Source organism: Rhinolophus sinicus, linkage group LG16 (assembly GCF_036562045.2).
Source record: "Rhinolophus sinicus isolate RSC01 linkage group LG16, ASM3656204v1, whole genome shotgun sequence".
Classification (NCBI taxonomy): Eukaryota; Metazoa; Chordata; class Mammalia; order Chiroptera; family Rhinolophidae; genus Rhinolophus; species Rhinolophus sinicus.
The window spans coordinates 15,025,545-15,092,283 of record NC_133765.1 but is presented as its reverse complement, the minus strand read 5'-3'; the positions used below and the strand labels follow the sequence as shown (position 1 = coordinate 15,092,283).

The 66,739-nt window shown below is 38.9% G+C and overlaps 4 protein-coding genes, 1 long non-coding RNA gene and 2 pseudogenes across 6 annotated transcripts in view; 2 read left to right on the top strand and 5 right to left on the bottom strand.

Annotated features, from left to right (window-relative positions):
• The window catches only part of LOC141569195 (uncharacterized), a 1,901-nt gene extending 224 nt beyond the window's left edge, over nt 1–1,677 (bottom strand). The window contains exons 1-2 of the long non-coding RNA XR_012492653.1: nt 1,494–1,677; nt 1–1,340 (exon numbers count right to left, since the gene is read on the bottom strand). The exon at nt 1–1,340 is cut by the window's left edge and continues 224 nt beyond it. This is a non-coding gene — a long non-coding RNA (uncharacterized LOC141569195). The remainder of the gene's footprint in view (nt 1,341–1,493) is intronic.
• A 12,061-nt stretch (nt 1,678–13,738) lies between these two features.
• LOC141569186 (olfactory receptor 8B3-like) lies at nt 13,739–14,680 on the top strand. The gene has a single exon (XM_074321438.1). It carries the CDS (start codon nt 13,739–13,741, stop codon nt 14,678–14,680), a length of 942 nt encoding a protein of 313 aa, XP_074177539.1.
• Nucleotides 14,681–15,062: 382 nt separating this feature from the next.
• Nucleotides 15,063–15,669, bottom strand: LOC141569265 (nascent polypeptide-associated complex subunit alpha pseudogene; annotated as a pseudogene).
• A 6,812-nt stretch (nt 15,670–22,481) lies between these two features.
• Nucleotides 22,482–26,267, top strand: LOC109433870 (nascent polypeptide-associated complex subunit alpha; annotated as a pseudogene).
• A 352-nt stretch (nt 26,268–26,619) lies between these two features.
• OR8B3 (olfactory receptor family 8 subfamily B member 3) lies at nt 26,620–27,571 on the bottom strand. Its single transcript, XM_074321405.1, has one exon. It carries the CDS (start codon nt 27,559–27,561, stop codon nt 26,620–26,622), a length of 942 nt encoding a protein of 313 aa, XP_074177506.1. The 5' UTR covers nt 27,562–27,571.
• Nucleotides 27,572–47,027: 19,456 nt separating this feature from the next.
• LOC109433886 (olfactory receptor 8B4) lies at nt 47,028–47,960 on the bottom strand. Its single transcript, XM_019710419.2, has one exon. The coding sequence runs from the start codon at nt 47,955–47,957 to the stop codon at nt 47,028–47,030; it is 930 nt and encodes a 309-aa protein (XP_019565978.2). The 5' UTR covers nt 47,958–47,960.
• An 18,474-nt stretch (nt 47,961–66,434) lies between these two features.
• LOC109433885 (olfactory receptor 8B8) overlaps nt 66,435–66,739 on the bottom strand; it is a 9,689-nt gene continuing 9,384 nt past the window's right edge. For both annotated transcript variants that reach the window (XM_074321436.1, XM_019710418.2), the window contains one exon: nt 66,435–66,739. This exon is cut by the window's right edge. In XM_074321436.1, coding sequence (XP_074177537.1) covers nt 66,435–66,739 — 305 coding nt within the window.

Sequence of the window (66,739 nt, the reverse complement as noted above, 5' to 3'; positions counted from 1 at the left end):
ATCGCGGCTTGCCACTCGCAGAAGACTCTGTCGGATTGCCCAGAGGAATGTCCTGGGGAATCATTCTGGAGTGTCTCTCTCAGAGCCTCGCAGGGGGTCTTAGCGGGCTCCCAGTCAGACCACTCACAGCATTGCTCTGGAGTTCTGCTTTTATCCTCTTTTCCTTGGACTTGTTTACTTCTTAGGTGATAGCCAGAAGTTATTTTGGTGAATGTGTTTATCACTCAATTTTGTTATCCTCAGTTTCACACAAAAACATGTTTTGTCTTCACTCTTCTCGGTCTCTCACTTGTGCGGCCATAGTCCTGTCCCTACTAGTAAACAATTTGTTTTGCAAACCTCAATCCACATATACAACATATTTTATATGCTCTATACACCCCTCCGGATCCCCGATTGTGAATGGGGATTTGGAAACATTTCTGAGAGGCACCTCCAAGGACTGGGGCCCTGCAGGACCGCCTGCGGTGGAGACACCTTTGTGTGCTGGTCGCTTCCCGGGCGCCACGCCAGCGAACCACTGGGGGAGTCGCTCTCGCGGAGCAGGACCGCCACCTGAACCATCCCGCCTTGGCTGATAGCCTCCCGGACTCTGCCGAGGACACCGGGCCTGAAAGGATCCCAAGCCCACATCCACCGAGTTAGCGGAGAAAGCTACATAACGGGGACGCCAGGTGGCGCAGCACCGCAGCGCGGACCGCACCGGGACCAGTCTGGGTCGCCCCGCCTGCGAGAGCGCACCGCTGTGCCCTGTGGGCCTGGCTTCGTCGCGGTCCCTCAGAACGAGACGATAGGAAGGAAGACGAGGAGGCTGGGCGAAACCCTCTTTTCGCATCCTCGTCATCGGCCATCCGCCAGGCCACAGCTCTGGGGAGGGTACTTGGGAATACTTGGGGAAGTTCTGACCACCTGATACCACCACACAGCCCCGCACTCTGGATGGACATCCTACACGGATTTACCCGTCCGGCCTGAGCTGGTTCCCACCTCCAGAGCGGGACTCGGGAAAATCGGTGGGAGAACAGTCCGACGACCAGGACCCTCGCAGGCCCGCGTTCCGCCCAGAGACGCCTTCCCGGACCATCCGGCGAGCAGGAGCCGGTCCGTGTCTCTGGAGTGGAACGTGGGAAAAGCTCAGAGGCGCCTCCGACGACCGGACTTAGCAGGGCCCTGTCCCTGTCCCCACAGACGGCTCATGCCTGTCCGCGACTACGAACGGGGACTTGAAAATAATTCCGGGAGGCATCTATGACAACTGGGATCCATGCGGCCAGCGGCTGAGACTATGATACGCTCTCAGATTCTCCACGTACCGCCCGGTCCCCACCTCCAGGGCCGGACTGAAAAAAATTGGGTGACATGGAAGGTCCGATGACTGGACCACGCACTGGATGGCGTTCAGGCGCGGGACACCCTTTCCCGTTACCCCTCGGTGACCCCAGGAGGTCCCACTGGGGAACGGTCACGGGGGTGGGGGGTGCTGGTCGACCCACCTCGGCGGCCCCATACACCAGCCCAGGAGAGCGGCGACGGACATCCCCCGTCTCCGCACATCCAATCTCGGCGAGTAGATGACATGCCGACGCCCCGGCACCACCGGGACGATCCTGCTAAAGCCGCCGGCCTCCTGGAACTCTGCTTCCTGCACTGCGGCCACATTCTATCCCTTCTTGCAGGTTTCGCTGGAGCTCGGGAGGGAAGATACTACATAAAAGTGGCCACCAGATGGCGCTCGATAACAGGCGTGTACGCCGAATCTCGTCCCGGCCCACCTCGAATCGCGTCTCCGGGCGTCCGGGGAGGCCCGGAGGCGTCCGCCCCAGAGCTCCCACTCGGCACGGCGTGACCCCGGCAGCACAAGGGGAACTTGAAAATGTTTTCAGGCAGCTGTCGTGAATGGGACAGGCTCCCCCGCACGCGACTTCCAGGCCGGCGCGGCCCATTTCTGGGGTCTGGAGAGGATTCCCCTAGGACCGGGGGAGGTGCGGGCTTCCCAGAGCTGTTACTGGCGCCCGAGTGGACTTCATCAGTTATTTGGGGCTCGGCTGGGCGGGACTGTAAAACTGAAACTTTGAAAGTACTCTAGAAACATGAATGAACCATTTTCATTTATAATTTCGGAATGGAGAAGGTCTTTCTAAAGCATCAAAGCCCAGAGCCATAAAGGAAATAATTGATAAACTTGACCAAACTTTACACAAAATTGATCTTTGCATATACCATAAGCAAAGTCAAATGGCAACAAACAGGTGTGGGGAACATTTGTGCAAATACATGTGTAATATTAAGCAAACAGAATCAGTCGGGAGGGTCTATGGGAAGAGCTAGGGCTTATGGAAATTCTCCCACTCTACGTAATCAGCAGAACACTACAGGAAGAACGCTATGTTTATAGTAAAGCTTTATGGTTCTAACGACCCCTTCAGTTAACTTCCATTTTCCCTTCTATAAGTACCCCTCCATCTTGGCATGCAAGTGAGAGTGTGAACATGTCTTGCCATGTCTGCATGCACTGGGTTGCAACCCTTTCTTTTTCTTGAATAAATCCTTAGTGGTGATGAAACACCTAGTCCATATTATTTTTCAGTCACCAAAAAGGACTAGATCACCAGACCAGAATCTACATTAACCTGCTGAACACCACTTTTCCAACCCTGGTGACTCCCGGAAACTTTTCCTCACCCAAATCGCATACCGCATGAGGCTCTACAACCAAAATACGGAAGCAACCCAAGTGCCTGTCAATAAAGAAAAGGTGGTACATACATATATACAATGGAATATTACTTGGCTATAAAAAAGAATGAAATCTTATCTTTTGTGACAACATGAATGGATGTAGAGGGTATTATGCTAAGTGAAATAAGTCAGACTGAGAAAGACAAATACCATATGATCTCACTTATGTATGTAGAATCTGAAGAACAAAATAAATGAACAAACAAAACAGAAACAGACTCATAGATACAAAGAACTGGTGGTTGCCAGAGGGGAGGGGTGTTGGGGAGCTGGGTAAAAATGGTGAAGGGATTAAGAAGTACAAATTGATAGCTATAAAATAGTCATGGAGATGTAAAGTACAGCATACAGAATATAATCAATAATGTTGCAACAACTATGTATAGTGCCAGGTGGGTACTAGACTAATTGGGAGGATCACTGCATAAATTATATAAATGTCTAACCACTATGCTGTACACCTGAAACTAATATAAAATATTAGTGTTGAATGTCAACTGTAACTGAAAAAAACTAATTTAAAAATAGTAAATTAATAAAATAAAATGAATACAATAGTAAATAGTTTAAAACAAAAATAAGTGTAGCAATAAAAGAATAGGGCTGTGGGTGGATATACGGATGCTGGCAAACGTGCCGTGGAAGAGCATTGGGAAAGGTAGTGTCAACATAAGAAAACGTCCAAACCTGTAGAGACCTTTTATGAGTTTATCTGAGCTAAACTGACTTCATGTGCCAGGGAGCAAGATCTCAAATGCTCTGGAGAGTAACAGCTTTGTAGCTTCTTTTGTGCATTTCCTTAGGAGGGAACTAAGGAAAATTGCATGGTGGGAGAAAGCAAGGTGAGGATTGGATTACAGAATAGTTAACAAGATTATGTGCTCTCTTGAGGATGCTGATGGCTTATTTCAAAGATGTGTTAACCTAGATGCACAGAAATAATGGACTGGGCTTGCTTAAGGGGCAAAGATAAACCTTTTATTCAAAAGTTATATGCTTGGAAACCAGCAGCCTCCATTCCTGCTTATGGGAATACAGCGGGTAGGCTCAGGAACCATGTCACAGAGCATGATGGGGAAATGGAAGGCAGCAGAGAGCCAGAGTCCTCATATACAATCCCAGCTCCGCCTTTTGCTAGTTGTGTGGCCTTGGGCAAGTCACTTCACCTTTTAAAGGCTAATACCAACTGGCTTGTTGAAGATTAAAGAGATAACGTCTGTAAAAGTGCTCAGCACATTGCCTACCCATTTCAAGGGCTCAATAAAGGATCTCTATAATCATTATTTTTGCAGCCTTAGAAAGAACACGGGTTTTGTAGGCAGATAGACTGCGTTTGAGTCCTGGCTTGGCCATTTACTGAACAGCATGGGATAGATTACTGAAGCTTTTTTAGTTTCATGTTCCTCAGCTGTAAAATGTGGCAGATAAATTACAGGGGGGAAAAAATCCTTCCTGCACTTTCTGCCCCTTCCAATGTATACTCATCAATGACAACACACCAGAAAAGGAAAAAGCAGAGAAAACTCCCATGGCTTAGTTTGTCCACAAGCTATGGTGGAAGCTGAGGGAAAGATGAGAGGAGAGGCAGCTACAGGGTCCGTGGGCCTGGGGAGTGGCGAGACAGTCATGGCCTGGTGTTCTAGTGAAAGTAGAAGCAAAAAAAAAAAAGTTATATGCTTGGGGTGTGGCTGCCCACCATGACCTGCCCAGTTAAAAACTTATGGTCAGATCACCCTGTGAGGTTACATTCCATAGAACTCCTTTTTTCATCCACAGTAAGAATGAAGACCCTATGCTGGTTTGTAGCAAATGATCTGTGTTGAGGAATTTTAATTATCATAGTAATGGAATAATTAAAAAAAATTAATTAACATGTAATACGAGGGCTTAATTTTGTGTAAACGAATATATTAATATTTAGATATGGCAATATTGCTGGAATAAATTAACTCACATTTGTTACTGTTGAATATACTATGAAAAACACATGCTTATGGAAAAGTGGCTCTAAACCAATATTTTTTTCCCTTTAAAAAATATTTCACATGCCCACACTCTTAGGCTTGGGCTCATACATCTTAACAGAGGGCCTTTGGGTATCTGCTGACTTGCAAACAAATGTTGCCTTACAATGAACGAGGTCAAAGTTGAGGCTCAGAAATTTGGTGTCAGATAACATCCACAAGGAGCAGAGAAAAGGTAAACACGGTGGAAGGTCCGTGCAGCAGCAGCAGCCAGAAACATGGATTTCAGGAGACAGCACTGGGAGACCCAGCACACAGGGCTCATGATGCTCTCTAGCCAGCGCCTTGCTGACTCCTCAGCCCACACGGTGCTCAAGAGCCGACTGTTTCCTATCCTGATGTCACCGTGCAGTGACTATTGATCACAACTGAGTGCAAGCTTGGGAAGACAACAGTAACCATCCGGAAGTATGTCCATCGAAACACCTGTTGGTGTCGTCTGATGTCATAGGTATAAAAGCTGCATGACGTCTGGGCTTTGTTCTTCAGTGCTGCAGCCCTTTCCAGCTTCTTCCAGTATCCACAGCATGATGTCGACACTGCCGATGTCAAGAATTTAGGCCCTGTAGACATTATTTAATCATATTGGAGAGGGAACCTTGGGAAAGAGAGGGAATGCTAGGGGAAAGAAAATGACTCAATCCACACGTGTCTAATGAGTACGTACTAGGTGGGAAGCTTTATATTTTCTATAGCACGTATCATTGTCAGGTATGCCATATGTTTTATGTATTTATGTGTATTTTGTTTCTGTCCCACTCCCAGACATCAGAATGTGAGCTCCCTGAAGGCAGGGATTTATGTCTGTTTTATTGACTGCTGTGTCCCCAGTGTCCCCAGTGTCCTGAGAGTGTCTGGCACAATGTAGGGATGCAGTAAATGTGTGTTGACTTAATGAATGGAAGCACTATGCTAATAGGTAACAATAGCTAATTACTAGGTACTGTGCAAAACAATCTGCATGGATTTTCCTTTTTACGTAGGCATCAGCATTATCCCATTTTACAGATGAGGAAACTGTAGGTAAGGGAGGTCACATAACTTCTCAGTCTTTCATTCAGATCAAACCTCCTGTACCTGGCTCTGGGAGGATTACAAAGACCACTGGGACACAGTTCCTGTTCTCCAAGCAGAGAGATGATCATTGGAGAGAAGGTTTGGAAACAAGTCAGAACCACCCCAGCAGCAAATGGTAAGAAATATGCTAAGGAAGCAGGCAATTATGGGTTTGCAGGAGTGAAAATGGGGCAGATAGAAAGAGATAACCACTAAGATAGTAGCTAACAGGACTATTGATGGATGGTGAGGTTATGAATATTTATACCTTTAGCTCCTATTCTATCTGCATTTTCTAACCTTGAAACAAACTCTATTACTAGTTTCTGGAATAACTTTTCAATGATAATCTGTGCACATACAGGCATATGAAAAAAACATTAAAAAATGTTCCAAACCGCATTAAGTTCAATCTTAACCTAAGCAATCAGGAAGAGCTGGCTGCTGAGGATGGAACAGTATCTCAGGTTACTTTTTAACCACCTCTGACAAGAGGGCCAAGACTAGGGTGAAGAGAGTGAGGCGGCATCAGAAAACTAAGCACCCAAGATAAATATTTTAGGAAATCTCAGAAAAATTAAAATTAATATGAGAAATCTGTGAAGAACAAAATGTAAAAATTTTAAGTAAAAGCAGGACTAGTATAAAAAAGGGGGTGGGGGTAGATCCTGGTCATATGAAGCTTAAAATTCATAAAATGGGAGGGGGCTTCTTTAAGGAAAACAATACAAAATTATAAGTACAAAATTAAATGAGAAAATGAATATTTAAAATGAGAAAATCAATAACAAAGTACAAACTTTAAAAAGTTGCCATATATCTCAAGCATCACAAAATTCAGAAATCATAGATTTTTTTTTTATTAATTCCCTGAAATGCCTCGATAATACATTTACCCCTAAAATTGTGTAGGAAAATTTTAGAAAACCTCCATCAAGTTTTATTTATATGTCAGATATAGAATATGTATTTGCTGTTTTTTTGGTTTTTTTTGTTTGTTTGTTTGTTTTGTTTTTATAGATTTGTGGCTACACACACAGGAATCCTACAAATTCTATTTCACAAACTTTCTATGAAAAATGTTCCTTTCCTCACAGGCCTCTCGAACAAGCATCTCACAACATGGCAATGGGCTTCATCAGAGGGAGTAAGCAAGAGGGCAAGAGAGAACGTGCTAGCAAAAAGATGCTAGCCACATCTCTTGTAACCTAATCACAGAAGTGACATGTCATCACTTACCGGTAGGAGGGAGCCCCTAGGCCCCACCTGACCAGAGGAGGAGATTACACAGGGCGGAAAACCAGGTGTAAGGGAACTTGGGAGCCCTGTGGGAACTGCCTGTCACAGCACCTAGGTCACCACATGCTGCAGTGGACTCTGGCCTTGTACCTTACTGTCACGCTGCTGGCTGAGTGGGGACAGTGCATCACAGGAGCATCCTGGAAGCCACTCCAATGCCATTCCAACATCTAACAGTGCCTTAGATATGCACACCAGGGACAGCAAACCGCCTAAATATACCACCATTGAACTCAAAGAACATGTGCCCCCAACTTGCCTGCTCCTCTTCTGGATCCCAAAGTGCCACTGGCCAGTCCCAGCGCTCTTAATTGTTTGCAGTTAAAATAGTCTTGAAAGTTTTAGGGAACCATGACTATATGGACATCAGAAGGGATTGACGGACATCTAAGCTTCAGTCGTTTGACCATAGATCTGCCTCTGAGAGGATCATCGTCACTGACCAGGTAGATCCAGAAAAATGCCACAAAGGAGGTAAAATTTAGAAATTGCCTTGAAGACCGGTTTCCTCCGTGACATTTAAGCCCCTGAAAAATCAATGTATCTTTAACTAAAGCAACAGGTCTCTTTCAAAAAGCTAAAGAAGAGTTTGGGGAAATGTTCCTAAGATGCTTCTGCTGTTATAATACTTTAATATATTACATGTGGTTTCATGTTATGTTAATATCAGATTACGTATTGATCGGTTTAAGCACCACAACATAAAACCAATAGTAGTCAGATCTTTAGAAGAAAAGGTCTTATTCCTGAGGCACTGTCTCAAAGATTAAGAGTCAAGGGCATGTTTTTATTCCAGAATGAACTTTTCAAAACAAATCTGCTGAGTCACACATGATTCAAAATCTTTCAGTGCCTTCTTATTGCTCTAGCCCTAATGCCTGGCCCCTCCCTACCCCTACATCCTTGCTTTGTCAGCCCCCCACCCCCACCCCCTGAATGTGGGCTGAAATGTCCTCCCTGCAACCCTGGACACTCACCTTCCTCACAGCGGCCTCCCTCATCTCCCTTGCTAGCTGATTAGTGGCTTTTGCCCTGTGGTGTCAGGACAGTGATGGTTGGGCTCTCGGGCACTGCGTGGGGGTGAAAAGTCGGCAACGACCAGGCTACAGAGCATTTGTGTATGTCTAAGCAGTGTCTCTTGTTCTAGATGTTTCTGGCCAGGCCACTGCTTCACGAACATTTCACCTTGTTTACGTTTTCTGTGATTCCTGGGGAAGCTGTCTGGTTTGGAATTTCAATATGGACTGGAGCCTAAACTTTAACCTCAGTATTATAAGGTTGGACAACTAAGTTTGCGAGCTCATCCTAGAAAAAGTGCTACATACCTCTTTGCTGAATATCACTATGGTCACCTTTTGAAATACTCCCCTTGGGAAGCTATGCATTGATGTGTCCACCCAGTCCACCCTTCAAAGCAATTTTGGGACTCTTTTTCTGGAATGGCCATCAGAGCTGTCACCGTTATTATCCTTGATGTCCTGAATGTCACCAAAATGTCTTCCTGTCAATATTTCCTTTATCTTCGGGTAAAGAAAGAAGTCATTGGTGGCCAGATCAGGTGAATAGGGAGGGTGTTCCAATACAGTTGTTTGTTTACTGGCTAAAAACTCCCTCACAGACAGTGCCATGTGAGCTGGTGCATTGTCGTGATTCAAGAGCCATGAATTGTTGGTGCAAAGTTCAGGTCATCTAACTTCTTCATGCAGCCTTTTCAGCACTTCCAAATAGTAAACTTGGTTAACTGTTTGTCCAGTTGGGACAAATTCATGGTGAACAATCCCTCTGATAGCAGAAAAGGTTAGTAACATCGTTGCTACAAGTTTGTGAACTTAATTGTCAGACCTCGTATAATCAATATAAAAACTATGTATGGTGTCAAATGTGTACTAGACTTATCAGGAGGATCACTTCATAAATTATACAAATGCCTAACTATTGGACTGTACACCTGAAACTAATATAAAATAATATTCAATGTCAACTATAATTAAAATATATATATTTAGTCGCAGGATGTAAAATACAGCATAAGGAGTATAGTCAATGATATTGTAATAGCTATATGTACGGTATCAGATGGGTTGTAAACTTCTTAGGGTTATCACTATGTGAGGTGTGTAAATGTCTAACCATTATCTTGTTTTGTACACCTGAAACTAAGAAATAAATTTAAAAAGAAACAAAACAATAAAAATATAATTTATACACACACACACACACACACACACACACACACACACACATATATATATATATATATATATATATATAGAGAGAGAGAGAGAGAGAGAGAGAGAGAGAGAGGCTGAGACAGAGAGACAGAAAGAGAGAGAGCCAAAAAAAATGCATTCACATTTGAAGAAAGGTAAAAACTGTATTAAAATTGTAATACTCAATATATACCAATAACAAAAGATGAATACAAGTCATGTTTGACTTCTGCAAGAGGTGCTCAAAGTGGTTACCATCAGTGTAATTTTAATACCGTTTTTTCCTTTCTTAAAATGTGTATACATTTTTTGGCATCCCCTGTGTGTGTGTTTGTATAGATGTAGTGAGGAGGGAGTAAGAGTGTAGATTTTTTTGTGTGTGATCAAAGTTAACATCTTAAATAGAATGTTGCATCTGTAAGATATTTTATGTAAGTCTTATGGCCACCACAAAGTAAAAGCCTACAGTAGCTACAAAGAGATAAAGAGATGGGAATCAAAGCATACCACCATGCAAAATTATCATTTCACAAAGAAAGTCAGCAAAAGAGGAAAAAAGAACAAGGTGCTACAAAACAGGAGAAAGGAGTTAAAATGGCATTATTAAGTCTTACCTGTCAATAATTACTTTAAATGTAAATGCTTTAAATGCTCAAATCCAAAGGCATACAGTGGCTGAATGGATAAAAAAAGAAAAAGGCCAACTATATGCTGCCTACACCAGACTTACTTCAACCTCAAGGGTGCACAAAGACTGAAAGCAAAGGGAAGGGAAAAGATACTCCATGTAAGTGTAAACCAAAACCCAGCAGAGATAACTATACTTGCATCAGATAAACTAGACTTTAACTCAACAGTTGTCACAAGAGCTGAAGAAGGTAATGATATAACGATGATGATGTAATGATGAAGAGGAGACGTTACACCTGACATCACAGAAAAACAAAAGATCATAAGAAGCTATTATGGACAATTATACCCCAACAAACTGGAAAACCTAGAAGAAATGGATAAATTCCTAGAAACATAGAACCTACCAAGACTGAATTGTGAAGAAAATGAAAATCTGAACAAACCAATAACGAGTAAGGAGATTGAATCAATTATGAAAAACCTCCCACCAAAGCAAACCCCAAATCCAGATGGTTTCACTGGTGAATTCTACCAAACATTTAAGAAAGAATTAATACCAAAACTTCTTAAACTCTTCCAAAACCTGAAGACAGGAAACACTCTCAAATACATTTTACGAGACCAGAATTACCCTCACTCTCTTTTCAGGTAGGACCACTACAAGGGAAGAAAACTACAGGCCAATGTCTCTGACGACTAGAAATGCAAAAACTCTCCACAAAATTCTAGCAAACTGAATTCAACAGCACATTAAAGGATCATATACTGTGATCAAGTGGGATTTATCAGTGGGATGAAAAGATTGTTTAACAAACACCAACCAATAAATATGATACAGCAGATTAATAGAACGCAAGAAAAAAAATCATATTATCATATCAAGAGATACAGAAAAAGCATCTGACAAATTTCAACATTCTTTCGTGATTAAAAACAGGACAGAGTATGGGTTGCAAAGGATTGTAAGGGAACTTTTGGGGTGATGGAAATGCTGTATAACTTGATTATGGTGATGGTTATACAACTGCATTATGTTTTGAAAATCATTGAGCAGTCATCTTAAAATGGCTGCATTTTAAGGTGGGCAAATCATACTACAATGAAATTGATTAATAAAAGAAAATTGCAAGAAGAACCAGTTTCAACTGTGATCTTCTAGGCTCTGCCTCTGACACATTTTCCATTAACTAAATTTAGGTTTGTGTCAATACAAGCACCCAGTAATTTTTAATTCCTACAGACGTTGAATAAATTGGTGTTATGAAAAAAGGAATACTACTTAGCAATTAAAGGAACACACCATTGACAAGTGTAAAAATTTGGATGGACTTAAGGGCAACATACTTTGTGGAAAAAGAGGATCTCAGAAGTTATATATTGCATGATTTCATTTATTGCCCTCTAAATAACTCAATTATAGAGATGGAGAAAAGGCTAGTAGTGGTTGCCAGAAGACAGAGATGAAGGTGGAAGGGGATGGCGGTGACTACCAAGGGGTAATACTGGGGAATTCATTTACCATGGTGGAGCAGGTCTGTGTCTTCACTGTGATAGTGGTTACGTGAATCCACACAGGGGATCAAATTGCATAGATCTACACACACACACACACCCACACACACACACACACACACACACGACACAAACACACAGTGCATGTAAACTGATGAAAGCTGAGTAACATCTGTATTCCTCTAGTCTAGTTAAGATTATTATACCAATGTCAATATCTAGGCTTTGCTATTTGTACTACAGTTGTGAAAGATGTCACCATGGTAGGAAGCGGATGAACTTCAAGAGAATCTATGCATTATTTTAGCAATTTCCTGTGAACCTATAATAATTTAAAATGTTAAAAAAAAACCAGATGCCTTCTCTGAGGCATGATCATAAGTTAATACATACGTGGGAATACTACAGTTGTACTTTCTTGAAGTGGAAGCCTATGAACAGTAATTTTTATTATAGATTTGATTTTAACCTATTAAAAGCAAAGACAAGCTGAATTAGAAGAACACAAGGTAATTAAATTTCTATTAAATAATGGATCATTCTTATATTAAATAACATATTATTAAACAATAATCTTTGAAATGAATTAAAAAGATCCTTTTGTTGGTCTCTATAAAATTTTCATAAACACTGATTATTTAAGGATCTCACCTATTTAAAAAGGGCATAATAAATAAACTTTACTCTGAGGTTCATAAATCCTCATGAACCAAAATCCTTAAAACTAGTACGTTACCTAGAATTATAATTAGTGAAATTTTCAATAATAATTATTTGCATCTTTTTAGAGGACAACAGAGAATTCTGTCTCCTATGCCCTGGAACTGTATAATCTCTGATGGGAAATTATCATTTACTATCACAATTAAAGTATAAGCACAGGCACCAGTTTCTTCCCTGAAGAGCTTGTCATGATGGGGATGTCCTAGGGGAGACCTATGCCTGGATTTCTCGTCGGGTCTGACAGAATATAAGCCTTAAGCAAATGCCAGATATTCTCTGACATGGTGGCTCGGATGTCGGTTGTGGTTTCCTTTCACACTCTCTTTGTAAATGTACAACTGGAAGTTTGACCTACACCTCAGAATGACCCTTGGAACATTCAGACGTTGAAATCTATGCTGTGACACTTTTGCTGGGAGAAGAAGATTCTATGACTACATCGGCTCAGCTTGGTTACTGGAAAAGCCAGCTTTTCTTCAGGGACAGTGGAGGTGAAACATGTATAAAGGGTCAGCACTGAGTTCTGCTAATGGAAGGAGAATGAGTTAATCAGGTGTCTATTTTTTTTCTCACTGTCTCTGTTGCTGCAAAATGCGGGAACATATTTATGTTGAATAATAAGAAACTCAAGCTAGGGAACCGTGGAGCACTGCCAGCATATTCTCAGCATACCTTCTCTGTGTGGGGTTCACCTCAGTCGGGGAGCACACGCTATAGCGGTTCCAAGTGATGCATTCAAATTACAGCAACATCAGAGGTAGAAGAGACTTTTCTCTTTCTTAAGAAAAAAATTGAATTCAAATACACTATATATATAGAAGAAGTACATGTTATGTGTATACATATTGATACATTTTTACAAACTTTACAGCTAATTTCATCAGCGTAATTATGTTTCTCTTTCATGCTCTCCTACAAAACCAAGGGGAGCATATTCACCTTCCTTTCTTCCTTCTCCATCCAGCTAGGATGGAACCGAGGAGGAAAATGTGTAGAAACATGAGAGTGTACAATTAATTATCAAACTATAAGTTACCAAGTCTCCTCAATACCTGTTATCAATTACAAACTTCATGGATTCCAGTAGGAAAGTATCTGGGAAGCCTATAGACCATGAGAGACTTCCTTCTAGGACACAGAATACCCATATGGTCACAGCCCTGGAGGAATTCTTCTTTCTTGATGGTCATAACAGGGGACTGAGGCATCTAGTAGGGCACGGCAAACATAAGTAGGACATAGAGTGTAGTTTCAGATGAATGAGAGGGAGAGGTGGGGATACATCCCCACTACAGAAGGTCATCAGCTACTCCCTTCTTTTATCTTCTAGTAAAGACGGTATAGCTGTTTGTTCCCATGCACACAGAAGACAGAGTGCTGTAAATATTGAGGGATGTGTGTGGCAGTACATTCAGACACTTAGGAGGGTCTTAGTTGATTTCAGCCAGTCTGTCTCCTTCTCATGAAAGAGTTTGTAAAGAGAGAGCTGGTTTCACTATGAATGGAATTTTCATTTGTTTTCACAGGTTTCCGAAGTTGAGAATGCTGGCTGGAAATGACTCCTTAGTTACCGAATTTATCCTCGCTGGATTGACAGACCACCCAGAGCTCCAGCAACCGCTCTTTTACCTGTTTCTAATGATCTACATTGTCACCACGGTGGGCAACCTTGGCTTGATCGTGCTTATTGGTCTAAATTCTCACCTGCACACCCCCATGTACTATTTCCTCTTCAACCTGTCCTTCATTGACCTCTGTTACGCTTCTGTGTTCACCCCCAAGATGCTGATAAACTTCGTGTCAAGGAAGAATATCATCTCCTATGTCGGGTGCATGACTCAGCTGTTTTTCTTTCTCTTTTTTGTCATCTCAGAATGCTACATGTTGACTTCAATGGCCTATGATCGCTATGTGGCCATCTGTAAGCCATTACTTTATAAAGTCACCATGTCCCATCAGGCCTGTTCCACGCTAACTTTTGCTGCCTACATGATGGGATTTGCTGGAGCCAGCGCTCACACTGGGTGCATGCTCAGACTAACCTTCTGCAATGTTAACACCATCAACCATTACTTGTGTGACATCCTGCCTCTCCTCCAGCTCTCGTGCTCCAGCACCTATGTCAATGAAGTAGTAGTTCTCATTGTCGTGGGCATTAATATCACAGTACCCTGTTTTACTATCCTCGTTTCTTACATCTTCATCCTCACTAGCGTTCTTCATATCAAATCCACTCAAGGAAGATCAAAAGCTTTCAGCACCTGTAGCTCCCACGTCATTGCTATTTCTCTCTTTTTTGGGTCAGCAGCATTTATGTATCTTAACTATTCTTCTGGATCTAAGGACCTGGGAAAAATTTCTTCTGTTGTCTATACTAACGTGATACCCATGCTCAATCCCTTGATCTACAGTTTGCGGAACAAGGATATCAAAGTTACACTGAGGAAAGCCCTGTTTCAAATCCAGGGAAGAAACATGTTTTAATTAGAAGTGACAATCATGTAACATTTTAAAATTTAATTTGTATTGTTGTTTTTCAAAACCAGATTTTGTTTATAACCATGTTGCTCCAACTTATTGTATTATGTGGTTTAATAGAGTTATTTCCTTACAGCTAATCTTGTCTCATTTTTGCCTCCATATCTCTTGAACCTGTACCATTTACTTAATAAATAAGAAAATATTTATAAATGAAACAAATATGCTGAACTTTTTCCGATATTTATCCCTCAAGTTAATGTAACTTTGTTAATGAAAGAAACAGTAAAAATTTCAAACACACCTGCAATTACCCTTTTGAAACCCAAAAATCGTCCTTGGTTTCAGATGGTTACATCATATATTCCATAATAGCGTTTACCATATATTACTGTTGTTCTTCACCGCTCGCTCTCAACACATTTGCTTGTGACTTGACTGATTCTATGTCCTTACCTTCCACACCGGTTTCATCAACCTCTTCCTCTTCACTCTCCTCTTGTACAGCTGGAGTCTGTGTGTTTTCTTCAAGGTTTGAGACAGCTTCACCTTGAACTTTAAATTTCTCAGCAGCTGCCAGGCGTTCTTGCTGAGTTAAATCCTCGATCTTGGCTTCTCCAAAAACTATGCCAGTATCTGAAGCTAGGCTCTTGTAGACATCCAGTTTTGTGATGACAAAAAGGATATTCTTAGATTTCCCGATAGCGACCCTATAACAACCCCTGTCATCTGTCCAAGACCCAGTTTGGACATAGCCTTCCCTGTCTTTTTATCCCTCTGGCTCTGTTTTGCTTTACTGACTAGTTCTTCATGGATTTTAGCTGCTGCTGTTGCTGCCAGCTGGGCTTGTTGTGTGGTTGCCTGTGTGGAATCCTGTTCCTCGAGCTCTGGTGCGGTTTTATCACTGTCAGATTCTGTTCCAGATCCTGTCTCAGCCTGGGGATGTGGCAACTCCTGCTCTATAGCAGGGACAGTTGTGTGGCTTCATCTGGCATTTTGTGCCAAGAATGTGGAAGCAAGATGGGGGCAGAAAGTAATGCTGACCTTTTCCCCCCATTATTCTTTCATACTCCTTCTGTCTCCTGGGCTAACCCTAATCTAGACAAATATGGTGAATTTCATAAGGCACAGAGAGTTAAATTTACAGCTTGCTCACGTAAACACAGAAATGCCAAACACCGGAATAACATTTTGATTCTTATTAATATTATTGCCAGTATAGGCAATAGGATCCAGTGCAATGTCTTCATTACAAACTGTCTTCATAGTTTAAAGTGTAATGAAATCCCCCTGATCTTTTCACTTGGTTGTATTTTTCTTACCAACTTTCTTTTTATATTCTGTCCTTTCTTGTTCCCTTTGAGAATGGCTAAATCTCTACCACCTGATTTTTTTAAATTGGGGAAATATTGGGGAACAGTGTGTTTCTTCAGGGTCCATCAGCTCCAAGTTGTTGTCCCTCAAACTAGTTGTGGAGGGCGCAGCTCACTGGCCCATGTGGGAATCAAACTGCAACCCTGTTGTTCAGAGCCTACACTCTAACCAACTGAGCCATCCGGCTGCCCCTCTACTACCTGTTTTTGAGAGGCTTTATCAACCTAGTTCATTTAATATTGAAGAGAATGTATATATATAAATCCACCTTTCATTACCATAGATAGCATCAGTAGAGTATGATTAAAAGAATATTGCATATGTATCTTAGGATTCTAACAAGGGGCTGGTAACTGGTTTATTAAAAAAACTGGATCAACTGCCATTTAAATGACATCAAATATTTTTTAGAAGAGCATGTAGCTCTTAATGTAGAGTTCATTTATCACTTAAAGGGAAATATTACATGTTAAGTACAGAGGAACAGGTTAGACATTGTTTTATTTATCTCATTGTTTTACTTATGTAATAAGATTTATCATGAAAAAAGTACATATTAATAATAATATTTAGCTGATATTCATGAAGAGCAATGAGTACCCAGAACTGTGCCACGGAGAAAGGAAATCATATCTAAGAAGGTACATTTCTTTACCAGAGCTGTTTGGTACCATCCTTTGGGCCCTCCACTGAAAAAAATAGAATCAAGTCTGAAATAATGCCTTTGAATTGTAGCCTCCGTATTACAGATGTAGGACAGTACTGTATCATACTCTGTGAGAGTAAAATATCTTATACCTGCTTTAGGATACGTAGTAGTGATCTGACCGTGCTTTATCAGAGCTGTTTTAATGACGTTATTCTAGAATGTTTTCTTTCCAGATGATGACTGAGAAGCTAATTAAAAAGGAAAATAATGGTGCCAGGTACCACAACAGTAACAGAACTTTGCTGTTTTCTGGGGTTTTGTTTTCTACCTTTTTTTGTTTTTTAATGGAGTGTGCCAGATGGCTCTATAATTTTGTCCAGATAACTGCAGAACATGGAAAAACTGTTGCTGCTATTGATGCATAAAATACTACTTTTGGTATGTATAGATATAGATATAGATATAGATATTTTATATATATATATAAAATTTGAATTTTTGGAAACTTTAGCTGTGCTGTCAACTTTGGAAAAAATATCCCAGTTGTACTGTGTTGGGTTGGCATTATTCAGAAATTAACAGCCATATTGGTCTAGAAACGTTAAACATAATTTTTTCCATTTGTACAGGGGTAATGCACTGTATTAAATATGTAAGGTCTTATCTACATGGGTTTGATTACAGAAACTAATGAAGTATTCTCTAAATAACAAAAATAATAATAATAATAATAACAATAATAATAAACAACTATATTCCTGGCAACATTTTGTGAGCTTGTTTAAACCTGTGTCTTAGTCCATTCAGGCTGCTATAACAATACACAAAAATAGACTCTCAGTGACTATTAAACAACAGAAATTTATGTCTCACAGTTTGGAGGCTGGCATTCCAAAATCAGGGTGCCAGCATGAATTGGTGATGACTGTCTTCTGGGTTGTACACTTCTCATTATATCTTCACGTGGTGAAAGGGCTAGTAATCTCTCAGGAATGTTTTCCATAAGGCACTAATCCCATGCATAAGGATTCTATCCTCAGGACTTAAGCACCTACTGAGGCCCCACTTTCTAATATCAGCATCTTTAAGAGTTAGGATTTCAGCATTTAACCACAGCACCTTATCTCACTAATAAGATAATAAACATATTTAAAGTAGAAGCTGTTTCCTGTAATTTCCCTATTTCTTTAATGCTTTTCCTGTTTTTATATTTAGAATGTCAGATATTTTTGGAATACAAGAAACATTTATTGAATTGTGTTATCTTCATTGAATAACAACAGGAAATGTTATTGTTAATAATACTTAATAAGCTACAATAATAAATAAATACATTAGAAAAAACTTTGGGGTATAATTTCTTTTTGGAGTGTGGACTGCATGTGGTAGCCATAGAGAGTCGTTGCTCACTTCCCTTCAAGAGAAGTAGCTGTGGGGAGCATCACTGATGAAAAGTCTATAGCTGATACTCTAACAAATTAATCAAACCCAAAGAAGAGGTTGTGGGAACTTCTGTTTTAAAGCTAGTTGATTAGAAGTGTGGATAGGAACTTAGACTTGCAATTGGCGTTCTGAGTTGGAGAAGGTTTTTGGAACCTCCAATCTGTAGCCATTTGGTCCACAGAACAAAGATCCTGGGCTTGCGCCTGGTATCTGAAGTGTGTGTGTGTGTGTGTGTGTGTGTGTGTGTGTGTGTGTGTGTAAGGGGGCACTGCAGCCATGTAAGACTGAACCCTTAAAGTCTTGAATCTGATGCTGTCTCCAGGTAGGTAGTGTCAGAATTGTATTGAATTCTTGGAAAGCCTGTTGCTGTCTAAGAATTGTTTGTTGTTGTGGGGGACCACCTCTAGTTAGAACTGGGACCAGAAACTCAGTATGTCCCCATTCCCCATCCAATGCTAACAACCATTTTACTCTGTGTTTTCCATATGGCTTTTTTTTTTAAGCTGTTATGGAAGGCAGTGTGGAGGTTCCTCAAAAAATTACGAATAGAATTACCGTATGACCCAGCAATCCCTCTCCTGGGTATCTACCCAAAAAATCTGAAAACATTTATACATAAAGACACGTGTGCTCCAATGTTCATTGCAGCTTTATTTACGGTGGCCAAGACATGGAAACAACGAAAATGTTCTTTGATAGATGAATGGATAAAGAAGTTGTGGTATATATACACAATGGAATACTATTCGGCGGTAAGAAAAGATGACATAGGAACATTTGTGACAACGTGGATGGATCTTGAGAGTGTAATGCTGAGCGAAATAAGTCAGACAGAAAAAGCAGAGAACCATGTGATTTCACTAATATGTGGTATATAAAACAACAAAAGAACAAGACAAACAAATGAGAAACAAAAACTCATAGACACAGACAATAGTTTAGTGGTTACCAGAGGGTAAGGGGGGGTGGGGGGTGGGAGATGAGGGTAAGGGGGATCAAATATATGGTGATGGAAGGAGAACTGACTCTGGGTGGTGAACACACAATGGGATTTATAGATGATGTAATACAGAATTGTACACCTGAAATCTATGTAATTTTACTAACAATTGTCACCCCGATAAATTAAAAAAAAAAAAAAAAAAGATGCCCATGGTGACTTTGGCAGGAGCACATTTACCGAAGAGATTAGGTGGAAGCAAGATGGCAGGGGCTTGGGGAAAGAATGTGAGAGGAAAGGAGCGGCTGACTGAATGCAGACGGTCAGAGATCAAGCTGTAGAAAAATTTTAGGTCAGATAAAATGAAATCTCTTTCTGGGTTCCAATACTAGAATTTTGGACGTAGTTTCTAATTTGTTATTCACCGATTTTCAAAATTAGGCCATGTTTGGGCCATGTATATTGGAATTCCCATTTGTTGATGTGGTTAGAAAAGTTTCTGTGGCATCGCACACACACACATGCACATGGGGTTAGATGTGACACTGTGTTCTGGATAGAGTCTCTCCTCTTGGTTTCCAGTCCTCTCTTGACGCTCCTCCTAACTCTCTGGCAACTTCATCCTTGGCTCTTCTCAAGCTTTTTGCTGACTAGTATTTGGGAAGGTTGGAGTATATTGTGGTGGGGGTCTCTCTCTTCTCGTTCTGCACACTTGCCAGGCAATCTCCTCCACTGCTGCAGCTGTCATTACCACCCCCAGAAATCATGCACATGTTCCTCCAGACCAGACCTCTCCATCTCTCTACTGTGTATCTCCCCATAGGTGTCTCAAAGGCAGCTCAAATCCAATACGTCAAGGTGAACTCGTGAACTTTTTCATAAAATGAGTCCTCTTAGTGTCTTCCACCTCAATGAGTGGGGCCACCATCCATCCAGATGTGAAACCAGAAAACTAGCAGTCATTCCTGGCCCTTTTTTCTCCCTCTCCTCCTATATCCAACCCATAGTTGAGTGCTGGCAGTGGACCCCTCACTGTCCAAATACCTCTCAAATCCATGACTGCCAACCTCATCATTGTATCTCCTACTCTGACTGCAGTGCTCCCCTCCCCATATTCTCTGTGGTCTATACATTTATTTCACTAGACTCCAAACAGACAGAGGCATGTCAAATTTTTTTTTTTTTTTGAATTGTCCCTAGAGATGTTAAGATTCCCTCCCTTCTATTCAGGAGGTTGGTGTCAGTCTCTAAAAGTCTTCCTTAGGTGGATCATTGGAAGCCATGTGAGTTGATCCCTAAGCAGTTAGACCACCTCAAGCAAAAAGCAAGATGGAGGGTTTGCAGCGTGGCTTATGTGTAGGCCAGAAAAAAAATACTAGGTGTGAACAAAAAATACAGTGAATGTTTAAATTTTTAAAAAAATATATGTTACACTAAAAGACACATTGCTATTAGTACCCCTCAAAATACTCTCCTTTGCTTCGAACATACTTATTGTTTTTGCCACTTTCTGAAGCAGTTCTGGAAGTCCTCTTTTGTGAGTGTTTTTAATTGTGCTGTCATGGCTACCTCAATGGCCTGAATCATTTTGACTTTGGGGAAGAGCCAGAAGTTGCACAGTGCCAGATCCAGTGAATAAGGTGGATGAGGACACAACATAATGTTTTTATTTGACAGAAATTACCATACCAGAAGTGATGTGTAACACAGAGCATCATCATGATGGAGGATGAAACAGTTTGCCCATTTCATGTTAATACATTCCTCATGATCTATGATTTACAGCATACTTTAAAATACATGTTCTCTCAACTGTAGCTCACACCTGACTGACTGCACCCATCAAGTTGAAACTTGTCACACACTGTTACTAAGGCTCAATGCGGCTTCCCGTACTGAAGAGCCCCGCTTTTCCATTGGATGGCACTCGACAGCAGCATTCACCATATTTGTTGATCACACCTCAGTGTTTATCGACCTTGGTTGTATTTTACTAAAGTGATCGTAGTAGTTTGCCTCAGGAAATGAAAGCTGGAAGAAACAGCTTAAGATAATGCATGTATAAACGGTGGGCCAGGCTGGTCATTGGGCCCACAAAAGTGATACTTTTAAAAATATTAAAAGATCTAAAAGTTTATTTTTCCTGCTATCGCTGGATATGAATTCCATTAATAAAAACCACATGATGAACGATCCTTCTGATCCTGTGTTCTCTATCAGCACAAAATCATTTATTATTGGGTACCACAGTCCTCCTGTAGAGTCACATAAACATGTATAGAATCGTGTATGTTATCCATACCTGTAAGTAAAAAAATAAATTTTCAGCACACGACCCCTTTGTGGAAACAAACTTCCTTTTTTTTTCCCTTCACCAAATCTGGTTTTAATGACCTCCACTTTCAGAGTTCTCTCACTATGTCCAGAAAATAAATAAACAGTCCAACACGCCCCCCACCATGAAATACTCATCCAACCGACAAACAAAAATCCAGCTGTTCTCCTTCTCCCTCATTTCCTTTAGAGATTCGCTCTCTGATAGATACCTGAAGCTAGATGGATGACTCTCACAAGCATCTGGAAGAGCAGTTACTACATTTCAGTCTCTTCCTGAAAGTCAAGGGGACATTAACCCCTCGGCAGAGCCCTACGTCCCTGTGTGGTACTTGTGACACGAATGGGGAAGAAAGTCCTGACACACAGGTTCAGATAGAGTGAGTAACACAGCTTTATTTGGGAACGAATGTCCCTCCAAAGGCCAATGCTCTGATAAGCACTAAAGGTTATACAGAGTAGAATAGAATTTAATAACAAACCAAGTCACAGACTCAATCAAGATGGAGAAGGTCCCTGGTCCTGCAAGGAAGAACTCCTGGAGTATTGTGGCTTGCACTGCACGGAATATCTTAGCTGGAGTGCCAGTCAGACTACTCAGGGCATTGTTGTGGAGTTTTGCTTTTGTTCTCTTTACCTTGGACTTGTTTACTTCTTAGGTGATCACCAGAAGATGTTTGCCAGGACTTGTTTACTTCTTAGGTGATCACCAGAAGATGTTTGCCAGGACTTGTTTACTTCTTAGGTGATCACCAGAAGTTGTTCTGGTGAATGTGTTTACCACTCAATTTTGTTATGCTAAGTTTTACACAAAAATATAAATATGTTTACATTCATGTATATGCTCTACACCTAAACATGCTTACTTTCACTTCACTCTTACCAATCCCTACTAGTAAGCAACTTGTTTTGCAAGCCTGAATCCCAAAACAACCTTGGTTATACACAACTAAACAACTAGTAAACAAGCCTCAATCCAATAACAACGTTGTTTGTAGCACGTTTTATAGGCTCTATCCAATGACTAACTACTGGTCTCCCTTCTTCGGGCACTATTCCATCTCCGGATGGACCTGATCTTAGCCTTGCAGAATCACACTGCTCAGGTGAGCAGGAGATGGCACAGGAGATGGTCAGACAGTAACATCAACTGGTACCTTGGAAATGGCCTGTATCTTCAGATCTGTGGGCATATTTGCTTAGGTCTGTGCTTTGTTCCATAGATCGATGTATCTGTGCCTCTGCTAACATCACAGGGTCTCTATCAGCTCTTTAAAAGAGAATCGTGTGTCCCCCCCCCCCCCCACACACATGTTTTTTAACTGCCAAAGGAAGTTCTACAACTTGGTGATCCTTGATTGACTGATGGATTGATTTTTAAACTTCCTGAAACAGTTCGTCATTCACGTTTACCTCACTTCAAACACACATATTCACTCACTCACTCATTCACAGTGTTGCAGTGACCAATACACTGGAATTTGAGTTCTTTACTAAATGGCTATGAACGATCTCCCCTCCCTCTTCCCCTCCACATTGTGTTGTTGTTACGGAAAGTTGTGCTGAAAACACAACCAATATTGTTCCAATGTTCCCCACACCAATTTGCTGTCTTTGGGCTTTGTTGTGGAATATGCAGAGACAAATGTTTCTTAAACTTATACTGGTCAGTTTATCTCTTGTTTGTTGCCTGTATGTCTTCTGGGCTCTCTCTCTCTCTCTCTTTCTCCATAAACCGGGGTGCCAAAAAAATGTACACATATGACTTGTGTTCATCTTTTGTTATTGGTATGTATTGAGTATTACAATTTCAGTAGTTTTTTTCCATTCTTCAATTGTGTATACATTTTTTTTGGCATCCTCTGTGTGTGTGTGTGTGTGTTTTTATTATGGTAAATAATGAAGAAATAGATAATGCACCATATTCTTATCAGCACCTACATTTGTAGCACCATGGCTGGAACTTCAGTACATCATGCTAAGTGATCTAAGTCAGACAGAGAAAGATAGTACTGTACATTATCACTTATTGTGGTGTTTAAAAAAAGCCATATGGAAAACAGAGTAAAATGGTTGTTAGCATTGGATGGGGAATGGGGACATACTGAGTTCCTGGTCCCAGTTCTAACTGGGGGTGGTCCCCCACAACAACAAACAATTCTTAGACAACAACAGGCTTTTCAAGAATTCAACACAATTCTGACACTATCTACCTGGAGACAGCATCAGATTCAAGACTTGAAGGGTTCAGTCTTACATGGCTGCAGTGCCCCCTTACACACACACACACACACACACACACACACACACACACACACACACACTTCAGACACCAGGCGCAAGCCCAGCCACTATGGACCAAGTGGCTACAGATTGGAGGTTCCAAAAACCTTCTCCAACTCAGAACGCCAATTGCAAGTCTAAGTTCCTATCCGCACTTCTAATCAACTAGCTTTAAAACAGAGGTTCCCACAACCTCTTCCTTGGGTTTGATTAATTTATTAGAGTATCAGCTATAGACTTTTCATCAATGATGCTCCCCACAGCTACTTATCTTGAAGGGAAGTGAGCAATGACTCTCTATGGCTGCCACATGCAGTTCACACTCCAAAAAGAAATTATACCCCAAAGTTTTTTCTAATGCATTTATTGATCATTATAATTTATTAAGTATTATTAACAATAAAGTTCACTGTTGTTACTCAATGAATATAACACAATTCAACAAGTACTTCTTGTCCTCCAAATATATTTGACACTCTAAATATAAAAACAGGAAAAGTATGAGAGAAATAGGGAAATTATAGGAAACAGCATCTACTTTAAATATGTTTATTATTTTATTAGTGAGATAAGGTGCTGTGGTTAAATGCTGAAATCCTAACTCTTAAAGATGCTGATATTAGGAAGTGGGGCGTCAGCAGGTGCTTAAGTCCTGAGGATAGAATCCTTATGCATGGGGTTAGTGCCTTATGGAAAACATTCCTGAGAGATTACTAGCCCCTTCCACCACGTGAGGATACAATGAGAAGTGTACAACCCAGAAGACAGTCCTCACCAATTCATGCTGGCACCCTGATTTCGGAATGCCAGCCTCCAAACTGTGAGAAGTAAATATCTGCTGTGTAAGTCACTGAGAGTGTGCTATTTTGCTATAGCAGCCTGAATGGACTAAGACACAGGTTTAAATAAGCTCACAAAATGTTGCCAGGAATATACTTTATTATTATTAATATGTACTTTTTTCATGATAAATCTTATTAGATAAATTAAACAATTAGATAAATAAAACAATGTCTAACATGTTCCTCTGTACTTAACATGCAGTGTTTCCCTTTAAATGATAAATGAACTCTACATTAAGAACTGCATGCTCTTTTAAAAAAATATTTGTGATCATTTAGATGGTAATTGAGCCAGTTTTTTAATAAACCAGTCACCAGCCCCTTATTAGAATTCTAAGATACATACGCAGTATTCTTTTACTCAGATTCTAGTGATGCTATCTTTGGTAATGAAAGATATATGTGTACCTTTCATGTTTCCCTGGGGGGAAAAATATATATATAAATCATATTTCCCTGAAAATAAGACCGGGTCTTATATTAATTTTTGCTCCAAAAGACGCATTAGGGCTTATGTTCAGGGGACGTCATCCTGAAAATCATGCTAAAGCTTATTTTCCAGTTAGGTCTTATTTTCAGGGAAACACTATATATATATATATATATATATATATATATATATATATATATATATATATTCTCTTCAATATTAATGAACTGGGTTAATCCAGGCGCTCAAAACAGGTGGTACAGACTTACCCATTCTCAAAGGTAACAAGAAAGGACAGAATATAAAAAGAAAGTTGGTAAGAAAAATATAACAAAGTGAAAAGGTCAGGGGGATTTCATTACAGTTTAAACTGTAAAGACAGTTTGCAATGAAGACATTGCACTGGATCCTATTGCCTATACTGGCAATAATATTAATAAGAATCAAAATTATATTCCGGTGTTTGGCATTTCTGTATTTACGTGAGCAAGCTGTAAATTTAACTTTCTGTGCCTTATGAAATTCACCATATTTGTGTAGATTACAGTTAGCCCAGGAGACAGAAGGAGTATGAAAGAATAATGGGGGGAAAAAGGTCAGCATTACTTTCTCCCCCACCTTGGTTCCACATTCTTGGCACAAAATATCAGATGAAGCCACACAAACCATCCCTGCTACAGAGCAGGAGTTGCCACAGCCCCAAGCTGAGACAGGATCTGGAACAGAATCTGACAGTGATAAAACCGCACCAGAGCTCAAGGAACAGTATTCCACACAGGCAACCACACAACAAGCCCAGCTGGCAGCAACAGCAGCAGCTAAAATCCATGAAGAACTAGTCAGTAAAGCAAAACAGTGCCAGAGGGGAAAAAAGATACGGAAGGCTATCTTCAAACTGGATCTTGGACAGAGGACAGGGGTTGTTATAGGGTCACTATTGGGAAATCTAAGAATATCCTTTTTGTCATCACAAAACCGGATGTCTACAAGAGCCTAGCTTCAGATATCTGCATAGTTTTTGGGGAAGCCAAGATTGAGGATTTATCTCAGCAAGAACGGCTGGAAGCTGCTGAGACATTTAAAGTTCAAGGTGAAGCTGTCTCAAACCTTGAAGAAAACACACAGACTCCAGCTGTACAAGAGGAGAGTGAAGAGGAAGAGGTTGATGAAACCGGTGTGGAAGGTAAGGACATAGAATCAGTCAAGTCACAAGCAAATGTGTCAAGAGCAAAGGCTGTCGGAGCTTTTAAGTACAACAGTAATACATTGTAAACGCTATTATGGAATTAATGATGTAACCATCTAAAAACGAGGATTTTTTTTGGTGTTTCCAAAGAGTAATTGCAGCTTGGTTTGAAATTTGTACTGTTTCTATTATTAACAAAGTTACAGCTTCTCGAAGGATGAATATGAAAAAGAAAGGTCAGCGTATTTGTTCCGTTTATAAACATTTTCTTATTTATTAAGTAAATGGTACAAGATTCAAGAGATATGGAAGCAAAAATGAGACACAAAATCATCTGTAAGGAAATAACTCTATTAAACCACATGGTATAATAAGTCGATGCAACAGGGTTATAAACAAAATCTGGTTTTGAAAAACAACAATACAAATTAAATTTAAATATTTTACATGATTGTCACTTCTAATTAAAACATGTTTCTTCCCTGGATTTGAAACAGGGCTTTCCTCAGTGTAACTTTGATATCCTTGTTCCGCAAACTGTAGATCAAGGGATTGAGCATGGGTATCACGTTAGTATAGACAACAGAAGAAATTTTTCCCAGGTCCTTAGATCCAGAAGAATAGTTAAGATACATGGATGCTGCTGACCCAAAAAAGAGAGAAATAGCAATGACGTGGGAGCTACAGGTGCTGAAAGCTTTTGATCTTCCTTGAGTGGATTTGATATGAAGAACGCTAGTGAGGATGAAGATGTAAGAAACGAGGATAGTAAAACAGGGTACTGTGATATTAATGCCCACGACAATGAGAACTACTACTTCATTGACATAGGTGCTGGAGCACGAGAGCTGGAGGAGAGGCAGGATGTCACACAAGTAATGGTTGATGGTGTTAACATTGCAGAAGGTTAGTCTGAGCATGCACCCAGTGTGAGCGCTGGCTCCAGCAAATCCCATCATGTAGGCAGCAAAAGTTAGCATGGAACAGGCCTGATGGGACATGGTGACTTTATAAAGTAATGGATTACAGATGGCCACATAGCGATCATAGGCCATTGAAGTCAACATGTAGCATTCTGAGATGACAAAAAAGAGAAAGAAAAACAGCTGAGTCATGCACCCGACATAGGAGATGATATTCTTCCTTGACACGAAGTTTATCAGCATCTTGGGAGTGAACACAGAAGCGTAACAGAGGTCAATGAAGGACAGGTTGAAGAGGAAATAGTACATGGGGGTGTGCAGGTGAGAATTTAGACCAATAAGCATGATCAAGCCAAGGTTGCCCACCGTGGTGACAATGTAGATCATTAGAAACAGGTAAAAGAGCGGTTGCTGGAGCTCTGGGTGGTCTGTCAATCCAGCGAGGATAAATTCGGTAACTAAGGAGTCATTTCCAGCCAGCATTCTCAACTTCGGAAACCTGTGAAAACAAATGAAAATTCTATTCATAGTGAAACCAGCTCTCTCTTTACAAACTCTTTCATGAGAAGGAGACTCAGACTGGCTGAAATCAACTAAGACCCTCCTAAGTGTCTGAATGTACTGCCACACACAGCCCTCAATACTTACATCACTCTGTCTTCTGTGTGCATGGGAACAAACAGCTATACTGTCATTACTAGAAGATAAAAGAATGGAGTAGCTGATGACCTTCTGTAGTGGGGATGCATCCCCACCTCTCCCTCTCATTCATCTGAAACTACACTCTTAGTCCTACTTATGTTTGCCGTGCCCTACTAGATGCCTCAGGTCCCCTGTTATGACCATCAAGAAAGAAGAATTCCTCCAGGGCTGTGACCATACGGGTATTCTGCGTCCTAGAAGGAAGTCTCTCATGGTCTATAGGCTTCCCAGATACTTTCCTACTGGAATCCATAAAGTTTGTAATTGATAACAGTATTGAGGAGAGACTTGGTAACTTATAGCTTGATCATTAATTGTACAATCTCATGTTTCTACACATTTTCCTCCTCGGTTCCATCCTAGCTGGATGGAGAAGGAAGAAAGGAAGGTGAATATGCTCCCCTTGGTTTTGTAGGAGAGCATGAAAGAGAAACATAATTACGCTGATGAAATTAGCTGTAAAGTTTGTAAAAATGTATCAATATGTATACACATAACATGTAACTCTTCTATATATATAGTGTATTTGAATTCAATCTTTTTCTTAAGAAAGAGGAATAGTTTCTTCTCCTCTGATGTTGCTGTAATTTGAATGTATCACTTGGAACCGCTATAGCGTGTGCTCCCCGACTGAGGTGAACCCCACACAGAGAAGGTATGCTGAGAATATGCTGGCAGTGCTCCACGGTTCCCTAGCTTGAGTTTCTTATTATTCAACATAAATACGTTCCCACATTTTGCAGCAACAGAGACAGTGAGAAAAAAATAGACACCTGATTAACTCATTCTCCTTCCATTAGCAGAACTCAGTGCTGACCCTTTATACATGTTTCACCTCCACTGTCCCTGAAGAAAAGCTGGCTTTTCCAGTAACAAAGCTGAGCCGATGTAGTCACAGAATCTTCTTGTCCCAGCAAAAGAGGCACAGCATAGATTTCAACGTCTGAATGTTCCAAGGGTCATTCTGAGGTGTAGATCAAACTTCCAGTTGTACATTTACAAAGAGAGTGTGAAAGGAAACCACAACTGACATCCGAGCCACCATGTCAGAGAATATCTGGCATTTGCTTAAGGCTTATATTCTGTCAGACCCGACGAGAAATCCAGGCATAGGTCTCCCCTAGGACATCCCCATCATGACAAGCTCTTCAGGGAAGAAACTGGTGCCTGTGCTCATACTTTAATTGTGATAGTAAATGATAATTTCCCATCAGAGATTATACAGTTCCCGGGCGTAGGAGACAGAATTCTCTGTTGTCCTCTAAAAAGATGCAAATAATTGTTATTGAAAATTTCACTAATTATAATTTTAGGTAACGTACTAGTTTTAAGGATTTTGTTTCATGAGGATTTATGAACCTCAGAGTAAAGTTCATTTATTATGCCCTTTTGAAATAGGTGAGACCCTTTAAATAATCAGTGTTTATGAAAATTTTATAGAGACCAACAAAAGGATCTTTTTAATTCATTTCAGAGATTGTTGTTTAATAATATGTTATTTAATATAAGAATGATCCATTATTTAATAGAAATTTAATTACCTTGAGTTCTTCTAACTCAGCATGTCTTTGCTTTTAATAGGTTAAAATCAAATCTATAATAAAAATTACTGTTTGTTGGCTTCCACTTCAATAAAGTACAACTGTAGTATTCCCACTTATGTATTAACTTATGATCATGCCTCAGAGAAGGCATGTGTTTTTTTTTTAACATTTTAAATTATTATAGGTTCACAGGAAATTGCTAAAATAATGCATAGATTCTCTTGAATTTCATCTGCTTCCTACCATGGTGACATCTTTCACAACTGTAGTACAATAGCAAAGCCTAGATATTGACATTGGTATAATAATCTTAACTAGACTAGAGGAATACAGATGTTACTCAGCTTTCATCAGTTTACATGCACTGTGTGTTTGTGTCGTGTGTGTGTGTGTGTGTGTGTGTGTGTGTGTGTGTAGATCTATGCAATTTGATCCCCTGTGTGGATTCATGTAACCACTATCACAGTGAAGACACAGACCTGCTCCACCACCGTAAATAAATTCCCCAGTATTACCCCTTGGTAGTCACCGCCATCCCCTTCCACCTTCATCTCTGTCTTCTGGCAACCACTGCTAGCCTTTCCTCCATCTCTGTAATTGAATTATTTAGAGGACAATAAGTGAAATCATACAATAGATAACTTCTGAGATCGTCTTTTTCCACAAAGTATGTTGCCCTTAAGTCCATCCAAATTTTACACTTGTCAATGGTGTGTTCCTTTAATTGCTGAGTAGTATTTCTTTTTCATAACACCGATTTATTCAACCTCGGTAGGAATTAAAAATTAGTGGGTTCTTCTATTGACACAAACCTAAATTTAGTTAATGGAAAATGTGCCAGAGGCAGAGCATAGAAGATCATAGTTAAAACTGGTTCTTCTTGCAATTTTCTTTTATTAATCAGTTTCACTGTAGTATAATTTTCCCACCTTAAAATGTAGCCTTTTTAAGATGACTGTTCAATGATTTTGAAAAAATAATGTAGGCGTATAACCACCACTATAATCAAGTTATACAGCATTTCCGTCACCCCAAAATTCCTTTATAATGCTTTGCAACCCATACTCTGTGCTGTTTTTAATCATGAAAGAATGTTGAAATTTGTACATGCTTTTTCTGTATCTCTTGATATGATAATGTGATTTTTTCTTGCATTCTATTAATCTGCTGTATCATATTTATTGGTTGGTGTTTGTTAAACAATCTTTTCATCCCACTTTTAAATCCCACTTGATCATAGTATATGATCCTTTAATGTGCTGTTGAATTCAGTTTGCTAGAATTTTGTGGAGAGTTTTTGCATTTCTAGTCGTCAGAGATATTGGCCTGTGGTTTTCTTTCTCTTAGTGGTCCTACCTGAAAAGAGAGTGAGGGTAATTCTGGTCTCGTAAAATGTATTTGAGAGTGAATCCTGTCTTCAGGTTTTGGAAGAGTTTAAGAAGTTTTGGTATTAATTCTTTCTTAAATGTTTGGTAGAATTCACCAGTGAAACCATCTGGTTTTTGGTTTTGCTTTTGTGGGAGGTTTTTCATAATTGACTCAATCTCCTTACTCGTTATTGGTTTGTTCAGATTTTCATTTTCTTCACAATTCAGTCTTGGTAGGTTCTATGTTTCTAGGAATTTATCCATTTCTTCTAGGTTTTCCAGTTTGTTGGGGTATAATTGTTCATAGTAGCTTCTTATGAGCTTTTGTTTTTCTGTGATATCAGGTGTAACGTCTCCTCTTCATCATTACATCATCATCATTATATCATTACCTTCTTCAGCTCTTGTGACAACTGTTGAGTTAAAGTCTAGTTTATCTGATGTAAGTATAGTTATCTCTGCTGGGTTTTGGTTTCCACTTGTATGTATGGAGTATCTTTCCCTTCCCTTTGGTTTCAGTCTTTGTGCACCCTTAAGGTTGAAGTAAGTCTGGTGTAGGCAGCATATAGTTGGTCTTTTTTTTTTTTTTTTTTTTTTATCCATTCAGCCACTGTATGCCTTTGGATTTGAGCATTTAAAGCATTTACATTTAAAGTAATTATTGGTAGGTAAGGACTTAATAATGCCATTTTTACTCCTTTCGCCTGTTTTGTAGCACCTTGTTCTTTCTTCCTCTTTTGAGGACTTCCTTGCTGAAAAGATGATTTTGCATGGTGGTGTGCTTTGATTCCCATCTCTTTATCTCTTTGTATCTATTGTAAGATTTTGCTTTGTGGTTACCATTAGACTTAGATAAAATATCTTATAGATACAACATCCTATTTAAGGTGTTAGCTTTGATCACATACAAAATCTCTACTGTTTTACTCCCTCCCTAATATATATATATATATATATATATATATATATATATATATATGGCCAAAAAAATGTATATACATTTTAAGAAAGGAAAAAACTATATTAAAATTACGCTGATGGTAACCACTGCGAGCACCTCTTGTAATTGCAGAAGTCAAATGTGACCTGTATGCATCTTTTGTTATTGGTATATATTGAGTATTACAATTCTAATATAGTTTTTTCTTTCTTAAAAAGTGTATACATTTTTTTGGCACGCTCTGTGTGTGTGTGTGTGTATTTGTTTTATTTTTTGTTTTTTTTCTTTTTAAATTTATTAATTAGTTTAAGGTGTACATATAAGATAATGGTTAGATATTTACACACCTCACAAAGTGATAACCCTAAGAAGTTTACTACCCATCTGATACCGTACATATAGCTATTACAATATCATTGACTATACTCCTTATGCTGTACTATACATCGCATGATTAAATATATGTTTTAGTCATAGTTGACATTGAATATTATTTTATATTAGTTACAGGTGTGCAGCACAGTAGTTAGACATTTGTATAATTTATGAAGTGATCCTCCTGATAAGTCTAGTACACATTTGACAACATACATAGTTTTTACAACATTATTGATTATACGAGTTCTGACAATTAAGTTTGTGAACTTGTTGCAATGATGTTGCTAACCTTTTTTGATATCAGAGGGATTATTCATATGAATTTGTACCAACTGGACAAACAGTTAACCAAGTTTGGAAGTGGTGAAAAGGCTGCGTGAAAAAGTTAGACGATCTGAACTTTTCACCAACAATTCATGGCTCTTGCGTCATGACAATGCACCAGCTCACACACACTGTCTGTGAGGGAGTATTTAGCCAGTAAACAAATAACTGTATTGGAACACCCTCCCTACTCACCTGATCTGGCCCCCAATGACTTCTTTCTTTACCTGAAGATAAAGGAAATATTGAAAGGAAGACATTTTGATGACATTCAGGATATCAAGGGTAATAGGACAAGAGCTCTGATGGCCATTCCAGAAAAAGAGTTCCAAAATTGCTTTGAAGGGTGGACTAGGCAATGGCATCGGTGCATAGCTTCCCAAGGAGGGTACTTCAAAGGTGACTGTAGTGATATTCAGCAATGAGATATGTAGCACTTTTTCTAGGATGAGTTCGTGAACTTAATTGTATTCCCTGTACTGTATTTCACATCCCCGTGACTATTTTGTGACTATCAATTTGTACTTCCGAATCCCTTCACCTTTCTCACCCACGCCCCAAACCCCTCCCATCTAACAACCATCAGTTTGTTTTCTGTATCTACGAGTTTATTTGTTTTGTTTGTTCATTTATTCTGTTCTTTAGATTCTACATATAAGTGAGATCATGTGGTATTTGTCTTTCTCAGTCTGAATTATTTCACTTAGCCTTGTCATGAAAAAATTAAAAGTCCATGGTCGAGTCTGATAAGCAATTTTCTACTCACAGTGATATAATATATATATTGGTACCCAGGCACATGAGATTGGTTTAAGAAGCTGGGGGACTTACTAGAGAAAGTAATATTTAAACGGGAAACAGAAGAAGGAAATGAGTTAACTGAACAAAATGAGAAATGTGTATTGTCAAGTTGGAAGTGTGGAGGCGTGGTAGGGAGGGAGTGTTCTGGAAAGAACAGCATATATACAGAACTTGGAAACAATAATACATGCATACATACATATACACAAATATACAAGGTCAGACAATTAAGGGTCATGAACTCATCCTAGAAAAAGTGCTACATACCTCATTGCTGCATATCACTACGGTCACCTTCAAAGTACTCCCCTTGGGAAGCTATGCACTGATGCCAGCGCCTAGTCCACCCTTCAAAGGAATTTTGGAACACTTTCTGGAATGGCCATCAGACCCGTTTTCATATTACCCTTGATGTCCTGAATGTCATATTTCAATACATATTTCCTTTTTTTAACAGATAAAGAAAGAAGTCATTGGGGGCCAGATCAGGTGAGTAGGGAGGGTGTTCCAATACAGTTATTTGTTTACTGGCTAAAAACTCCCTCACAGACAGCGCCATGTGAGTTGATGCATTGTCATGATGTAAGAGCCATGAATTGTTGGAGAAAAGTTCAGGTCTAACTTTTTCACTCAGTTTTTCAGCACTTCCAAATAGTAACTTGGTTAACTGTTCGTCCGGTTGGTACAAATGCCTAATGAATAATCCCTCTGATTAGCAACATTGTTGCAACAATTTTGTGAACTTAATTGACAGACCTCATATATGTACGCATGTTTTTTACCATAGTATGAAGAATATGTTTTTAATCTGTGAGTCACATGGACTTTTATTCTTGTTGGCTGTTGTTTAGATTTAAGCCTACACTTTCATGTGAAACTCGGTAAAGATGTATTATTACCAAAGTTAGTCAACAACTTATTAACAGGAGTCCAGATAAGCACAAAGGAGATTCATAAATTCTGGCGAAATGGTGGGCTTCATTAATTCATGGTGAGATGATCTGTTTCGTGTCCATATGTATTTGTTGGATGGATATTCCATGAGAACTGGGACAATATCTGCATAGTTCATTTCTGGATCCCCAGTGTCAAATGCCAGGCCTGGTACATCGTAGGTGATCCTTTCAATGCTTCTTACATGGATATATGAAAAAGAAAGGCAATGAAAAAAGCAATGCAAGTGGCCAGACTCTAGAAAGCAGCATATGAGTGTGGGAGGTGGCAAATGAAGGACTGAAGAAGTGAAATTCTGTGTCAGGAGCTGGTAACAGAGCCTCAGAGAATGTGTCTATACCCCCATGGAATGCTCTCTGAGTAATGGTGAGAGAGGGCAGCAGGCAAATCTGACAGAAATTCAGGGGCACAAGCAGCCAGTCTTCTCTGCAGGGCAGTGTATCCTCCGACTTTGCCAGGAGGAGGAGGTTGCAGGACAGGTTCAGTGGAGGCCTCTCGTGTGCTGCCAGTGAGATGACTGGTTCCTGAGCACAAGCAGATCCTTCTGGAGACTCCCAGAAATTCTTAAAGGAATTTTACAGGATCTGAATTCCTCCATCAGTTTGTGAAAGCACAAGCTGTTTTTGCAATTATTTTTAATCTTTTTACTCAAAATTACTTTTGCACCAACCTAATATCTATTTTAATGAATCATTAGTGGTTTGAAAATCTTAGGATCAGAGGGCTGCCAGGGCAACCACCCCCATCCATGGGGAAATGTCTTTTAAGACATCTCTGGCAGATAAACATTCAGCTTTGCTCAGATATTTCCAGCCATGGTCACTTGGAGGAAGGGCCATCTCCACCTCCTCAGATATCATGGGTCTGACAAAAATACTTTTCTCAGACTCTACTAAGTGGGCATCAATCACCTGGGAAACCCACAAACCCTTTAACATGTTGCAGAGAAGTAAGACAATAATTGCTTTTATTTTACAAAATGTTAAGCTCCTCTGGAGGGGCTGGGCTATAATTAAAAAGTGCATAATCCTCTTCTTGCCCTGTAGAAATTATCTTTGGGGGGAGATGAATCTTCTATTCACACATTGTTATTACATGACCAGTATTTTAAATACCTATTTTTGTTTTACAAGAAGTTGTGTAAATTTTAATTGCAATAATTATTAATATGATTAAAATTATTAATGTGATTATTAAAAACAAAAAAATGCCAGGTCAGTGCAAGAATGGACATACACTCGCAACAGAAATTTGAGGAAGTACTGAACCAAGCAGTTCACCTAAGCAGCCACCAGGTTGTGCTGGTGATTCAGTAACATAATTTAAACCAAAAAATAAAATAAAATAAGATAAATTTTGCTTAAGACTGCATTGCATATCTTTCTTAGGCCCCTAAAATATATAGCCATAGATTTTATATAACTTCTTACATAAAAATTTCAACTCATTATTAAAACATAAGCTTTTTAAAAAGGTGTGGTTCAGAGAAAAACTCAAATTAAATAGGTTGAATATATTCAACAATATGGGGCACTTATTGTGTTGTGTAGTGAAGGAAGCATGGATAAAACATGTCAATCACAATATAAATAATCTACACAAATATAAACAAATGACATCAATATAATAAATCACTAGAATGTTAGCTCAAGTATTTTCATTCTTTTGTTTACTGCTCTAGCCCCAACACCTGGCATATAGTAGGAGTACACAAATAGTTATCGAGTGAATGAAAGATTTGATAAATTAATTGTTATATAATAGATGTTTATAGAAAGTGTTATGAACATAATTCAATTTTTAATGATCTCTAGTTTTAAATGCTTACCAATATAGGCTATGGTCTACATTTATTCCTAAAAACAATGTTTTTAACAGTCTTAAAGCCATTTGACGAAAATTTAAATTTTACGCATCCCCAAGATTCTGATGTGTGCCCCAAAGAACAGCTTTATTTGCCATCCTTTAGAATAAACGGTGCCAAGAAGATAAATTCTATATTTTGTGTATTTTGGCCAGAATATTTTATATCATTAAATTGCATTATGAAATTATTTGTACTTATTTTACTTTTAATATACAAAATTATATGACACTAAATGTTTTTTTAACTATACATGATATCCCTGAAGATACTGACACATTCCCAGAGTGAGGTTGGTCCATTCCCCCAATCTTGTTGAAAACAAACCAAGGTTAAATGTTCTTTTGTAGCTGACTTTCTTCATCCAGCCCTTGAGTTAAACTTTTTAAGAATACACCTGAAATCTATGTAATTTTACTAACAATTGTCACCCCAATAAATTTAATAATAAAAAAAAAAAATACAGTGTGTGCAAATGTTCACTTTTGTTAAGGACCCTTCTGGGTCAGGGACCCAAACCAAGTTCCTTCTGCTCAAGTGTCGCACCAATTGGAAGGGAATGAGTTCGGTACAGCAGAGCAGAGACTGTATTCTTTGATCAGGGAATGGAGAAAGGTGAGAGGCACCATCTTCCCGACTGGCAGGAGCCGTCTGTATTTATAGGCCGTGGTGTGGCGTGATGGAATTCTTTCAGGCTGGGTAGCGATCCTTCTGTTGCACTCGGTCCTTTTTGCACACGGTGCCCTGTTGCCACCTCCGTCTTTGCTCTGGGCAATCCTTTTCCGTTCTGTAAGCAAGCATAGCTCGTGACATAGTTTGGGTATTGAGAATCATTAGTGTCTTTTGGACGATAGACCAGTGACACTTTGGAATCTAAACCCATGCAGGTTAGATCTCACTCATAGGGATTTAGGACACCAATGCGGTGTCTACACTCTCTTCTATGTTGATTAGCAACAATTTCTCCAAATTTTCATGTTTTTCTCTCGTCTTATTTTTCTCTATTTCATATTCCCATTTCTTTCTATTCCTTTGTAGAAGGCAATGTGTATTTGTGCAACAAACAAACAAACAAACAAGGACAAAAACACTGGAGTTGGAGCCAGATAACGTGGGGTTTAAAAATAGGATCCGCCACATTCTGGTGACTTTCAGCAAATTCTTTAACTCTGAAACTCAGTTTACTCCTCTGTAAAAGATGATAGCCAGGAAAATACACATTATTTCTACCTTCTATAAAGCTAAAGACAAGTCTAGTTATATGGGAAGGTATTTAATTCACTTCTCAAAGTTTCTCTGCTGCATTTCTTTCCTTTTTCAAAGGGGAATAAAATGTCTTTACTTGCACTAGGGAACTGTATTTGCACAACAATGTGCTTCATGCTGCCCATAGTCCTTTGTCCTTAGCTAAGGACAATATGCTGTGTTTTTTGCTCTTACAACTGTGGAGCCCAGAATATTTGTCCAGAACCTGTAAGTGGTTACAAAATAAAAGGAGCTATAAATATAAATGATCAAGACAGTGAAAATGTTACATTTTACTTAATATAGCATGAGTTGCTCAGCACCAGGAAAGAAATTTGACAAGTGAAATGTCCCTGTGAATTTTCTCCAAAGAGGGCAGGCAGTTTGATGAACACCATATATTGCTAGAAATAAAAGTAAATAGAATAGAGCCAATAGGGTTTTTAGTTCTAGCTTGAGAGAGAGAGAGAAAGGGAAAGAGAGAGAGCCAAACTTCAAATTGGCTCTATCAAGTCCTATTTTGTGAGGTGAATTTAATTAAGATTGTAGGATGAATTTTAATAAATATCCTCTCAGCATCTATGAAATGATAATATGATTTTTCTTCTCTGCTCTATTAATAAATAAATTATATTACTACATTTCCTAATGTTGAACCATCTATGCATCGATGGATAAAGCTACTTAGATATAATGAGTTATACTTTTTTTCTGCGGTTGAACTATTGGCTAATACTTTATTTAGGATTTTTGTATTAATATTAAAAAATGAGGTTGGTCTGTAGCTTCATTTTTTTTTTTTTTTTGTATGTGATCTTGTCAGATTATGGCATCAAAGTTATGCTCATCTCATAAAAATAATTTTGGACTTTTTCTTCTTTTTCTAGGCTTTAGATCAGCTTAAATAGTAATGCAATTATTTGTTCTTTGGTAGAATTCTCTGTGAAACTGTTTGGGACTGGTAGTTCTTGCAATGTAACTCTTTGACAATTTCATTTATTGTATGTAATTGGATTCTTTAAATTTTCTATTATGTTCCAGGATTACATTTTCTTAGAAAACAGTCTACTTCATCCAGGCTTTTTAATTTATTTCAATAGAGCTGAACTTACTTCCTCTATTTCTGCTTCCTTTATTCTATCATAATCAGTATTTGTTAATTTTAGCACTTGTTCTCCCTCTTTTTTCCTCTGAATTTAGAATAGTGTTGATTTTATTTATTTATTTATTTATTTATTTATTTATTTATTTATTTATTTATTTTAAAGATTTTATTGAGGAAGGGGAACAGGACTTTATTGGGGAACAGTGTGTACTTCCAGGACTTTTTCCAAGTCAAGTTGTTGTCCTTTCAATCTTAGTTGTGGAGGGCGCAGCTCCGCTCCAGGTCCAGTTGCCATTGTTAGTTGTAGGGGGTGAAGCCCACCATCCCTTGTGGGAGTCGAACCAGCAACCTTGTGGTTGAGAGCCCACTGGCCCATGTGGGAATCGAACGGCAGCCTTCGGTGTTAGGAGCATGGAGCTCCAACTGCCTGAACCACCGGGTCGGCCCTGTTGATTTATTTTTATCAGATTTGCAAGAACCAGCTATTGAACTTATTTATTAATTCTGTTTTCTGTTGTCTAATTCAATAATTTCTGATTTTAACTTTTTAATTCCTACCCTCTATTTTCACTTAGTTGCTTTTATTATGTTCCTTTCCCTGACCTATTAAGTGCTTAATTCATTTATTTTAATTGTTCTACTTATTGATACAATAATTAAAGTTATGAGTTATTTTTCTGCTTTAGCTGTACACATATTCCATATATTGTGACATGTTGCGTTTTCATATCCATTTTCTAGATATTTTACAGTTTTGCATTTTTTCTTTCACCTACATGTAGCTTGAAAGAGAGTTTTTAATATCTAGGCAGTGAGGGATTTTTGTTTTCTGCTTGGTTATTAAGTTTTAGATTTATTGCACAATGATCAGAGAATATTGTCTGTACTATTTCTAATATATGAAATTTATTGAGGTTTGCTTTTGTGACCTAATATTTATTCAATTTATGTGACTGTCTTGGAATCTTCACAAGAAGGTGTATTTATAATTTCCAGGACACAGAGCTACATACACATATGCACGTACATACATATACACACATATATTACATTTATAATAATGTAAATTATATATATGTATATATATAAATTAGATTTATCTAATTGATTATCTTATTTAGACATAATATTTTCTATATCATTTTTCTTTCTCGGTTTTTGTAAACTTGTTTTATCATAGTCTGAGAAAGGTGATTTAAAATTTCCTTCAGAGGGCTGCAACGAAGTCTATGAAGCCACCCCAAAAACCGGACCTGTCCTATCCCTTCCTGTTCCACTTGCAGTTGCAATCAATAAAGGCTATTCCTACTGTGGCAAAAAATAAATTAAATTAAATTTCTTTAAACTAGTGTGTTTATTTCTTATAGTTCGTGATGTTTCACTATTTGATCACAACTATTATTAATACATACAAACTCAGACAATTAAGTTCACGAACTCATCGTAGAAAAGGTGCTACATACCTCCTTGCTGAATATCATGACATTCAACTTCGAAGTACTCCCCTTGGGAAGCTATGCACTGACGCCAGCGCTGAATCCACCCTTCAAAGCAATTTTGGAACTCTTTTTCTGGAATGGCCATCAGAGCTGTCGTTGTACTACCCTTGATGTCCTGAATGTCATCAAAATGTCTTCCTTTCAATATTTCCTTTATCTTTGGGTAAAGAAAGAAGTCACTGGGGGCCAGATCAGGTGAAAAGGGAGGGTGTTCCAACACAGTTGTTTGTTTACAGACGGTGCTGTGTGAGCTGGTGCATTGTTGTGATGCAAGAGCTCCTTCGGAACCATTTTTGCACACATCTTTCTCATGCCCAGATTTTCAGTTAAGATTTTCCTAACTTTTTTTCCCTATTTTTCTTTTGATATTTACTTGATCTGCTATGCTTCTCACAGTCAGTCAACGATTTTTATGCACAATTCAATGAATTTTTGCAATGTTTTTGTCAGTTCTGCTCGTTACTGGCTGCCCTCACTGCTCTTCATCAGTGATGCATTCTCTCCCCTCAGAAAAACGTTTAATCCATTTGTACACTGCCATTCTCTTTATGGTATTATCCCCATAAACTTGGACTAACATGTCCCTGATTTCACTTCCACTCTTGCTAAGTTTAACAAGAAATTTAACATTTGTTTATTGCTTTAATTCAAGCTCAGACATTCTCACAACAGCACCCCAAAACACTCAACAATAATGAACGCCACTCAGCAAGACACTGCCACACATCCACGCGAACACAGCTGTGGGACCCTGATATACCAAGGTTATGAAACCTTACCGAGCTGTTTGTACAGTGCTGCCAATGTAAGTGCATGGTGGCAAGTTAGCAAATTTAATTGTCAGACCTCGTGCACATTGTATATTGTACTCCATGCCATTATCAAGTTTTCTCATTTAACAGTTTTTGGCCTGATTTCCATTCTGGCTGTTTGTTTATTTGTTTGCATTTACTTGGTATATCTTTGGCCACCATTTTATTTCCAATCTTTCTGAGTCAGTTTAGATGTGTTTTTGTATGTAACATGGACTTATATTTTGCTTTATGATCCAGCTTGATTCTTTTCCAATTAGTAGAGAGGGTAGGACATTTACATTTATTTATATGTTTCCTTTATTCTATCATATTTTATGTTATGGCTTTTCATATCATATTTACATTATTTTATTTTTTTGTGCTCTCTCCAACTTTTCTTACCCTCTCTTACTCTCACATGCTCTTTTGATATATGCATATATTTTTTAGATTTACCAAGATTAACACTTTTTAACACTCATTAACACTTTTGAGCATGCAGTGAGAGCTCACTACCTCAAGTGGCTCAACTGTCATGATTCATGGGCTAGAGTAAACTTACATTGGTATTACCCATTTTTTAAAAAAAGGATATACTTAGAAATTAAGCAAATAAACCTTCAAAGAGCATCTTTCAGTATTTACCTTTACCGTTGCCTCTATACAATTACATATTGGCAGTTATCACTAAAACTGGCATAGTAAACATTCAATAATCATTTGCTGAAAGGATGAAAAATTTAAATTATAGTTACAAAGCAGCTTAAATCATTAATAAAGCAATGGGTCTTCTATGATCCTCTACTAGCTTACCTTGATTTTCGCCATTGTGCGTACTTTAAAGTTATAAAAATACATTTTACAGAATCTGTCTATATAAATCAGATATTTCTTTACATCTAAATTCCTCCAGGAAGTCTGAATTAATGATGCTTCTTTTGATAAAAATAAGGAAAATCTAAGGATAGAACAAAAGGTTCTTCTGGCTATTTCACAAATAACTTTTTTCTTTTTACCTTTTTTTTACCCTTTTTACCTTTTCACGCATTCTCTTACCCCCCAAACCCTGCCTCTGGCAACCACCAATCTGTTCTCTATGTCGATGAGCATTGTGTGTGTGTGTGTTTAGATACCACATATAAGAGAGATCATACAGTATTTGTCTTTCTCTACCTGACTTATTTCAGTTAGCATAATGCTCTCGAGGTTCATCAATGTTGTAACAAGTGGCAAAATTTCATTATTTTTATGAATGAATAATATTCCATTGTAAATATACATGTATACCTTAATTTCTTTCTTTCTTTCTTTCTTTATTGATACTTAGATTGTTTCCATATTTTGCTATTGTAAATAATGCTGCAATGAATATGGGGGTGCATATATCTTTCGAGTCAGTGTTTTCAATTTTTTTGGATAAATACCCAAAGTGGAATAGTTGGATCATGTAGTATTTCTATTGTTAATTTTTGAGGAACCTCCATACTGTTTTTCATAGCAGCTGCACCAATTTACATTCCCACCACCGGCACACGACCAGCATTCCCTTTCCTCTACATCCTCGCCAACCCTTGTTATTTCTTGTCTTTTTGATGACAGCCATTCTAACAGGTGGGAGGTGACATCTCATTTTGGTTTTGATTTGCATTCCCCTGATATTAATGACTTTGAACATTTTTTCATGTACCAATTGGCCATCTGTATGTCTTCTTTGGAAAAATGTGTATTCAGATCTTCTGCCCATTTTTTAATCCAATTTTTTGTGTGCTATTGAGGTGTATGTGTTCTTTATATATTTTGAAGATTAGTCTCTTATCTCTTATACGATATATGATTTGCAAATATTTTTCTCCCATTCAGTAGGTTGCCTTTTCATTTTGTTGGTGGTTGATGACGTTTTTTAGTACGATATAATCCCTCTGTCCTTCCCCTGTTCACCTAACAACAGGACAGAAATCGGTAAAGGTGTTGCCCTTCTCTTTCAGGGATGACAGACATTAATCACCGGACACAACTCTAGACCCTTCTCAGCTGAGAAACCTCACCAGCATAACTTATATAACAGATCTTATAATTAGCCCTTATCTTCCATTAGTTTGCTCCACATATTCACCTTCCCACAGTTTTGCCATCCAGGAGCTCAAAGACCTTTCCTTTGTCTTGACACTTCTGTATAATTTTATTGTTCTCTGTCAAGATGCTATTTAAGCCCAAGTTCTAACTACCCCTTAGAGTTATTCATATCACTGAATACTCCCATATGTATGTGCTATGCCTGTGTTAATACACTTCTGTTTGTTTTTCTATCTTTTGTCATTCTAATTTTTAGGGCCCCAGTCAATGAACCTAAGATAAATAGAGGAAAAACACTTTTTCCCTCCCCTACAGTTTCCAATAAACCACTGTAGATCAAGGGGGAGCATCTCAAAGCATAACAAAACAAGAGCTTCGTTACCAGAAGTTTCTTATGCTAACAGTGCAAAGATACCCATCAGGTGGGAGTCGTAACAATACTAATCACGCCCTCTCCTTTCCCTACGAGCTTTAACTAGTGAGAACAAGTACAAGGAGTCGGAAGAGGACCCAAATGCCATCACATCTTTATTAATAGCAAAGCTGAAGAGAGAACTATGTCAGGACACAAACCTCCCTTCCAGAACCTGGACCCTAACTTCACCCAATAAGGGATAGAAGGAGAAGTTGGAAATGAAATAGCACAGATTTGGCTTGTCCTTGCTAAGAGTTTGCCTTACTTCAGTACCAACAGGTCAGTGATGAAGAGACACTGGGCACAGTTCCATCGATAACCAACTCCTTAGTCTTTTTCAGTCTTGTCTGTCAGATTTATCGACCCTTCTCCCATAGAGTGGACCGAGTAAGAAAGCAAAAGTAGGGATGGAAAGTGCTCACTTCTAAACTGAGCCCTCTTAGCAAGTGAAACCAAGTCTATCCTTTGGTGGAGATTGCTAATTGCCTACCCAGTAGCCATTCCCCCCTTCTTACTTAGGAACAAAATCCTAATTTTTTTTCCAGGATGGCCATGTTCTGAAGTTAAATGCTAAGTAAGTTTCCCAGTCTCCTTTGTAAGTAGAGATAGCTAATGATATGCCAGCGGAAGTCGCTCATTAAATAGGTAAAGCGCTCTGTGCCTTCTTTCACCCCTTTGTATTCCTGCTGCCTGGAGTGTGGACAAAAACACAAGAACTCTAGCAGCCATATGGAAACCATGACGTGTTCGTGAGAATGAAGTCATTACTAAGAGAAAAGAAGAAAGAGACTGAGTCCTTGATGACTCTCATGACCATATCAGCCCTGGAATGCCTACCTCAAGATGCCTTTTATGACAGAGAAAAATAAACCCTCATGTGTTTAAGCCACTGCGGTCAGACTGCTGTTACTGGCAGCTGAACACTTAGTAAATGATGGATTTTATTTATGTAAGTGTGAGGGGAGAGAGGGTGATATGGTTCTCTAACACACGGGTGAGGGCCAGCAGTGAGCCATACTCACAGACACCCTCCCCTTTGCTCCACAGAATTTAAGACAGCACCTGGCTCGTCCCTCCCAAGCTCCACTCAGAGGTTCTCCTTGGACTCCCACTTCTTCTTGGTGTCTGTCCCTTATGTCTGCTCTCCTACCTGTTTAGAATATAGGACAATGTATAGATATCAGGAACTGTTTATCTTCCTTATGCTCCCAAACTGGACCACCTAATCATACATAATGCTGTTTGGACATCAATGTGGATGATCCTTTTATATTTCTAATTTACAACTGATAATGGACTATAGTCATAGGTGAAGTTCAGAGTTATGGATTTAGGAGTCACCATCAATATATGGTTGTGGAAATGACAACACCTGGAGGTGTCTCTTCAGGAGGAGAGAAGAGAAGTAGACCAAGATCTGAAGCCAGACAAACCCCAACTTTAAGAATGCTTCCTAAAGAAAAAAAAAAAACCCTCTGCTGAAAATCAAAATATCATGATGTCATGAAGTGACAAAATTGTGGCATTGTGGCAGAGGGATTCACGTTAGGGCATCTGACGCTTTAGAGTATCAAATCATGTCTCTCAGCCACTGTAAAGCAGAGGTCCCCAAACCTGTTCCTATTTGTTGACCACTGAGAACCAGCAATTCTGCAACACAATCCTAAAAGGACATGCAAGATGGCCTATCCTTGGTTTGTGAGAAAGGTGAAGGTCTTTGGAATGTATAAAATGCTGTCTTTTCTGTTGGAGCAATAAATGGCTCTTATCTGGTTATTGCAAGACCCAAGACTCTGATTTTTTATCATTTCCGATCGTCAGTGACAAAGGGACTGCTTTCCCAAAGATCCAAGCCAGTTTCATTAAGTCAAATTTATGCTTTCACCTCTACTCACCCAATGCCAATATGCAATGAATGTAGGGAAAGTTATTCTTAGCTTTAATGCATTTATTTCATAACTATTCCTTTCTACTCATGTACTTGTAGTTCTGATTTATTCCTTGTTCCCACGCATTTATACCAATGGCAATTGTTTTTTTCTTTATCTGTATCAAACTATATTTACTCTTATCCTTCCTCATTCTTGACTCAATCCTAATATCCCAAGAGCCCCACGTGCCTAGACACAGACAGCCCTCTGGAAGGTAGAGCTCAGCTAGGCCCAGAGGACTGACTAGTAGTAGTTCAGTAAGGCATTAACACACTTCTAATGAGTTAATATACGTAAGGCATCTCAAACAGTGCCCAAACATATAGTACATGCTCAGCAAATGTTTCATATCATTATCATGATCTAGGCATAATCCAAGTATCAGAATTTTCTACCTTCTTCACAAAGAAGGTAGAATATCCTCCTTTTAGCAGGATATTTTAGAAGGTAGAATATCCTCCATATAGCATATTTGGAGAAAATAAGGTTTGTCTCATGTCTCCTTCTTAGTCAGTTCCATGCCGCAGGTGCTTCTCTGGCTGCTCTCAGCTCCATCTTAGTATGTCTTGCTTCTGGCCATGACCTGGAACACTTGAACTACCTTTCTTCTCAGTATGATGTTGTTACTTGCACATCAGCAGAGCAGCAAATGTGAGGTAGGCCTCACTCCTCTTTGCTGCCTTGATTCTCATACCAACACACACTTTGCAACCATCCAATTTTATGGAAGAGTTGGAAAAATATAATTAAAGCAAAATATATAGACTCAGTACTTTATATGACTCTCCCCATATCCAAAAGAAAAGTACCCAATACTCTTACAGAGGGTCTCCTCAAGGACCCCCCAAGTTCTACCCTCTGTTCAGAGAGAGCCCCATTCTTCTGACCACACCATGAGTATCCACCCCCATATCTTCACATGGGTTGGCCTGGCCCTAAGTTCACCTTCTTGCCTGAGTTAAGGGCAGCTTATGAGGGTGTATCCCTCAAAATCTGACCTATTCAATATGGAACAGCAAGATCTGCAGCAGAGTAGTACAGAGTGGTCTTTGGCACTCGAAGTCTGGACCCCTTCCCAGTCTCCCTGAAAGGGGAAAGTGTAAGATAACGCCTCTTTCTTCCTGATTCTTTAATAGTTAACTATAACACACACACACACACACACACACACACACACACACACTCACACACACTCTTAGACACAGTAAATTCTAAATCTACTTTAAAGAATGAAATAATTTTCCTAAATGCCCCAAAATGCATACAGTATTTTCAGGGCAAGATAGCAGTTACCAATCATGAACGTCCATGGAGTTTCCCCTTTGTTCTTCTTTGGCTGTAGGCCTTAGCATCCAGTGTCCAAGAAAATGGCCCAATTATAAGACTGCCTACCCCATGGTTACTATACCAAGGCCTACGAATTCTGAAATATGCAAATGAAATATTTTAGTTTTGATTTATCTTTACATTTCAGACCATGTGAAGAACTCTTGGGTGGGGCCTTGAGTATATATATATATATATATATATATATATATATATATATATATATATATATATACATATGAAAAAGAGATGATTTATGATCTTTCTAGCCAAACAATCTTTCCAGGAACTGACAGACTATCTTACCTAGCTCAAGGTATCTACATTTGGTCTTTGTAAGGCTGCTCCCATAACTGAAGAAAAAATAAACTAACTCTCTTGGACCCTCATACCACCATCTGCCCCATCTCCCAGCCAGAAATGTCACTTGGGCAAACCTGTTTTATTCGTTTTTTGGAATTACTATGGATTCCAGTAAATAATAAGCACATAGTAGATGCTAAATCGCATGCAATGAAATAATTTATGAAGTACAAAAGAGTATAATCTTAAAGAAGAGTAAAGGCAAGAGATTTCCAGTTTTTTTAAGTGAAGACGCTCCTTGAGAAAAAAGATGAAAATTCCCCCACCTGTAGATAAAAAGATACTATGACACTTCCCAGAAATTAATTGATACAAACAGGACCATCAGAAAAGCACTCTTTTCAGGGTTTTACCCAGGGCAAGTTTAACATCCTTATTCCTCAAGCTGTAGATCAAAGGGTTAAGCATGGGAACCACGTTGGTATAGAAGACTGAGGCATATTTACTCTGATCCATAGATCCAGGAAAAGAGGTTGTTAAATAGGTGAATGCCCCTGACCCAAAAAACAGAGCAACGGCAATTATGTGGGAGCCACATGTGCTAAAGGCTTTGGACCTACCCTCAGCAGAAGGAATGCGGAGGATGTTGGAGAGAATCAAAGCATAAGAGATGAAAATGCTGATACTGGCTGTTGTGATGACCACTCCGACAACAATAAAAAACAGCAGCTCGTTGACACGGGTGCTGGTGCAGGAGAGCGGCAAGAGGGGGAGAACTTCACACAGATAGTGGTCGATGATGTTGGAGTTACAGAAGGTCAGTCTCAGCATTCTTCCCGTGTGGGCCATGGCCCCAGAAAACCCCACCACATATGAACCAAACATCAGCAGAGCACAGACCTGGGGGGACATGGTGACCATGTACAGCAGAGGGTTGCAGATAGCCACATAGCGATCATAGGCCATTGATACCAGCACATAGCACTCCGAATTGACAAAGAAACAGAAGAAAAATAGTTGAGTCATGCATCCCTCGTAAGAGATGATATTTTCTGCCACCAAATCATTCAGCATTTTGGGGGTAAAGACACAAGAATAACAGAGATCTATAAAAGACAAGTTGAAGAGGAAGAAGTACATTGGCGTGTGAAGGCTAGAGTTCAGCCCAATTAAGGTGACCAAGCCCAAGTTGCCCACCACAGTAAACACATAGATACCTAAGAACAGGAGGAAAAGGGGGAGCTGGAGGTTTGATTGTTCTGATAATCCCGCAAGGATAAATTCAGTTACTGAGGAGCTGTTTCTCAGTGTCATTCTCTTCTGGAGAGCTGTCTGTGGAAACAAGGGATAAAACACACAAATTGATGACAGGCACAAGCTTGGCTGATGGAAGAGATGAGACAGTGCGTGGATGCCCTCCCTTTTGCCTTTCTTCTTGTAACTGCAGAACCAGCTCAAAACGGTTCTATCCTGTTTGATGAGGTGCTGAGTTATTTTTCAGAAACAACAGATCAAAACCACAAGTCATGCAGCCAAAGCATGTACAGAGGAGAGAACTTTGGCCTCCAGCTGCACCTGGAGCCAAATTCTCGTTCCCCCTCCCTGCTCATGGAATCAAAGGACCAGGACACGACAGGAACTTGAACACCAGAACGCTTTCAGAAGCCAAGGGTCCCTTGTCCTGGAAGATCCAGTGTTAACGCTCTTTTACCATGAATAGCCAAGTCCCAAGGTCCTCTAATTAACAGTTGCCCCACCAGCACTTCTGCATACCTGTTCCCCCTAGTCTCTTAAGAACCCTTAACCTAGTTCAGCAAACAAGATGATTTGAGGCATCATATGTCTCCCATTTTCTCAGCTGTCACCTTCTCGATCAATAAGCCTTTCTTTACTCCAAACCCTGTGGTTTTGAGCTTTGGCCTTGTGAAGCATTGGGACATGGACTTTGGTTTAGTAACATTCTCTCATCTCTGCGCCCAACTGAGCTATTGACAATGTGTCTGTGAGTCTATCTCAGCTCTCCAGGTTGATCATGAATCTAGGCTAGAGCTTATTAGCAGGGAAAGCAAGAATTCTGTCCCCTCTCGAGAGATGAGGAGATTGAATACCTGAATTGGCTGTCCAAGGACTCTCAGAAAGACACCTCAAGAGCCAGGAGTACAACCTGAAGCCCACTGCCTCAGGACGTACTGAGAGCTCTCATACTCCCCATTGTCACCACCCATTCTCTGCCTCCCCTTCCCAGGCAGATACGGGGCCCTCTCCCTCCCCACCCAGAGAGAAAGCCAATATGTGCCCTACTGTCTCTGCACATCCTACCTTCCTCCTCTAAGCCCCTTCATTCCATCTCACGTCAAAGTCAGTGTTGAGAACAGGGGAGGGATCAATACATCCCAAGCCTCTTGGTTGTGGGTTTAAAAGAAATCCATCAGGGAAGATGGGATTCAGACATTTACCTTCCTTCTCCCTGGTGCCCTCAGTGCTGGGCCACATGCATCTCTTTCCATTAGCCCCAAGGAGAAAATGGTGTTAGTGCAGATAACATAAAGCAGACAACCTCAAGCATTAACTCTTCCGATTCCCCTGGTGCTACAGACCCCAGTCTCCAGGTGCTTGAAGAATAAACCAAGATTTTTGTTTGTGGATTTTCCCAAGGGGTCTACATCAACTTTGGGAGAAAGAACAGCAACCCTAATTTTCACCAGAACTCCAGCTGGCATATCATGAAGAAGTTTATGCTGTTTGATGATCTCGGGGAACTACCTCATTAGGCTCAATTTCCCTTAGGAATTTCTCAGACTTGTTCCTACAGGGAAGACATTGCACTGATTTTGTTTACAGCCAGGATTACGATGCCCAGCATCTTGGGACTCAGGTGTTCCACTCAAACTTCCCTTCGCTTCAGGGGTTTCAGGCCTTGCTGTGCTGAGTTTGGGGGCTCATTTTCCGTCTCCTTCATTATCTCTTGGCACTTAAGGTTGACTTTAAGGAAGAATGGCCCCAAACTTATTTTAGACACCATTCCCAAATTTTCAAAGGGAGTTTTGAGACTAATACCCCCAAAATAAGTTAGATCAGAGTTGTAGGTGTTCCAGAAAGCACTTCCGACAACATGTTTCTGGCTCAGAGTTATAGGTGTTCCAGAAAGCACCTCCGACAGCATGTTTCTAGATCAGAGTTATAGGTGTTCCAGAAAGCACCTCCGACAACATGTTTCTTGCACCATGAGCTGCTCAGAACAGCGGAGACACCACACCACCATTACAAACACCACCTGCCTTCAACTTTATGAAGGGCCACAGATAGGCCTTTACTATATATGAGAAGATTAAGCTATCACATCAATATGCAAGGAAACACACACACTCACCTGCAAGAAGTTACTCTATGGATGTGTGCTGGCTTAAGGCGTTATGGGAGAGGCACCTACAGGTTTTGATCTTGTCATTCTCCAGTGACAAAGCTGCTCTCCATATGATCTGCTACATGAATATTCTAAGAAACATTCAAAGACATGTGAGCAACTGCATTTATAACTTTCCATGTGAGGCTGTCTAAAATAATCTCAGTTTGCCTGGAAAAGTGCTGACTTACATCCATTATCCCTGGATAAGTATTAGTAGCACGTCCCTATCCCTTTCAAAAGTGTCTGAGTTTGGATAACAAATGATACAGTCACTTACTAAAATAAGCATAAGTAGCTATTCAGGTCTTCGGGCCTCTGCTGTCTCCTAGACGCACTGACTTCCATCCCTGTTCTGACCAAGGGAGTCTCTCTGTATTTTACCTTCCTTGCCCTCATAGTCCTCATTAACTGACCTACTTTTCCTGTCCAATCAATACTATCTCTTCAGTAAATTTAAAATGGTAAGGGCATTAACTGAAAGCTGTTTCTGGTTTATACTTAGCCAAAAACCCTAAATCAAAGAATGACAAAGTCTAGATACCTGCCTAAAACAGGTGGAAGATGAATAAAAGGAGAGGAACTACATTGTTCCAAGGAACATTGGTACAATTTTCCATTGTAACCATTGGTACAATAGTGCAACATTGTTATATATCTCTGTATTTGATTAGTAATATTTAACAAATTTGAGCATATGTGTATATTTTGACTCAGCAGTTCTATTCCTTGGTATATACCCAATAAAAGTAAGTACACATGGGCCGGCCCAGTGGCTCAGGCGGTTAGAGCTCCATGCTCTTAACTCCGAAGGCTGCCGGTTCGATTCCCACATGGGCCAGTGGGCTCTCAACCACAAGATTGCCAGTTCGATTCCTCGAGTCCCGCAAAGGATGGTGGGCTCTGCCCCCTGCAACTAACAACGGCAACTGGACCTGGAGCTGAGCTGTGCCCCCCACAACTAAAACTGAAAGGACAACAACTTGAAGCTGAATGGCATCCTCCACAACTAAGATTGAAAGGACAACAACTTGACTTGGAAAAAAAGTCCTGGAAGTACACACTGTTCCCCAATAAAGTCCTGTTCCCCTTCCCCAATAAAATCTTAAAAAAAAAAAAGTAAGTACATGTGTCTACCTAAAGACATACCAAGACGATTCATAGCACCATTAACATAATAGCCCTAACCTGAAACCCACATGTCAATCAACTATAGACTAGATAATAAGTTGTAGGATGTTAACAAAATAGAATTCCATATAGCTATGAAAGTTAATAACATAGATAAATATAAAAAACCTATTATAGAGCAAAAGAAGCCAAGCACACAATAGTGCATAATTTCATGATGTCATTTATATAAAGTTCAAAAACAAGGAAACTAATCTTTGGGGTTAGAAGGCCGATAGCAATTATTTGTAGTTAGGCAGTCAGGGCTAGTGACTGGACTGGAAGATGAAGGAACTTCAGGGTTGCTTACGATGTTCTGTTTCTGCTGTTGTTCTGGTGTTGGTTCCATGGATGTGTTCAATTTGTAAAAATTCATTGAGCTATATCTTTATGTTACACTTAAATTAAATGTTTACTTAAAACATAAAGAACAAAAGCAAATTAATATTTTAATAAATCACCCTGCCAAACTACTTTTCCTTTTTTTAAAATTTATTTTTTAAATTTATTGGGGTGACAATTGTTAGTAAAATTACATAGATTTCAGGTGTACAATTCTGTATTACATCATCTATAAATCCCATTGTGTGTTCACCACCCAGAGTCAGTTCTCCTGCCATCACCATATATTTGATCCCCCTTACCCTCATCTCCCACCCCCCACCCCCTTACCCTCTGGTAACCACTAAACTATTGTCTGTGTCTATGAGTTTCCTTTTCCTTTAACCCTAAAATTACTAAACATCTATGAGCCATAATTCCCTCATTTGTAAAATGGGGATCTACTGACCTAACAACTCAATAGGGTAGTGGATGCAAATAAATACCATTTTTATTTCTTGTCTATCTTGTGTCTCTTAAAATAATACCCTCTTTTTTTTTATATAAAGGGAGCAAATCAAGAGGAAAAGAATGAATACATATGGAGGAAGTACAGAATGCCTGGCACAATACTAGATGTTTCCTAATGTAATATTATGTTTACAACAACTACAAAATACGCATATATGTTGCAGATTATTGTTTTCCAAAGATGGCCACAACGACACACACACACGCACACACACACACACACACACACACACACATCTTGCATCCAGCATGGTCTTGGTACAAAGGAACTGATACTCCTCCAATAAAGAGATGGGATCTATGTTCTCTCCCTTGTATTTAGGCAGGAACTTGGGATTTCTCCAACCAATAGAGTATGGCAGATGTCATGCTATATGACTTCCATGGTTCATTCATCTCTCTCTCTCCCTCCCCACTCTTATTTTTCTTTTGTCATCCCCAAGCCTTTGGGACAATCATATTGGAACCCTCTGACTTTGTCTCAAGGTACACCACAGAGCAGCAACTTTATGGTCATTTATCCAATGTTGAGGTGGAACAGAGCTTCCATACTAGTGGGTGGATACCAGGAAAAATACTCAAGAGAAATGGCCAAGGGAATTTCTTGTACAGGTCTGGATTATTTGGTCCAGTTTCCCCTCACTACTCAGAAAATTTCCTTCCAGTTCCATATTTAGATGATGTTTTTGAGGTTTATTTTTATGAAGAAAGTAGGCATTTCTTTTTTATACGTATAATGTCTTACCCACTGCATTTCCTCCTCTCGAATAACAGTTTAGCAGATGTGTAGCAATAGTGCAGCAATGAAAGAGTGAGAAAGAATTACTTCTGTTCATTACAGTAGAAGTTAACTTATTCTTTTATTCATCATCCAGTAAGTATTTATTAAGGTCATCGATTTCCAGCAATCTTACAAACTTTGTATTTAGAAAAATCTCTCCTGAAATGACAAAACCAAGAATTCAGGATACAATATAAAAGTCATTTATTTGTTAATGTTTGAGGTGGGAGAAACTATGTGAATTCCTGTGAGAGCAAAAGAAAAAAGATAAAGAAGTAAGAATCCACAGGAGAGCACAAGTACTGAACTTGGGTTTGCCCTTAAGGGAACCAGTGGATTCCCTTTGGCTCAGAGTCAGGGTTTAATTGGGCTGTCTATGCAGGACATAAAAAATAAAGCCAGAGACTCAAGAAGTTTGGGGGTTTGGAACCATTATGGACTCATTATACTAGATCGCCAAAGGGAAACATCTTCCATGGCTAAGATAGAGGAAAAAAAGTACCCATAGAGGAAGAGGGCAAAGGCATGTGTCTGACTTGGCCATGGCTCTAGAAAGGCAGAAGACAAGATAAAATATCCCCTGAGAATTTCTAACCACCCCTGTGTTTCAGGCAAAAAATTCATATTATATCTATAACAACAACAACAGCAACAACAAATCCAGATATTGAGGAATTTTTCCCAGTAAATATCCAAGGATCATAAGCTCTTAATGCAAATCAATAAACAAGCACAAAATAAGTCACTAGGAATGAGAATCACCATGAATGATGAACCACAAACTGCAGAACCAGATCTGCAAAATTACTAGGTTTATCAGGGACAGAATACAAAATAAATGTATTTAATGTGATCAAAGAAAAAAAAGCAAATTGAAAATATAATGAAGGAACCATCAAAATTAATAAGGCAGGTTTTTAAAAGAATCAAATAGAGCTTTCAGAAGTGAAAACATGATAGTTGAAAAGATGAACTCTATGAATATGTTAAACATCCTATTAGACACAGGTGAAGAGAAAATAAGTAAACTGGAGGGTAGATCGAAGAAATTATCCAGAATTCAGCATCAGCTGAGGGGGAGATGGGAAGAGAGACTATGAATTAGAAATATAATTTAAAAAATGTAGAAATAGAGAAATTCCAACAGATATATAGAGAGCATTTACCACATTTTAGCCCCTGTGCTTTGCTTTAAAAATAAAGCAACAATCAAAACAAAAATAGCTCCTGCCCTTTCAAATATATAACCTAGGTGAAGAAGCTCAGAATAAACAGATACTAATACTTAACTAATTAGTAATACAATAACTATGCCAGCGAGAAGTTCTGGGTCCTATGAACCCATTTAACAGAGGTGTCCTACTGAGTCTTGAAAGTCAAGGAAGACCTCCAGTTTTAAAGCTAAAATTTAACTAGGGATAATATTTGTTAAAACTAAAATGTAAGTAGGGATAAAAAGAGTTGTTTGCTTGTGACTGTCTGGCATTGAACCTTCTGTGTTTAGGAAAGATTGAACCTCCTGGGAACTTTGCCCTTGTGTGAGTCTTGGTTGGAGCCAGGACTTGGCCTCCTTCTATGAAATATCTCCAGAGAGCATAATACCTGAGCTCAGTCAGTCATGTTCCATGCAGGACTCTGAGTGTGGGTCAAGTGACACAAAGACACATGAACAATTTATATTTCATTTTGACAAAGAAAGACAAAGAAAAAATCTACCAATAGATTTTTTGACAAATATTGGGTGTTGGTGGTGCCAGCAGGAGTGGGCTGCACAGCCTGACCAGATGGTTCTATGGTGTGACTTGGCTGTGATTCCATCAGCTGGCTCCCCCTAGGTCCTGCCTGGCTGCAAAGGCTGGTTCCCAGCTTGCTCTAAGGGTCTGTAAGCTGCCCCATTACTTGACAATTAATACCCCCCTTTTTTTTCTTTGCCAACGTTAACCAGAATCAACTTCTGCTGTTTGCAGTCAAGAACCCTAAATGGTATCATGGAGACTGGAGATTAAGGGGGCTGTGAGCAGGGAGTGGAGACAGGAAAAGCATTCCAGGCTGTGGGGCAACTTTCTCATATCCTTGTGATGTAGGCAAACACATCTGCCAAAATAACCTTCTTAAAGGACTGTAACAAACTCTCCCTCAAGGTTTGCTCTATTTTTAATGATTTTTTCCCCTTCCAAGGGTATGTTGTTTGGATGCGGTTTGGAGGATAAAATAAACAAACATTCCTAATCCCAGAGAAAAAGGATCATGTCTACACAAAGTTTTTAAAACATTCAATTCTTTGATGGTGGCTCTTTTCTTTAATAAGCTTAATTACACTGTTTAACAATTTCTTTTGCAATTGCAACAAAAATAATAAAATACGTAGGAATAAACTTAACCAAGGATGTGAAAGACCTATATACTGAAAACTAGAAGACATTTTAAAAAGAAATTTAAGAAGACACAAAGAAATGGAAGACATTCCATGTTCATGGGTTGGAAGAATCAACATAGTAAAAATAGACATATTACCCAAGCAATATACTGATTTAATGCAATCCCCACCAAAATCCCAATGGCATTTTTTAAAGAAATAGAAAAAAAAACCATCAGATTTGTGTAGAACCACAAAAGACCTTGAATAGCCAAAGCTATTCTAAGAAAAAAGAACAATGCTAGAGGTATCACACTCCCTGACTTCAGTATGTACTACAGGGCAGCAATAATCAACAACATGGTATTGGCAGAAAAACAGACACACAGACCAATAGATAGAACTGAGAACCCAGAAATAAACCCACAGAAATATGGACAGACAATTTTTGACAAAGAAGCCAGAAACATACAATGAAGAAGAGACAGCCTCTTCAATAAATGGTGCTAGAAGAATTGGAAAGCCGCATGCAAAAGAATGAAACTACACTGTTATCTGTCACCATGTATAAAAATTAACTCAAAATGGATCAAAGACCTAAGCATAAGACCTGAAACAATAAAATGCATAGAAGAAAACATAGGTACTAACTTATGGACTTTGGGTAAAAAGAGCATTTTATGAACTTGACTCCAAAGGCAAGGGAAGTAAAAGTTAAAATAAATGAATGGGACCATTTCAAACTAAAAAGTTTCTGCACACAAAAGAAACCATCAACAAAATAAAGAGGCAAGTAACTGAATGGGAGAAGATTTTTGCAAACAACGCCTCTGATAAGGGGCTAATATCCAAAATATATAAAGAACTCATACAACTCAACAACAACTACAAAAAACAATCCAATTAAAAAATGGGCAGAGGACCTGAAGAGACATTTCCCCAAAGAGGACATACAAATGGCCAATAGACATATGAAAAAAATGCTCAATATCACTAATCATCAAAGAAATGCAAATAAAAACCACAATGAGATATCACCTCACCCCAGTCAGAATGGCTATCATCAACAAGACAAATGGTAACAAGTGCTGGAGAGGCTGTGGAGAAAAAGGAACCCTCATACACTGTTGGTGGGAATGCAGACTGGTGCAGTCGCTATGGAAGGCAGTGTGGAGGTTCCTCAAAAAATTACGAATAGAATTACCATATGACCCATCAATCTCTCTCCTTGGTATCTACCCAAAAAATCTGAAAACATTTATCCATAAAGACATGTGTGCTCCAGTGTTCATTGCAGCTTTGTTTACGGTGGCCAAGACATGGAAACAACCAAAATGTCCTTCAATAGATGAATGGATAAAGAAGTTGTGATATATATTCACAATGGAATACTATTTGGAGGTAAGAAAAGATGAAATAGGACCATTTGTGACAACATGGATGGATCTTGAGATTATTATGCTGAGCGAAATAAGTCAGAGAGAAAAAGCAGAGAACCATAAGATTTCACTGATATGTGGTATATAAACCCCAAACAACAAAAGAACAAGAGAAACAAATGAGAAACAAAAACTCATAGACACAGACAATAGTTTAGTGGTTACCAGAGGGTAAGGGGGTTGGGGGGTGGTAGATGAAGGTAAAGGTGATCAAATATATGGTGATGGAAGGAGAACTGATTCTGGGTGGTAAACACAAAGTGTGATTTATAGATGATGTAATACAGAATTGTACACCTGAAATCCATGTAACTTTACTAACAATTGTCACCCCAATAAACTTTAATTAAAAAAAACCACCTTATTTACACTGTTTAGTAGAATGAATGATAAGTTTCTTTGGTGGCTAAACAGAAATACATTCAACGAATTATCTGGCTTTTTTAGTGCAATGTGGGCCATATCAATAATAATAATAATAATTTTAATAATAATTATTATAATAATAATAATGTTTGACATCTAAGGAACTAATGGCACAATAATTATTTTGCTTAATAATTAAATATCTACTGTATGATTAAATTGGTTAATATTATGATAGGGTTCTATTTTTCATGGGCTCTGTAATCACTTTATTATCTTTGAGATTCTTAATAAAATCAATACATGGAATAGCTTTCTTTTTTTCATTTCAACAACACCACTGTGATTTAATATATGGAATAGCTCTTTGCACACTTCGTAAAACTTGGAATCTAAGTTTATTTTAAAAAATAATTTATAGAGTATTATAAAAAGTATATCTTTTATTTTATAACAGGTTATTTCATGCTAGCTCTTTATTCTGAAACCGTCTCCAACTATTAAATTGCTACTATGGAAATGCACAATCTGTCTTAGGATGTGGTTTTAGAATTGCATTGCTATTAATCTTGAATGATAAGTAGAGGTTTACCAGCAGAGAAAATCAGGAGGACATTCTAAGCAAAGGGAAACACAAAGGAAATATAAAAGGTCATAAGAGGAAAAAAAAGCACTGTAAAATTGGGGAATGGCAAGTGGTTCTCAGACTTGAGTCATTGTACACATGGCAGAGAGGGATAGGATATCGTTGGGGTGGATTAATGGTAATAATAAATCATATCCCTCTTCCCTTCCTGAATTAATTGAGAAATTTGACACAGAAGTCAGATATTAAAAAATGCCAGCTTTATTGCTAATCATATTGTTTGGAAGACCTAGCTTGAATGTACATCTACTGGTAATTCCCTACAGAGCACAACAGACTAAATTCATGAATCTAGGTCTAAACTGAGCTGGACAACAGGTTGCAAATGGAAGAGATAAGTGGGGATGTGCCTATCCTGAGTCAAAATGGGGAGACGGGCTGTAGGAAGGGGGCTGGACCACCCTGAGCCACATTATACATTCGTTCTCCCAATTTCTCATCAGTCCTTTGGAGGGGCTTTTGGAGAATAAGGAAGAAGGGAAAGAATTGCTTCTTTATTTGCCTGCCTAAGACATGGAAAGGCTTCTCTCCTGCTAGGAAACATGAAGCGCAAAACATAAGTGAAGCTAGAATCACAGTTTGGGCCAGAGTTTAGACTTTTTTGTAGCAAATGATGAGCAAAATGGGAGACATTTGACATCTCCAGACTTGTCTTTTGACTTTCAGTAAAGGATGAAGGAAAAGGGTGGTATTGGAAACAAGGAAACCTGAATTAAGGTGGTGGGAGGGATGTGCAGAATTTGACACCTAAGAATAAATCCAAGAGAAAGCTACTCTTAGAAAAGGAATTTAGAATCGTCAGATCCTAAAAAACTCTTTGAAAAGAAGAAAACAATATCATCTTTCTGTGCAGCAAACAGAAACATTTCACATCATTCCATTGACCTTACAACTTTAAACATAGTGAGTGTAGTCATTAAAAATCATGACTTTTATACCTATTTAATCACATGGAAAGCTGTTTACAGTGTTATAGGATGAAAAATAAAGTTACAAAATTGTACTTAACATGACCACATCTGTCTCTCTCTGTGGGTATATATGTCCTTTATATATTCTATGCATATAGTTTTTGCAAACCAGTCTAAGCCATCACAACTACACACACAGAAAAGTATTCTGAAATAATGTACACAAAAATCTTAAGAGTAGTTATCTCTAGGTGGAAGGATCATGGATTTTGAAAAAAAATCTTTTGCTTATCTCTACTTTTACATATTCTTATAACACTCGAGCATTGCTTTTGCAAAGTTAAGAAAAATTATTTTTAAAAATTAAATTAAAAACAAAACACTGCATAATTTAGTATTTTAAGGTCTCACTAAGGATTTGTTCAACATTTAATTAGCACCTTCTATATCTGCCAGGCATTAATCTCTCTGCATGTGTTAGATCATCTGGCTGAGGTTGGGAATATAACCTCAAATAAACATTTTCTAAGTATATTACTTCACAATCCATATCTATTTTACAGTAGTTCAGCAGGTCTCCCATATGTTTGCATAAGTGACACTATTAGTCCAATGCTAATAGTGGAGAAATAATTCTCCTATTAAATAAGGAGAAAAATCTTTCGTGTCTTTCCCTTGACATGCTTTTTTTCTTTTTTGAAATTGTTTCCAAATGAGAGTGAATGCATGGACTTGTTCCGGTTAAAGGCAGCAAGAACTTGGACACTGCACGGGATGAATCTATGTGCATTACATGGACCATTTCTCACACATTCAGGCTCAGCCTCTGGGAGGCAGTTAGTGTTAAGAGTGTAGACTGCAGGGTCACATAGTCTAAATTCAATTCTTTACTCCACCACTTACTACCTGTACAATCTTAGACAAGTTCCTTAACGATTCTAAGCCTCAGTTTACCCATCTATGTATCAAAGAGATATAGTTCATACAGTTGTAGAGAAGACTGAGTCATAACTTGTATAAAATGTTATTGCTAGGGTTTGAAAAGCATGAGTCCCTTGCATGTGAAACTCTTTTCCTCCATGGTCATTGCAAGTTACATGAATGAAAGTGGCAAATGGGACAAGTAGTCATATCTTTAAGGAGTCCAGACAGAGGGGTATCTACAACCAAATTGTGTGGACAAGAGTCTGGGAGCTTTCTTCCCTCCAACACTAGATAGACCTCTTTCTTTCTTTCATGTGGTCTCACCAGTCTCTGAAGGGAACCTGAGAAAACTGTCCTGTGAGCAGGTGAAAAGTGTGAGAAGAGGACCGCAAGTGACACCTAGGAGTCATCGGCTTTGGGCCACAGAGTATGGGCCCACTCACAGAGAACAAGTTTATCACTCACACAGACAGGTGTCCCCAAAGGCGAAACATGTCAATGAGCACTTTACCACTATGATTATTCTCCCATTAAATACCTGTTTTTGAAATTGCATTAAGTACAGTTCATTCCACTCAGCATTCATATCTTAGTTGTAAGCACCATTTGTCTCTACGTAGAACGAGTGGTAAGGCAGGGAGAGTACAGAATGGGGCTGAAACATACTGTTTTGCCAGAAAGTAACACAGTGTTCAAAATCTAATGGTGATATATTAAGAGGACATAGGAACCAGTGTGAAGAGGCTCCCAGTGGACAAATCAGGGACAAACTGAGCATCAAAGTAAATAATGACAATAATGAGTCATAGCCCATTAGTTAAAATTAGAACGCATGAGTTCACAATGATTTAAATAGACAAATAGAAAAATAGATAGATAAATAAATAAATAAATAAATAAACAAGAAGAAAATGTTCTTCCTGACAGAATGCCAACTAACAAATAACAATGGATTGATCAAATTAGAAAATCTTCATTTTTCAAACAACAGAGTAATAATTGATTCAGGCAGGAATCATCAATGGATGCTAAAACCAGTGTGTGAAAGATTGAAAAGGAATATAGTCTCAAAATATCTCCCCACAATTTACTTTTAATTAGAAAGGGAAAAGTAGTAATCTTACCCTATAAATTACTCAGCAACTTGCAAAGTTCCACAAACTCTGTCTTGTCAAATGTCCTCAGAAGCAATTCTGAGAGGATATAGAATACATTCGTTTGTGAGAGTAAAGAAAAAGCATGGTTTGCTCTGAGAAAGCAGTGCTATACGATGCCCTGAAAAGTCAGCAAAGTCCAACCAGGCTATGGCCTTGGTGACTTTTTCCTAAGTGTATTTATCTTTTGAACGCAATCATTCGGGCTCATAGTCTCTGTTACTCTGGGGAAAATGGGAGCTGCAAACATGAATGATTCATTTTTTCATGGCAGAAATTTTTCATCTGCGTGTTGTCTCTGGGTTATTAGTTAAAATGGGAAGTACCAAATGAATGCCCAATTGCTGGTATTTTATAAAACTTCCTTCAAAGATCTCTGTTCAGTTGAATAGCAATTTAGAGTTTGCTTAAGTTAACCATTTTATAGAACACTACACATTTTACCATGTAAAAGAATGGAAAGTTGGGGATTACAAATCTAAGATAGGGGCTGGTTTCCACTACAGCCACCAGGTGGCATGTGCCTAAAATTGGGGTCATGAGGAAACATAGGAAAACTATAACCAAATCATCAGGGTGACGGGATATTACGGACTCAACATGGGTCTTGTATATTTATGTGCTGGAAGAAAAGAATGTGTTGCTAGAAGAATAAGAACAGGAAAGCCCCTTTAGTAAGTCAGCTCTTAAGCCGCTAGGTTCTCCATTTTTGCATCCAACACATATTGGTTAACCCATGTCCCCCACTCTACATGTGCCAGGCACTGTGCTAGGTGTGGGGCATATGTCAAAATGGACCCCCAGGACTCTGCTCGTACAAAACTTACAAAGGTCTGACAATTAAGTTAGTGAACTTATTGCAACGCTGTTACTAACCTTTTTTGATATCAGAGGGATTATTCATTATAAATTTGTACCAACTGGACAAACAATTAACCAAGTTACTATTTGGAAGTGCTGAAAAGGCTGCATGAAAAAGTTAGACGACTTGAAATATATGGTGATGGAAGGAGAACTGACTCTGGGCAGTGAACACACAATGGGATTTAAAGATGATGTAATACAGAATTGTACACCTGAAATCTATGTAATTTTACTAACAATTGTCACCCCAATAAATTTAAAAAATAAATTAAAAAAGAAAAGAAAAAAAAGTTAGACGACTTGAACTTTTCACCAACTGTTCATGGATATTTTATCACAACAATGCACCAGCTCACACGGCACTGTCTATGAGGGAGTTTTTAGCCAGTAAACAAATAACTGTATTGGAACACCCTCCCTATTCACCTGATCTGGCCCCCAGTGACTTCTTTCTTTACCCAAAGATAAAGGAAATATTGAAAAGAACACATTTTGATGACATTCAGGACATCACGGGTAATATGATGAGCGAGAGCTCTGATGGCCATTCCAGAAAGAGTTCCAAAATTGCTTTGAAGGGTGGACGAGGCTCTGGCATTGTTTCCCAAGAGGAGTACTTCGAAGGTGACCATAGTGATATTCAGCAATGACGTATGTAGCATTTTTTTCTAGGATGAGTTCGTGAACTTAATTGTCAGACCTCATACAGTCTAATTTGTAGTGTGGGTCGATACAGAAAAGTAAATGAGCACTGGCCCTACATTGTGACCAGTTCTTAATAGGTTAAGTGCAATGTGCTGTGAGAACACAGAGCAGGGGCATTGAAACCAACAGAGGTAGGAGAAAGATATTCCAGGAAGACACCTCACAATATATTATCACAAAGGTAAAGGATGCAGAGTAGCTTCCCAGGAGCAAAAAGATTACCAGAAATATGATCAGGTCAAGATAAGCCATTTAAGAGATAAAGGAAGTATATGAGGAAGGAGAGGGAAGAAAGAAACGTTCTCAGTTTTGCTCCCACTTTTCTCTTTTTCACCCATCAAGATACCACAAGTACTTTATGAAGTAGAGAGAAAAAAAAATATACATATAAAAGGAGAAGACTATAGTCTAAACACCACCACCATCAAAATTAAAGGTAGTAAGTTTTCACGAGTGCTGCCCTTTACTGCTACAGAATCGAGCCAATAGTAGACAGTCCGGATATGTTTATGTTGCTAGTGAGAGTGCAAATTGAGATACACTTTCAGGAAGAAACTTGGACTAAAATTCAAGATTCTTGTGTAATTCAGTAATTCCCTGCCTAGGAATATATCTTAATTAGGAGAAAATGGGAACATTTATTGAATAAGTGTGTTGATCAAGTATTATTTATAATTTAGAAAAGCTAAAATAATACAGAGGGTGTCAAATATATAGACACTTTAAGAAAGGAAAAAACTGTATTAAAATTGTAATACTCGACATATACCGATAACAAAAGATTACAACTCATGTGTATACATTTTTTTTTTGGTACCCCTGGTATACAGTAGTTTAAAATTGTTAATTAGGTATAATATCCATGTGGTGGAATTTTATGTAATCACAAAAATCGAATTGGAAGCAAGAGATCAGAGAAAACAGATTCTTGCTGTGAGCTGTGTGTTGGGCCACACAGCAAGAGCTTATAACCAGAGCGGAACCTCCCTTGTTTTCACAGTATTACTTTCTCTCTCCCTCTTTTTGGCTAGCCACGACCCTCCGTATCCATCTTTTCTGCTTTTTTATTCATGTGTTTGTCACAGTAACTCTCCCTACTCCCTCCTCTTCTAATTAATTCTCAGCAATAGATGCATTTTAAAGCAGTTGCTCATAGACTTTGCAAACAAGGACAAGATCATGTGTATGTATGTGCAGGAACCCAACATGCAACGACTGTCTAAAAATATACAATTAACAAGCAACCGTTATGGACTCTGGGGAAGGCAGGAGGACCAGAAAACTGGAGTGAAAGGAGATTTTCTTTCACTGATTATTCTTTGGTAATAACTTAATTTTTTCCATTGTATTAATATTTTTATTAAGCTACTTAACTTTTCTTTGGTAATAATTTTAAATACCATGAACACGTACTACACAGTCAATATACAAATAAGTATATAAATACATTGTAAATGGAATGTAGAAATAATCTGAAAGAGCATAATCATTTTTCACAGGAACAGGCATCAGCACAGAAAGATGAAACAGTTGTCCCAAGTTCACATGATCAATTAATGGAAGTGTTGATACTAGGAGAAGAGGATCTCGCAGGAATGGGAAGAAAATTTACTGAGTGCTTGGCATTTAATTGTCTTAATAATCCTGCAAAAAACGTTTTTAAAGATGAACACATTGGTGCCCAGAGACATCAAGTAACTTGGCTAAGGCCAAACAGCTGCAGAGTAAAAGCTAAAAGAGTTTGAATTTGACTCTACCCTCCAATTCCCTAGTGTCTGGTCTTTCTGACTGTTGATGCTGCTCTTCTCTTTCCCCTGCCATGGTTACCCAAGCTCCATGCTGTCCATCTATTCTGCGCTGTGTCTAAAGCACAGTTCTCTCATTCCACTCTCATTCTTTTGACTTCACCTTTACCGATCGGTACCATCCCAAAGGCCAAACTATATAACGATCCAAACTTCAGTTTTCCAAATAGAATTTTCCTAAATGGAATTTCACAAGTCAAAAGTATCACAGCATTTCACATACTGTTGCTTCACACACAAAAAAAAATTTACCACTTACATTTAAACCAAAAGGCAACTCTACCTGCCTTTACACAGTACCTGAGCTCTTCCACTCTTTACTGGGAAATGTATCATCAGGGGCCCCGTAGAAAACAGATGATTCACTGACACAAAGTAATTGAAAAATATAATGAAGGACCTGTTTGCATGGGTGTAAGCAAAAGGGGGGTTGAGAGAAATGACAAGGGATGGTGAAATTCCCTAGGCTGGCAAAGCAGGGAGACATCACTACCTCTTGGCATGAAGAAGCAAAGGACTGACCAGTTCCTGTAACCAGGTAGGAAATGGGGCATTCAGTTACTGATAGTGTAGCCCAGCTGAAAGGAAGTCAGGGGAATAAATATCACAACATTACACTCCTCATGCCCTCTGATTTCCTGTGCTGATGCAGGATGCTGCTGTTGGGGTAACCCAACCAGAAACCGAAGGCATGGGAGCCTACTGACAGGATCCATTAGGGAATGCCTCCCAGGACTTGCATAAAGTACAAAGGGGCCGAAAGTAGGCCTGGAGCGGCACCCAGAGAATACCCGGCACAGTCTCTTCCACATGCAGTACCACAACAGTCAGTGGCCATTTCCTCTACCGACTGCCTGCTGTGTGGTGCTAACTTGAATACTGGCTTGTAACACAAGGCTTTTTGTGCTTCTGAAATAGTCTCTAGGTCCTTAGCTGACTTCCCTGAGCTGCCCACTTCTCCGTCCTGGCTTTACCAACACAGTTTGAAATGGAACAAAGAAATGATTGCGTGGAAGTAATTCCCAAATTCTGTCCTTCTTAACCTTGACATATTCTGAGGTTTTCGTACCAGCATCGGCAAATGCCTTAAAGCCTAAATCCCCCAAGGGCCACACCACTGTCTCAGGAGGTGCCATGCTTGCTGCTCTGTGGGTCCTAGCACACTTCCTTTACACACTCTGCAAAATTCTTCTAGAATTTGTTTGGTCATTTAGCCAACATCAACTCAACAAAAAAATCCTATACCTCCTACCTTCTTGCAAAAATGTGATTTTTAAAATTAGCCCTAGAATAGTTGTATGCAATTTCTATAGACAGAACCAGATTTTGGCGTTCTAGAGAAGCTCACATTTGAAATGAAATCTTCCAGGGCTGAGAGAGAAAGAAAGTGAGCCATAATGGAAACAACCAGGATTAGAAATCAAGAGCCTGGATTCTAGTCACAGTTCTGCGGCTGAGGTAACTGAGTGACCTTGGGGCAGGTCCATAAGCCTGTATGTACTGTGTTTCCTGAAAATAAGACCTAGCCAGACAATCAGCTCTAATGTGTCTTTTGGAGCAAAAATTAATATAAGAACTGGCCTTATTTTACTATAATGTAAGACCGGGTCTTTATAATATAATATAATATAATATAATATAATATAATATAATATAATATAATATAATATAATATATATAATATAATACCAGGTATAATATAATATAATATAATATAATATAATATAATATAATATCGGGTCTTATATGATACAATATAATATAATATAAGACCAGGCTTTATAAGCAGAGAACCATGTGATTTCACTGATATGTGGTATATAAACCAAAAACAACAAAAGAACAAGACAAACAAATGAGAAACAGAAACTCATAGACACAGACAATAGTTTAGTGGTTGCCAGAGGGTAACGGGGGCGGGGGGTGGGGGGTGGGAGATGAGGGTAAGGGGGATCAAATATATGGTGATGGAAGGAGAACTGACTCTGGGTGATGAACACACAATGGGATTTATAGATGATGTAATACAGAATTGTACACCTGAAATCTATGTAATTTTACTAACAATTGTCACCCCAATAAATTTAATTAAAAAAAAAAAAAAAAACAAAAAAAAAACCAGGCTTTATATTAATTTTTGCTCCAAAAGACACATTAGAGCTGATTATCCAGCGAGGTCTTAGTTTTGGGGAAACACTGTATTCTCAGAAATATGAGAGAACTGAAATAAATGTTCTTTAAAGTCCACAAAATGTGAGTATCCTATAGTTTAAAGCATATTCTTAAATTAAAGGATGCTTAAAATGAGAAGGATAAACTTATTTGAGAAAGAGTTAAATTTCCCTCCATGTAACCAATGGAACCTGAATCATCTATGGAAGGAAAATGTCCCTTTCCTAAAGTATTGCTCCTTTCTCAGGAGAATGATTTTTTGCCTAAGGTTTTCTTCAGAGCACGTTTGACGTCCTTATTCCTCAGGCTGTAGATTACCGGGTTGAGCATGGGCACCACAGTGGTATAGAACAAGGAGGACACTTTCCCCTGGTTGATGGGTAAGAGAGAAGATGGCCTGAGGTACATGAATGCCCCTGAGCCAAAGAAAAGAGCCACTGCAATTATGTGGGAGCTGCAGGTGCTGAAGGCTTTGAACCTGCCTTCAGTAGAACGAATACAGAAAATGCTGGAAAGGATGAGGGCATAAGAAATGAAGATGGTAACTG

Bases quoted from the DNA above. Each gene is read 5' to 3' on its own strand.
- LOC141569186 (XM_074321438.1), top strand. From the start codon at position 13,739: ATGCTGGCTGGAAATGACTCCTTAGTTACCGAATTTATCCTCGCTGGA.
- OR8B3 (XM_074321405.1), bottom strand. From the start codon at position 27,561: ATGCTGGCTGGAAATGACTCCTTAGTTACCGAATTTATCCTCGCTGGA.
- LOC109433886 (XM_019710419.2), bottom strand. From the start codon at position 47,957: ATGACACTGAGAAACAGCTCCTCAGTAACTGAATTTATCCTTGCGGGA.